Source organism: Amblyomma americanum, chromosome 5 (genome assembly GCF_052857255.1).
Source record: "Amblyomma americanum isolate KBUSLIRL-KWMA chromosome 5, ASM5285725v1, whole genome shotgun sequence".
Classification (NCBI taxonomy): Eukaryota; Metazoa; Arthropoda; class Arachnida; order Ixodida; family Ixodidae; genus Amblyomma; species Amblyomma americanum.
In genome coordinates this window covers 11,702,154-11,763,101 of record NC_135501.1, presented here as the reverse complement: position 1 = coordinate 11,763,101, position 60,948 = coordinate 11,702,154, and the positions used below count along the sequence as shown (strand labels likewise).

The 60,948-nt window shown below is 46.6% G+C and overlaps 1 pseudogene; it reads left to right on the top strand.

The window, feature by feature from the left end:
• The first annotated feature begins 306 nt into the window (after nt 1-306).
• LOC144133706 (uncharacterized) lies at nt 307-55,284 on the top strand (annotated as a pseudogene).
• Nucleotides 55,285-60,948: the final 5,664 nt, after the last annotated feature.

Here is a 60,948-nt window from a genome sequence, read left to right as displayed (position 1 = left end):
TTGCCGCGCTTCCTCAGCACGCTGAACGAAGGTGTCTGCGTCGAGGTCGGCGTCAGAGTCGCAGTAGGCGTCAACGGGCAACATAGCATCCAACGCAGTGGTCATTTGCAGACCGAAGACAAGCTGAAAGGGGGTCAGTCGGGTTGTCTCCTACAGGGCCGTGTTGTAGGCAAACGTTACGTACGGAAGAATGGTATCCCAAGTTCGGTGCTCGACATCAACATACATAGAAAGAATATCGGCTAGAGTGCGGTTGAATTGCTCTACCAATCCGTTTGTCTGTGGGTGATAGGCGGTAGCACGTCGATGGCTGGTGTGCGTCAGAGTTATCACGGACTGGGAAAAGCGGGCAGTGAAAACATTTCGCCGGTCAGTAACAACCACGGCGGGGGCTCCATGATGCAGGACAATGTTGTGTACGAAGAACTGCGCCACTTCAGCAGCAGTGCCTTTGACAAGAGACGTGGTCTCAGCGTACCGTGTCAGGTAGTCGGTGGCAGCGACGATCCAATGCTTTCCAGATGAAGACTTCGGAAAAGGACCAAGGAGGACCATGCCCACTTGGTAAAAAGGGGCCTTCGGTGGTACGACGGGGTGAAGAAATCCGGCTGGTTTCAATGGAGGAGTCTTACGACGTTGGCAGTCGCGGCATGTTTTTACGTACGCCCGCACTCATGGGAGTAACCTGGACCAATAATACTTCTGCTTAATGCGCGCGAGTGTACGAGTTACTACAAGATGGCCGGCGGAGGGTGCATCATGACAGGCACTCAAAATCTCTGGCCGCAGCTGTGATGGAACGACAACCAGGAACGCTTCTCTGTTGCTGGAAAAGTTGCGCTTGTAGAGAACACCAGATTGTAAAGTGAAGGTGTGGAGCCCGCGACGAAAAACATGCGGGATGCGAGCGTCGACGCCTTCGAGGTAATCGATGAGCGGCGCGAACTCCGAGTCCGCCAGCTGAAGCTGTGCCATTTGGGTGGTACTAATAGCGCCCAGGAAAAGAAAATCATCGGCGGGTTCCTCAGGACCGATTGTGATAGGCGCACGCGACAAACAATCCGCATCCTGATGCTTACGGCCCGACTTGTAGACGACTGTTAAGTCGTATTCTTGCAAGCGTAAGCTCCATCTAGCCAAGCGTCCTGAGGGATCTTTGAGGCTCGTCAGCCAGCATAAGGAGTGATGGTCGCTTACCACACGGAAGGGTCGCCCATAGAGGTACGGCCGGAACTTGCTGATGGCCCAGTTGCAAGGCACTTTCTCCGTCGTAGAATAATTGGTCTCGGCGCGCGTAAGTGTTAGGCTGGCATAACTGATGACCCGTTCTGCAACGTCTTGCACCAGAGGTTCTCCTTCGAATTGCTCGTAACATTTGGTGGAGCAGTGTTGGGTAACGTTTCCCGACTAACGCACTCCGCACAGCTTCACAACAGACCTCACACCTGTCCACCAGCGACCCAGCCGCCGTATCCGCGGAGAGTCGCCTGAATTTGGGCCCCTCCCCTCACCCAAAAGAACGACGCAGCCTCGGCCACCAAGTCTAACTGACATGGCCACTGACATCGGGTCCCCGGCGCCAACCCAGCCTAGTCCAGTGAGTCCAACTGCCATGGCCACTGACCCCCGGCTCCTGGCGCCGATCCTTTGCCACCCACCGCGACCACCGCCATCTTTTCATGGTGACGTTTTCGAAGACGCTGAAGATTGGCTGGAGACCTTCGAGTGGGTCGCCCGCTACAACGGCTGGAGCGACGAGCGCAAGCTACACAACGCATATTTCGCTCTGGAAGAATCTGCCAGGGCGTGGTTTGAAAACCACGAGACTACCCTTACCACCTGGGAGACGTTTTGGCAGAATCTCCTGGCTACGTTTCCCAACGCCGACCGCCGGGAGAAGGCTGAGGCTGCTCTGCACTCCCGAAACCAGCGCACGAATGAAAGTGTGCGCATGTACATCGAGGACATGGCCCGTGTATTCAAGCGTGCCGATCCCAACATGACTGAGGAGAAGAAGCTTCGCCATCTGATGCGAGGGGTTAAGCATTAGCTATTCGCAGGCCTCGTACGCAGCCCACCCCGCACTGTAGCGGAATTTCTCACCGAGGCGACCACCATAGAGACGACGCTCCAACAACGGGCCCGCCAGTACAATCGGGACATCAACAGCGTTGTGCCCGAAACCTTTTCGTCGTGCCTAGGCGGCAATACAGACACATTGAGCGAACTGATTCGGTCAGTTGTCCGGGAAGAACTCCGACGGTTCCGTCTGCCCCAGGTGTCGCCTGGGCCCCTGGCAGCGCTGACAGAAGTCGTCAGGGACGAAGTGCGCCAGGTTGTGCAGGCGCCTCCTGTTCCCGAAGCGCTACCCCAGTTCGATGCCCGACCCACATATGCATCCGTTGTACGTCGCTCGGCTGGCTATGGTCCCGCTACTCCGAAACCTGCCATGAGCAGCATTGACACATGTCACGCAATGGCACCTGGCTCCGCTGTTCCCTCGACGTCTGTTGTCAGTATCACCACCCCATATTATGCAACTGCCCCTGCTACAGCTCAGCCCCGTCCTCGGAAGTCAGATTTGATGTGTATGCCAGACCGTAGGCCTCCATGCTACCACTGTGGAGAGCGCGGTCATCTCTACCGGACCTGTCCGTACCGCCAAGTGGGTCTTCGCGGTTTCCGTCCTGGCGCACCTTGTCCTCAGAACAGTGAACGACCACCTGAGATTGCGGAGCATCTCTGGGCGCGCCAGAACCGTGTTTACTCTGGAAGGCGCGAGTCCCGTTCGCCTTCGCCCCTCCGCTATCGTGCGTGTAGCCCCGCCCGTCAGAGCAGTTCCGCTGGCCGTCGCTCGCCCAGTCCTCGTCGGGAAAACTAGCACCAGCGACCTCTGCAGGCAAGGCCGCTGAAGTCGAGATGTGTCAAGATCCTGCATCGCGGAACCATCGAGCCGACGATACCTGGACCGAGAGAGACAGCGAAAGTACCCGATACGCAGCATCCGATTTGCGGGTGACAATTGATGGCACTGAGGTTACCGCGCTGCTCGATACCGGTGCTGATTATTCCGTTATGAGCCGTGCCTTTGCTGGAGACTCTGACACCGAGGACGGGGACCCCCATGCGCACCGCTGGTGGCCACTTAATTTCCCCTGTTGGAAGGTGCACGGCTAGGGTTGGAATTTGTGGTTTCACGTACGTTAGTGAATTTGTCGTGCTCTCTGAGTGTTCCAGAGACTTGATTCTGGGGATCGACTTTCTGCAGGCGAACAGTGCTGTGATTGACTTTACGGACGCACGTGTCACGTTCTCGACCAAACAAGCCGTGGCCCGCTTTGACTCCCGAGATTTTTGCAGCAACGCTCTGCGCATTGTCCGGAATGACGTCATGGTGCCGCCGCGGTGCAGTGTCCTGGTGCTCGTGCGGAACGACCTGTTCCACGACTACGAGGGTCTGGCAGATGGCCATACTCTACTGCTGCTTGAGCGGGGCCTTGTTGTTTCCCGACGTCTCGTCCGACTACGTGACAGCCGTACCAACGTCCTCCTGACCAACTTTTCCAACGAATATCAGCACCTCATCAGAGGCCCGGCCATTGCCTTCCTTCACGACGTTGCTGATGTCCCAGGTTTGTGCACCGTGGGAGGACCCACTCCAGAGAATGCTGGCCCACACCACGCTCTTCAGTCAGTGAAAATAAATCCGGCCTTGCCATCTGTTCAGAAGGATCTTCTGTCGGACCTCTTGGCAGACTTTGCGGACTGTTTCGCTACGTGTTCGAAGGTCTGCCGCACTCCACTAGCCAAGCACCGTATCATCACTGATGCGACTACGCGACCTCTCTGCCAGTGCCCCTGCCGTGTTTCACCGATGGAGCGAGAAGCCATTGAAAATCAAGTTGCCGAAATGCTTGCGGACGATGTCATTCAGCCGTCCACCAGCCCATGGGCATTGCCTGTGGTTCTTGTCAAAAAAAGGACAACACTCTGCGTTTCTATGTTGACTATCGAAAACCTAATAACGTGACCAAAAAGGACGTTTACCCACTGCCCAGGATAAACGACGCGCTCGACCGATTGCGGAACGCCCGATACTTCTCGTCCTTGGATCTTAAAAGTGTGTACTGGCAGATCGAAGTGGACGAAAGAGACCTGGAGAAGAAAGCTTTCGTGACGCTCGACGGCCTCTATGAGTTTAAGGTGCTCCCATTTGGTCTGTGCTCAGCACCGGCCACGTTCCAACGCTTGATAGACACCGTTCTGAAGTGGAAGTCCTGCCTGGTGTACCTGGATGATGTCGTTATGTTTTCGACCACGTTTGACCAATACTTCGAGCGGTTGCGCATTCTGCTACAAGCAGTCAAATCCGTACAACTCACCATCAAAGACGAGAAATGCAATATTGGTTTTGAAGAACTTCGCTTTCTTGGTCACGTTGCCAGCGCACAAGGTGTTCGCCCGGACCCTGACAAGACCGCTGCCGTCTCAGGTTTTCCACGCGCAAGTGACAAGCAGGCCATCCGCCGGTTTTTGGGTCTGTGCTCGTATTATCGGCGCTTTGTTCAAGATTTCTCGCGAATCGCCGAACCATTAAACTCACTGACTCGAGACGACACGCCCTTCGTATGGGGAAGCGGCCAAGAGGCTGCATTTGTCGAGCTTCGCAACCGTCTAAAACAAACTCCGATACTCACCCATATCAATGAACACGCTGCCACGGACATCCCCACTGATGCCAGCAATGTCGGCCTTGGCGCGGAACTGATCCAGTGGAAATAAATTTAAAACATACATGTTACCTCGAATTTGCAACAGTAATTACAAGTTTTATACAAAATTATGTGCACTGAAGTTAGAGCAGGTAAAAAACTTAAGTCAAACATCATACGTAAAAACCACACATTTCAGGCATGTGGCTGAACATTGTACAATCTATTTGCTGAAGTGAAGTACAAGCACAGGAGGAAAGAAAAACATAATAAAGTGTAACGAAATAAGGTATTACCTGAACATAGCACTTACAAAAAAGAGACCTCAAACCTCTTCTATTCAATCCTAAAGTGTGTGTATTTTTGTTTAGTATAATTGGGAGGTTATACTCTCATCAGTATACTCTCATCTGTCCTTACTCTCGTGGTAATTTCTTTCTCATGGTCCAGATCCATGATGACTCCAAGACGAAATTTCACAAGTGGGACCACTTGAAGTGGTTTATTGGACAGGGACCACTTGGTAAGTGGTTCCGCTCGGCAAGAGTGACCACTTGCGGTGCGACTACATTGTCTCTCAGGGACAGTTTGTAGTGTTGAGTAAAACTGAACCATAGTGAAAAGCTTTAATTTATAGTTTATTTTATACTGTCCATTATTCTGAGTATGACAGAATAAATAATAGTATCAAGCGGCTCTGTATTGCCTTATTGGCGATGCAGGTACTGAATAAACAAAATAAAAAACCTGACTGTATTCAAGTGGGATAAAACAGAGTTACACAGCTATGAGATAACCAAGTAACTATGAATTATAGCTATTTTGTTCTCTCATAGCTGTGAAACTCTGTTGTAGACCACTTGACTACAGTCAGGTTTTTAGTTTATTTATTCAGTACCTGCATCGCCAATAAGGCATTACTGCTAGCAGCTACTATGTCTTTTCACGGCTCCAGTTATATGTGCGCCACTTATTCACTGCTTATACTGGAAAGAAGCTGCCGCTTCACACTTTTTCGCACGTCCTGAATTTTTTTTAGAAAGTATCGGTGACAGCTTCCTGATTGTTTCTTGTGTGCAGACGCCCGCATTCAATCCCCAGTATGTCAATGTTTCTGTGAAAAGGCAAGGAGAAAAACAAGAAAGAATTAGGAAAAGTCATATCCACAAATATAACTAGAGGCAAATGTTGCAAACCAAAAATAAGGGCGACCTTCTCAGGAGTGAGCTGCTTCCTTGTGACACCACCTTTGTGGTAGTCCTTGGGGACTACCTTGCCTGTGCGTTCTGCTAGCCCCTCAAAGCCCCATAAAACCTGGACCATGTCTTTTGCAACCTGAGCAGGCTTTGTATGCTGCAGTATTTTTTCAGCCTTCATGGTGTTGATAGTGAGGCCGCCTTTCACACGGAACTGTGCAATTAAAAGTGCAAACATAACATAGATGCAGCATTAAAAACTAATAATCATTTTATGCTAACTCTGCCATCAACAATGTTGATGAAAGGGGCATGCACCGCAGCTCACAAGTCATCCACTGAAAAAATGCAAATTTCTGATTAGTAGGCTCCGCCAAAGTGCTAAAAGCATCAAGTTCTACAGAATACTAAAAGTGCCGACATTCTGTATTGCTTTTACCTATTGCTGCTTGTATTCCCATTGCCTGTGTTGGGCGGTCGGCTCTGGAAACTACTGCTTCCTTCTGTATTGTTCCCAGCCTTTCACGGGGAGGAGGACGGGGGGGGGGGGGGGGTTCAGAACCCATAGCAAGGGAAGAATTAAAGGGACTTCCAAGGTGGCTTTGCACAGCTCCATAAAAGATGGACTGAGATGATGTGCAGCCAGAAACACATATGGGCATCTGTTGCAAACATTTTCAGTCCACTGTGTTATTCCCCCAAACGGCATGGTGGACTTTTGTAAAGTTAGCAACCGACAGTACATGCTCAAGTATTTAAAACACTGAAATAGTGTTATAGAGATAATGAAGCAAGTACATGTACAAAATAATGATACTAGAACGGGTGAATAAGTACACGGTGTTTGCTCGCTGATAACTTTAATATCTGTTTACCCCATCTCAATAGTTATTCACAATACACTTGATACTTACTCAGCATATTGAGTTTTTCATTGGGAGCAATGGAAGTATTCTGCCGAAAGCAAACAGTGCGCTAGAACTTCGTAACCAAATTAGAATGATTATCCCAGTGTCTTGCCACACCCGTTGAACACGTACCAGTTTCGGCAAATTGTGAAGTAATAAGGGCAAGTCAAAATGACATTCTGAGAAATTTGTCACAAGCACAACTAGTTAAGTCTTTTCTTTCACCTGACGTTTGGTATCTACCCGTGTGTTTAATATATGTTGCGCAACAAAATGTTCCCCGATTTGTAGGCAAAAAAAGTAGTGCAAGGCCATAAGCTCCTCACCTGGATTGACGGCTTGCGAACGATTTCTGTCCGGTTGGAATTCATTCGCAGCGTCGGTGTGTTCGCTCTGCGGCTGACCAATAGGGAGCATCCACTGCTTGGCTCTCTGTCAGGCTTGGCTTTGGCCTGCTTTGGCCAGGCTTAGCTTTGGCCACCGTGTTCATTTCGAATATTTCGGAACTGTTTACTTTGATGTAAAGATACGAAATGTTACCATGTATCTAAATGTGCGCATGACTACAACAACATAAACAAATTCCATTTTACATTGCTGTCACATTTATTCACAGGTTCGACAAGCAGACATCTAGCAAGCCTGTTGTCACAACCGAACGAATTCGCAGGTTCTGCGTTGCATGTTAAAGGACTGAGCGGCAATTGCATTGGGGCGTCAGCGGCGGCACCGAATTCGCAGTGTTGGTGCGGCAAAATTCGCAGCATGTGAAACAGGCCTTACGCGATGAGCGTTTACAAAAATGACGATGCGAGAATTGAAGTCATTGCGCCAAGGGATCTTTACTAATTGCGGGCCTAACGTTGCCGCAAGACACATCCTGCATATTCAGCAGGGTTACTACTGTGCTCGGTTTTAATGCTTCGAATGGCGGCGGTGAGCGCTTGCAATAACAGTACGAGAAAATTCAATCGAGTAATTGCGCCGAGGAAACATAATTAATTGCCGGCCAAACGTTGCCACAAGACACATCCTGCATGTCAGCAAGGACACTACTGTGCTAGGTTTTAATGCATGGAAAGTACTTAAAGCCTTCAATTTTGCTTACACAGTGCGCGTATTTATATTCGCGTACATTTTCGCTTACGCAGTGTGGTTATGTTAGTCAGTCCGGCAGACAGACTACCAACACACCATAACCAACGCACGCACCGGCCGAACGCCGTTCGACCATGAGGCTGGATGATAAAAAGAACGGCGTGCTAGACAAAAAGATAGCCTCAAAAGAGCCAATAAAAGTGTTCATTGACAATTCTTGGTGCGTTCGCATGGTAACACAGCCCAGCACACTGAGCATTCATTCTATGCTGCAGGGTACTACAGACGTGGCATAGTCTGGAAGCTTTAACGTATTTATCACTCAGCTTTTTAAACTGATCTTCCGTTCACCTAGCGCTCCTCAAGAAATTGCTGGTGCAGTCAAGGAGAGCTATGCAATTTTCCCATAAACTCCAATGAAGCTTCAGGAATGAAGCTTCTTTGGAAGCTGTATAGCTTTCCTTAGAACACGTTGGACCACACTGCTTGTATGTCCACCCATCAGGGTGTCAAGTCCTTCAAGGCAGCGCAACGCTTCCACCATTTCTCCTGATATAATTCATACACTGTACTTACATGGTGTCCTTTACACTCTTCCTTTATTATTTTCCACCACGTTTGACATGTGCACCAGGGTTCCGTATGGAACTTCCCAATATGACGCTTGCTAGATGTGTTACTGTGTTAGTGAATAGAGTCACATAGCGTCATGTTTCCAGCCAGCAGTATCCACACCATGCATGAGTATGACATCTGAAGTTGCGATGCCGTACTGCTGCACCTGCTAGGACACTAGATCGAGGGTCATTTGCTATTTAGACAAATTTAGGGACAACTGTTGTCAATTCCAGTTAATTATGCTGGCTTAAAAGTGCTGTCGGAGTTCCCGCATCACTGAATTGCCTCGTGCGGTAGTTAGTGACTTGCCATCATTTTTAGCTTCCCAGCATTCTGTGCAAGCAGTGCGAACTATCACCCAGTCCAATGCATGGCTAACTGTGTGCTAAACACTATACCCTTCATTACGTGCCTGAAAAGAAAACATAACAGCAATGAAAAACAAGCACCCCATATTTATTTCAGCACACGTGGAACTTAGAGCATCTGCCAAAGGAATGACCACCAAATGCATATTTTATCAAGAAAACTAAGAACCAGAGCAAAGACAGGATATTAACAATGAAAGGAGAAAGAAGGTTGTTGAATAACTAATCTGTTAAGCTATCTGCTTCTGCTTCAAGCGTTGCAGTTTCTGAGAACCCAGGTTCGTTTTTTTTAATCAGACCATAATTTTCCTTCGCCCCTTTTCAGAGTTGCCACTTGTAAACTAAATTTGCAAGTGAGAACACTACATGTAATTTTATCATGAAGGAAGCCATTTGTATAAAATCGACATGAATGTAGGAAATGTGCAAAACAAGGCAGAGCACTATGATAGATGCCAAAGAAAATGCCAATTAGCTCAGTTCGTAGAGAGACTCCCATGATGAGACGGTGATCCAGCGTTCGAACTTGAAGTAGGACGAATTTTTCTTGAACTACGAAGTTTCGTGGAAACTGTGTAGCTTTCCTTTGTAGCCATAAGGCTAAGCTTGTGTATACGCTAATGGGTAATCACTCCCTCATTACAAATCTATTCCATCTTGAGGGATTCCCCTAAACTAACGACCTGAAAACACAAAGAATTAAGGGTAGCAAATGGCTGGACAATTGTGCACTGCATACACAATAGCTACAAGCACACAGTTTAGTTGCTTTTAACGGCGTCAATGAGAATAAAGAATAGAAAATTAAATGATGTGGATAAAAAAGCAGAAAAATTTAATGGGCATTTCACTGTAGACGGAAAAAAAAGAGCGCTGCATTGCATATATTATGTCAGTTTAGATTACCTTTAATAGGTTCATTTCTAGTGGAAGTAAAGGTTTCATTATGATAGACTAGGAATTTATTCACCACGTACGCGTCCACATCACAGCTCAGTAAGCTCAAAGACCATATGTGTGGCATGGTGCTAGCATTGGTGTGCATTACTATCCTGGATTTCACAAGGGCGCAAACTGCCCAACGAATGGCTATGGCCTACCGCAAATCTGAGAAGATGCGAGCATTATACTGTGTTGCACAATTGCAGCAGCCGAGCAGCATATTATTCCCCCAAGTAATGGGTACTTATCTCTTGCCGCAGCTGGTCTCATCTTTCTTCAGCGCACAATCTAATCTGTGGAAAGGTGTAGATTTTCATAATGCAGCTGAACTATTAGCATGGCTATGTTCACTGCCACACGTGCAGCAGCATGGCTGATGCTGTCCGCTTTTCCTGGATTCTATGTGCACCCACATCTCAATAACGCTGTCTACATAAAGAGATGAATTGTTCTGTTTTACGTGATGCGCTGAAGTGCTTATCTATGGTGCTTTGAGCACTTCAAGTGCCGCTATAGAACTAGCAAGACCTAATACATTGTCAATTGCTGCCACTGCTGTTGCCTGTGAAGTTACGATTTTTGCAAACCCACGGCACAAGCCTGCATTTCAAAATGTTTGATTGTCCTATTTCTTCACTGTTTAGATGTACCGTTTCTGGAAAAAGTAACCAAGCAATGAGTTTTACTTCCTAGCCATGTAGCAGAGCACTTACGGCACCCCATAAGCTATAATCCTCTGCAAGGTAGGCAGAACCCCTGTGCTCATCTTTCGAGACCATTTCATCTCTTCAGGGGTGCCACAAGGGCCACACTATATGGCTGAAAAGCAAACCCCGCTGTCTAGTTACTTTTGGCAAAGGTCGTATGCCTGCGAGGGAAGTAGTGTTCAATAGCCTCGGAAGGGAACAGAAGTTTACGCCCAGGCTCCAATCATGTTCCCACTTTTTTCCCTCATTTGCTAATTTATATTTATTTACGGCTCCGAACAAGGATACTTGAAGGTGAGCAGGCTTGGCAACATCTCATGGCTACCAAAGAAGGTTCCACAGAAGCGAGGCAGACAGCATTTTGTCCCTTCTCCTTAGCTAGTTTACGCGACACCGGGTGTGGTGATGACCCACGTGAGGATGTGTCGAAAGCTTTCATCGAGTTCCACTATGTCGCTGCGTAGATGTCTCTTGTGCGTCTTGGTTGGCACAGGGGCATGCCGCTCATGATGAGTGATCGAGCCCAAGTTTGTCATGAGTCGAAATCAGTGAGCGAAACCAAATGAGTCATGAGTTAATATGAGTGAGCCCAGAAGAGGCATGGATTGAAATGAGTGTGTGCGATTTCAGATGAGTCGAGAGTCTAAATGAATGAGCCCAAATGAGTCGTGTCAAAGTGAGTCACAAGTTGTAATGAGTGGCTGCCCGGATGAGTTTTAAGTTGGAGAGTTGTGAGCCTAAATGAGTTTGAGTTCACGAGTTAGAGAGAGCCTGGGCCTATGCTAGTCTGTGTCTGAGTAAGCCTATAATAGGGTGGCAAAACTCTTGTGAGTGAGCTTGAGTGAGCAATTGTGATTTTGCCGAGCTATGGTTGGACGTGATAAGAATATACGTCCACTAAGGGCAAGTAGTGACTGCATATCGGTATCATGAGAGTGAAATAACTAGGAGAACAAGAATGATGTCAAGCACACTTGGCAGGCACTCTGAAATCATGAATGACAATTTACCAATATCTCGTGAGAGAAACTTATATAACGGATGTATCTTACCAGTGCTCACCTATGGGGAATTATACAAGGAGGATAACAAAAAGGGTTCAACTTCAACTGACGACAAAGCAGTGAGCTATGGAAAGGAAAACGACAGTTTTAACGCTAAGAGTTAGGAAGAGAGCAGAGCGAGTCAGGGAGCAATGGAAGTGAATGATATCCTAGTCAAAACCAAGAAAGGGGCATGGGCCGGGCATGTAATGTGAAGGAGAGGTAACAAATGGTTGGTAACGGTAACAGAGTGGATTCCAAGAGAAGGCAAGTGTAGCAGAGAATGACAGAAAGTCAGGTGGGCAGATAGATTAGGAAGTTTGTCTGGATAGTGTGGCTGCAGCTGGCACAGAACTGGGATAATTGGAGAGGTATACAAAAGGCCATTGTCCTGCATTGGGCATAATCGAACTGATGACGCTGACTGAACATATCTCCACATAAAACTCATTACAGTTGCATTTCACTTACTTTTCGCCTTAGCAGAAATGCAGCTTGAAAGTGTTCCCAATGCCAAGTTCACAAAAGGTATCTTTTGTGATAACTCCGCACCAGAAAGAGCAATGCACATACAAAGAACTACATTGAGTCAGCACCTGCTGTCTTCAAATTTCAGCTTTTATTACAAAATATTTATCTATACCCAATCCTCGATTTGTTTCACACAAACTGCTGCATTATCAGTCATGCGAACAACTGCAACAGTATAGCAGAATGGCGCAGGGAACGTTCTGATTGACAGTAAGAGGTGCCTGCAATCAGTAAAGCAGCAATGTCTGTGAATGTTTCCTAAATGTAAACCTACCGCTAGCACAACAGTATGGAAGGTGGCACAAAAACCCCTTGTGCAACTCACACAACTTTTCCAACATGGCCAGAAATGTCAACAAAAATCAGCAAGAGACTGCGCAATAGAACTGCAGAGGGCTCTCTAATAAAGTTGGGGAAAAACAAAGTTATTATACGGCAAGCTGCATTCCTGACACAGAAACATAATCGACAGCATACTATCGCAGGTTATATTCCGTACCAGTGCCGTTTCATCCCTGATAAACAAGCAAAAGCAGCGACAGAAATGCCAGTAAAAGCATCTATATACGCTAAAGCCAACATTCCCCAAACACCACATGACTTGAACAAATGGTGCCACAGTCAGCAGGAAATAGCTGTGGTACTCATGCGCCCAAACAAATCATCACTGATGCTACAGTCCATTCAAACTCGACCCACAGTGTGACCAGTCTTGGATGTGTAAATGGTCATTCATGTCCTGGAGCACAAATACTAACAGGTGAAGACTTTAACATTCTGTACAGTGCTTGGCGATATAATTGTGACTCAAAAAGAGGTGATAAAATTTACACTGTCTTCACAGAAATGTAGTTACCATTGTTAAATCTCCCAGGGTTACAACACTGCCCGCAAACACGAACACACACCAGACCTGACGCGGTGGAAAGGCAACGGTGCACTGATGTTGAAGGCAGAATTATATGAACGGGATAGTGCCACCAACCAAATTAGAATCGGTTTTAATTTGGCACAAATGAGGATTAATCGAAAAAAGTTTCATTAACACATTGGGAAGGTGTATGGCAGGATATTCGAACCGACACCATTAGCCCATATACTTTTGCGCCCACCTTACAAAAGGTTCTCAAGAATAACACCATCATAACGACACTGAACGGAGATCAAACCTCGCAACCTTTAGCTTCTACAACATTGAACACGCTGAAAACAGGCGGAGATACAGGCTCGTCGGCATCCTGAGGACATGCAAAGACAGCCATCAAAAAACTGCAGGCAACGCCGTCGCAAAACGCAACTGGCTTATAAGTGGCGGGACAATGGTTTCCATTATTTCGGAACACGAACGACCAACAGGACTTTCAGAGGCATGGAAAGGGGACAAATTAATGAGATCACGTTGAAAGTACTTGGTTCACCTTGCAGCTCACGTCAGAGGAGTTAACAGCTCACGCAGCCCTCCTTTTTTTCTTCCATAAACTTGCACAGTCTCCAGAACTACCACCGCCAAAGGACACGGTTGACAAGATGGGGACGGCATCAACATTTACGAAACTAGAGTTACTTGCTGCTACAGAAGAAGCAAGTTGGAGAGCTACAGCAGGACATGGCTAATTTCCTCAAGAAGTCCTTAAGAACTCAGAAGGAGAAACTATTGATAGCCTTCTGGGTGTAATAAATGAGGTTTGGCAAGGAGAAAAAATTCCACTAGACTGGAAACAACCAGCCGTGGAAATACCAAAAGCTGCAAAACATCCCACAAGCACATTATAATTACGGCCCATCTTGCTGGTAATTAGAATATGCAAAATCTGTTTAAAGGTTATAGCTGTGCACCTATCATGGTGGTTGGAAAATGAGCAAGCATACCATGTACGACAAACTGGGTTCCTATCAAGCCTAAGCACAGAAACTGGTTTGGCTGTCGCCTTATAGCCACCTTGTATGCACTGTGGCAGCTATGAAAGTAGTGAAGGCATATGAAAACGTGTCACATGCTAAGAACTTTGAGACCATGGAAGATGTGGGTCTTCCTTACAGGTCACCAAGGTAGCATAACCTGCTTAAGGACAATACATTCTCTATCCGGCTGAATGGACAAGAAATCGGTATTATACCTCAAATAGAGCAGTGCCACAAGGTTTAGTTTTAAACCTTTTACTTTTGAATATCACGTTTATACCATTGGCATGAAAATGAGTTGAAATGCCACAGGTGCAGTTCAAGATTTATGCCGACGATGTCACAATTTGGTTTAACTTGATGTCACAATTTAACTAAATTTAAAAGGGCAATTCGATTCATTTCACATTCAGGATACAACGCCCACACTGCTCCTCTTTTTAAACAGATGGATATACTGCCACTACAATCATTACTTGAATACAGGACTGTCTTGACAATACACACATGCCTTAAAGACAATTACCCGTTACACTCATCTCAATTCTGTATCCCACCGCTATGCACTCGCAACGCCACTCATAGAAATTTCCTTCTTCCGAAAACGAAAAATGTCTATGAAGAAAGAAGGATGGCCCATGTTGGTATTAAGCTGTGGAACAAGCTTCCAAGTGAATTCAAACACAGTAAAACTCTTCCTGAGTCATTGAAGAAATATTATAAACCTTGAGTGAAGCCAGCGTTTTTTCTTTTCATGTATTTTTGTGTGTTTGTATGCGTTTGTAAAAGAGGCTTGGTGCTCTGAATATTGTTGCTCTATGTGCCCATTTATGTATTTCTAATTTCATGAGCTTTTATATGTATGTAATTAATTTTATTTATGCCTGCAATTTTCTTTGAAACTGAATTGCATGGATCCCAACTAGCTTTTAGCTAGGGATCCAGATGTTTTCACAAGCATGCCTTGTATGAATGTTGAGAAATAAAATTGAATCAATCAATCAATCAATCAATCAAATGTCACAATTTAGTTTAATTAATTTAGTTTGAGACACAAAACGTGCATCTACAAAAAGCCTTAAAGACACAGAAAGAGTACGTCCGCTAAGCAGGCCTGGAAGCCACCACAAAAGTCAAGCTACATTTATGCGGTAACAAAAATGAAGCATTACAAGAGGCAGACATGCTGAGAGTCCTTGGGCTAGGCATTCATAAGTATTGCAAAGGAAAACAATGGAGCCATAATATGTAAACAGCGACTTCTGACTTCTGTATACTTGTTCAAACATATTGCCTAGGGGAGCAGGAGCCTCAACAGAGATGGCCAGATGTTTTGTACGATTGGTGCTTGAACCCTGGATCAGGCTCAGTTATAATGACTAAGGGGACAGTGGGTGGCATTGGAAACAATAAACAGGAATGCAATGCAAGCCATCATGACCTTGCCAAAACTTAACCCAACCCAATTCTCCAGAAATATACACAGCCTAACATATTGGCTGAACTAACTGAACAGCTAGAGGCAGCAAAATACCTAAAGCGAGAGGACGTTATACTGATAGTGCTCGCATAGAGTGAGGTCACAGTTCAAACAGTGATGACGGCAGACCCCCTTCATGGGAATACAAGTTAATGACAGTTAAGGGACAAGACAAGTTAATGTCACAAAGAGAAGCCAACAACTCGACCTCTGATTGGTGTATGTCCGGGAACATGCATATCATATAAGGACGTGCTGGTCATAAAAGAAGGAGGTAGATCGGTTTGTTCGTTGCAATGGCAATGTCGCCACAGTATGGGCACTGCAATTTCTGGCCACTTCTTGACGTTATCCACTAATTCGACGACTTCCAGCGGATGTTTGGTTTATATGGCTTTAACGTCCCAAAGCTACTCAGTTATGAGGAACCTCGTAACGAAGGGCCCCGGAAATTTCAACCGCCTAGGCTTCTTTAGCGTGCACTGACATCGCACAGTACATCGGCCTCTAGAATTTTGCCTCTATTGAAATTCTAGAGGAAATTCTAGAGCGGCCAGCATTGAACCCGCGCCTTTCGAGTCAGCAGCCGAGCGCTATAACCATTCAGCCACCGCAGCGGCTGAAGGAGGCAGAGCAGCAGCTACTAGCCCAACGCACGCAGAGCCGAACATACATCGCAAATACATATCGGGCCACCCGCACCCACTTGTCATGGAGCTCTACACAGCGTGCCACGCTATGAAGGCCATCAATGACATAGTGTCTATAAAAAAAGCCCACGTTTACACAGACTCCTTAGCGGCCTTAAAACAACTGAAAAGAGTGACAAGGGCACTAAGCGTAACTCACAAGATACATGCTCTCAATAAGCAAACAAAGGAATGCATACAGATACAGTGGACAAAATATACTGCGAATGTTGCCCAGAGGACAGAAGACGCAGTCACACATTAAGACCGGAACACTAATGGATCCCCTGTCAGCTTTCCTTTTAATGCGAGAGCATTAAGGCGCCCAATCTGCCGAAAATCCGGTGACGGCGTTGTGAGTGAAAAATCCCCGGAGAAGCCTAGGTGCGCCACCTAATTCACGTGACCTTGTGCTGTCATCACAACCGGCCCAGCGAATTGTGAGCAAACTGACCACATGGCAGGAGGCAGTTAATGACTGGTTGTTTGGGAAGAGCAACATGGATCGCACAAGCCCCCCCCCCCCCCCCCCCCCCGGTGCAGCACCTGTCATCGCAGGGCTGTTTGTCCGTGCCTTGACTGTTTTCTTCCCTATGTAAGTGTCATTTCTTACGCTGCAGTTACGTCCAAGCTAAGCAACCAACTTACCCAAAAGCGCATTTAACTAAATCACCCAAGCGCTAAGACATTAACGCCTCATACCCTTAAGGCGTGATTTTTTTTATGCGTGCTCTGCTATTCCCATCCTAACATTCCTTTTAAGGAAAGGAAAATATGCCGTGATTCCCGCGTGTACTTTCTCCCTCCCTCACAACTTATAAAGACAAGAGAAGGTGTCCCTTAGAAGGATAACGGCTAGGGCGGTGCTTCCCCTTTCAGTGACATGCAGATCGGGTCCTGAAGACGCAGAACCCAGCACTTGCCCGAAGTGTTCTACGCCACCCGCAGAGGTGGATATTAGCGTACGTGCTGTGCACCTGTGCAAGGAAAAGGGCTTCAAGGACGCATATAGGACAGGAAGTGCGACTTACAGCAACAAATGAGAAAGATTTCATCAAGTGGCTGACGGGCAATAATAAGAGTAGGAGCCTGCTCAGGATTGCGCATGAAAATAGCCTACACGACTTATTATGGTACGCAGACTGCCCAAATTATGCATTATGGTATTTTTTCGAATTAAGAAAACTCCAACAATGGCATGACGTTCTTCAGTTTCCATCAATGCTGTACTTTTACTACTGTCAATATTTTGAGTTTCTGAGTTTTGCCTGCTCGTTTCGTGCCAAGTGGCGGAGGTAAAGTAAGCAGTTATGATCAGAGTGGTTAATCGTGAATGAGCTGAAACTTGTCGTTATTTCCATCATGGTTTCATAAACCTCATAATCATTATTCAGCATGCTATGCACGCTTATTAACTCTAATAGGCCAAGAAGCAATAGACTTGATCTTAGCTTGCAGCAATGCCAATAGCTTTTTTTTTAGTTATAATACCGTCACAGTCAAGGTACACAGCAGATTGAGGGGGCTGCTAATTATTAGTGCACATCCCGAATAACATCGAACAAAGGGACTGCCTTAAATCAGGTTAGTATTTAAAGATCACACTGGGCATGAACATAATACGCTATTAAGATTATTTCTACCGTGGCAGATTCCGGAGATACAAATACCTCAGTGTGCATATAACTTCTCACTTCTCTTAGAAATTGCATTTTTGATTCACTGCTAACAATGCTAACCGTACATTAGGGTATCTACATCGGAATGTTACCTTTCCTCTAGTTCAGTAAAATTGTTTCTTTGTAAAACATTTGTTCGATCTAACTTGGAATGTCCACCTTCAGTCTGGGGCAGTGCACTACCATTTGAATTTGTACAAAACCAAGTGTTGCGGTTTATATTTTCCAGTTATTATCATAGCTATAGTGGTACCACTATGAAGACTACCTTTTTATTGCCACTGCTTTCATACCACATAAAAATTTCTCGCTTATATCTGTTTCACAAGATCTCCTATACCAATCCTCTCCTTAAGAGCTGCTGCCGCGGTGGCTCAGTGGTTGCGGCACTTGGCTGCTGAACCAAAAGACGCGGTTTCGATCCCAGCCGTGGCAGTCGAATTTCGACAGAGGCGAAATTCTGGAGTCCCGTGTACTGTGTGATGTCACTGTACGTTAACAACCCCGGGTGATCAAAGTGTCCGGAGCCCTTCACTACGGCATCCTTCATATCCTGGTTCACTTTGGAACGTTGAACCCCCATAAACCGTAAACCAGCCTTAAGAGCTGGCTGCAAACTGCCCCTACACGTTTGATACAGCAGCGATCATCTCCACAAAATAGGTGTTCCTTCATATTGTACTGAACATATTTTTATTCATTTGTCCCCAGTGCCTCTGCAAGTTGGAACCACCTCCCCACTATGTAGTTGACATTACTGACTTTAACACTGCTGCATGTAGTTTGCCTCTCGAAATTTGCTTATTTTCCTTGAATTTGTTTTCACAGTCCCACAACAGTTGTCTGCCTGGCACATTTGTTCTTGCTGTTTTCTTATTTGCCACCTCAAACCGCCTTTTTTTTCACTGAACCTTATGGTATTTACTGTATGTTGTCCCTCTCTCCTCGTAATGCCTTCAGGCCCTCAGGGTAAATAAATAAATTAAATGAATAATGGTGGCGCACACAGGTTGTTGTTTTTGGTAAGCTTTCATCACCGTCATACTTGATATGTGGTTTCATGCAAGGTTCAATCTAGTTATCGGGCTGTGCCAGTATTACTACTCGATGTAAAGAGCCTATATCCACGTTTCGTAGAACTTTGCTCATGAACAGTGGTTATCTGGTGTCCGTTTTCAGCTAATGTATTCTATTTCAGCATGGCGATGGTATTGCTACGAGTTGTGCCAGGTTTATATTTTAACAGTGTTCTTTACCGCCACCAGTAGACAGCCTTATCCAGTTTTTTTTCACCACGATGCAAGAGTTGTCTGGCGTATAGCTGTTAAACAAAACCGGATGGTTTGCGATGATTTGCGATCATGTGTAGCCAGTTATGCACCATTTAGGCCTTCTCATTAAGATGTGTGCCTGTCACCAGAAAGGTTCTCAATTGTGCTTAAATAAAGTATGGCTGGCAGACTCAGCCATTTAAGCCCTGACAAAGGCTTTAGAATACAGCTGTTTTCATTTCTTTGTGAACAATCATCCCACCAAAGAACTTGAGTTCTACACTTCCTGCATGCTCGTCATCTCTGTTGGTGTCTCTGACTCTTGCTATGTGACGGCACGTTTGCCAAGGACACCTGCACGTGTTGTCAAGCTTAATTTAAGAAACCATATGCTGTATTTTTCTGGAGGGAAAAGAAAACCTGCTGTGAAGATCTCATATTCTCTGTAATCTATTTGGCTTAATACACATTGAAGTGGTCAGGAACCAGAAGTCTTAACTAAAATTGGTTTATGCACTTTATAGTTACTGGTATTGAGGCCAAGGTTGCAATGGTAGGTACAAAGGAGGTTAACTTGGCTGCCTTACATGATCTTTAACCATTTTTGATATAATTGTCAGCAGTCTTGAAGTGCATTTTTTCTGCCATTCACGAAAGACAAGGGACGAGGAGAATGACGCACAACATACACCAGACCAGTCACCGACTAATGCAGCGACATGAGTTAAAGGAATGGAGGCACCAAATTTTTCTGAGTGTGTTTTTGCCCAGTAATGATGTACGAGGCATTAGTAAGCACTGATCATTGCGTGGAGTTCAGTACTGAGTAAATAATTTAGCTTCTAACACTAATTTCAGTTGCCAGATGATAGTCGCAACATCACAAGTGGGTATGAGATCACGTAAGGCATACAAAAACTGCAAATTAACCACTGCTTTATAGTTGTAATTATTTCATGCTCTTGCACTAAACTGTTTCCGAAGCCGGTATAGCCGGAATTGAACAAGAGCTATTATATTTCAGATTTCAGTATGCCCTTATAATTCCGTATGCCTCGCGTGATCTGATGCTTGTAATGTCGCTACTAACCGAAACTGCATAGAAGAATAAAATAAATAATAAGTAGAGGTTGGACTTCTCGGCTTTAAAAAAATTACACTGAGTTCAGTTTTCAAAATTTGGTTCTAAACAAAAAAGATGGTCAGTATTTTTAGATAGGCACACCACAACTAGCTGGCTATCGATGGTAGTTACACAAACTCAGGCAAAGAAGAAAACTGATGTGCAGTCGTGCGTTTCGACGTATTACTCCGCCATTTTACACACCTCTGCAATCGGGAGGCTCCAAGCAGTCGAAATGGTGGGCTGTTGTGCAGACGGTCATAAAGCAGCCAACACCCGGACATCGTTAGCTTGTCGTTAAACAATAGTTGGTAGGCATAATTTTTCAGTTTAGTTTAGTTTATGGAAGTTTAACGTCCCAAATCAACCCAGGCATAATTTTTCAAACAGAAAACAAAGGCATAGAACGGCAAAGCGTAAGAGCATGAGAGATAGAACACAAAAGACAGATACCGATGGGCAGTGAATAGATGCAGAGATTATACAAACGGAAGTGGAAACAAGTCAAAATAATCAAGATTAGGAACAGTTCGACTGTTGGCTGCCGGAGTGGGGAACAGAAAATGAGATTATGGCAACCTTATGTGTGGCGTGAAGCTGAATGAGTTGATAAGAGATGTTTTTTTTTAGTAAACTGCAGAAAGCGGGCTGGGAACGTGCTGGTTTGACTGCTAGCGGTGATGAATTCAAGGTTTTTATGGCAGTGAAAAAAGCAGTTTGTGTTCCATAATTTGTGTTCACATTTTGTAGTTGCTTATTGTTTTGTTCGGAGAATCGAGTGTTATTACTATTAGCGAAGAAAGATGCGCAGAAATAGAGACGTTGATTATTATCATTGCAAGTGAAGTAAATTAGGAAACCTAACCTAAGATTAAGGAGGCATTTTAACGGCAGAATGTGTAGGTCGGAGTAAAGTGAAGCAGAGGTTGCGTATGGGCTGGAAGGTACAATTCGATGTGCTTGATTTTAAAAATGAGAAATAGTACTTGACAAATGTCATGAATAGGTATTACCCCACGATGATATGCAATAATTAAGGTGACTGTTAATGAACAGAGGGTTAAGAGAACATAGAACATGTCTAGTTTTTATCATCACCCTTATTCCAAACGAAATTTTAACTCATAGATTTGGTGTGCAGATTAAATTTTAGATGACAGTCAAGCGTGATGCCGAGAAATGTAATGAATTCGGAGGCAGGAATATGATCTCCCATATAAGTGTGCGAGATCGTGATAACTTGTGTTTAGGGAGAGCAGAATATCATGAAAGTGGTTTTTGTCGGTTTAAGCGGTAGCAAATTATTTTAGCACCATAAAACAATATTCTGTAAGTCTATGTTTAATTTGTTTATTAGGCATGTGAAATTGCTATCCTGAGTAAATATTGTCTTATCATACGTGTAAAGTATATATCTTGTGTTAGGGAAAAAGGTGTAAATGGAAATTGGATGTAAATGACAAAAAGAATACTTTTCATTTCATTTATTTACCCTCAGGGCCGTTAGGCGTTACAGAGGGGGGTGGAAATAATATGCAAGTACAAAAAACAAAACAGCAGCTAAAAAATTTAAATATAGTTACAGCACACACTGGTTTAATATCAATACCAGCACTAGTAAAAGGCATCATTACACAAAACAAACCACAAAAAAACAGCAGCTAATAAAATAAAACACATAAAATTAGTAACAGCGTTACGAAAGGCAACAGTATCAGTAATTTCAGCAATATCGTGGGGAGGGTGATTCCAGCTGACACAAGTTCTGGGTATGAATGAATCCTGAAAACATCTCGTGCGACAAGGAGGGATCCAAACTTTGTGGCGGTGATCAATGCGTGCTGAAATATACGATGGTCTTTTTAACAACCTCTCTTTAAGATAAGGATTATGATAAATTTTGTGAAAAGTACATAATGAAGCTATTGACCTGCGATGGGAAAGAAGCGGGAGGGAAAGGTTAGCTTTCATGGCAGTTACACTACTAGTACGATGATAGTTGGAAAGTATGAAACGACAACCCCAGTTTTGAACTGATTCTAAGTCAGAAATGAGAGATTCGACCCCAGGATTCCACACCGATGAAGCATATTCCAATTTAGAGCGAACCAAAGTTTTGTAAAGTAGTAGTTTTAATGAACTTGGTGCACATGAAAAATTTCTGCGAAGGTATCCAAGGATGCGGTTAGCGTTATTTATAATGTAGTCAACATGAGGTTTCCAAGACAGGCTAGAAGAGACATGAACACCCAGATATTTAAAAGACGACACAGTTTCAAGAGTGATGCCATTAATGCAGTAGGTAGAGTGTGTAGTAGAAAGACGAGAAATGGGCAAATGCTTGCATTTAGTAATGTCGAGCTTCATATTCCACAGGTTACACCAATCCAGTACTTTGTTAATATCTGACTGAAGAACAGATGTATCATTATCGTCATTATTTCGCGGTAAATAACACAGTCATCGGCAAAAAGACAAACGGAAGACGATATAGTAGTTGGTAAGTCGTTTATATAAATGAGAAAGAGGAGGGGCCCAAGAACGGACCCCTGAGGCACACCAGAGCCAACAGGCGAGGGATCTGAATTGACGTTATTTGCTGTTACAAACTGACTTCAGTTTTAAAGAAAACAATACAACCATGCAAGTAATGTGGAATCGATGTTAAGGCTGTTTAGTTTAAGAAATAGAAGCTCATGTGAAACCTTGTGAAATGCTTTAGAAAAATTCATAAATATATAATCAGCATGGGATCCGCGATCTAGAATGCAATGCAAGTCATTTGAGAACCATATGAGTTGCGTTTCGCATGAAAATGATTTACGGAAGCCGTGTTGGGCATTACTGAAAAAGCAATTGGATTCCAAAAAGGTAGCAAGATGAGAGTAGATGACATGTTCCATGATTTTACATGGAATGCTGGTGAGCGACACAGGGCGAAAGTTATCAGGGCAATGTTTATCGCCAGACTTGTGCAGCGGAATCATCCTCCCAACCTTCCAGTCATTGGGGATACAGCCTGTTTCCAGAGACTGGTCAAACAGTTTGGTAAGGATCATTGAACTGTACATCTTTGTATTAACCAGAAATTTCGAATTAATGTTATCGACGCCATAGGAGGAAGAAATTTTAAGGTTTTCCGTTATTCTCAGGATGCCAGTTGTGTCAAAAACAATTGAATCCATGGGAAAAGCGTCCAAGACCGGACACTCCTGATTGGTAAGGCAAACATTGCCAGAAAAAGCAGCAACAAAAACACTGTTAAGAACACTAGCGCATTCATTAGGTGAATATGCAACGCCGTCAGAAGATGTAAGTAGTACTGACGAACTATCTTTCTGGTTCACAGTGTTCCAAAACTGTCTAGGGTTATTAATGAGCAGGGCAGGCAAAGTACTGTTAAAGAAGGAGTCCTTAGCATTTTTCAGAGCTAATTTGTACTCAGCGGCCGAAGAAAGGTAACCGTCCCATCGTTGTTGCGAATTCGATGATTTCGTCGAGCGAAACAAACGCTTTTTTTTATTGGATAGCCTTTTTAAAATGTCATTAAACCATGGTGATTGTCTATTACACCGCAAAAGTCTTAGTGGCACAAATGTATTAGTGAGACGTTCAACAGTGTCCCTAAACAATTCCCAGTTAGTGTGGACAAAACGCTGTGAAAATTCTGGTAAACAACTGTTTAAGAAAAGGGCCAATTCACGATTAATGGCATCATAGTCCGCCCGTTTGTAATCACTAATAGGCTTGAAGATGCTCCGGCGATTAGGAATTTTAATTTTTACATCGAAATGAAGCAAGGAGTGATCACTAAGACCAGGTAAGAAGGAGATTGAAGGGATAAGATCCGGCACGTTGGTTAACACAAGGTCTCGGCGGCACCGATCGGCGCACAATGCTAAATTGTGTGCTCTTCGTTCTTCAGGTATTCCTGGCGGTAGGCTCACCCGGCGATGGCATCTTTCCACCACCCTCGGGCAGATACACTTTGCCAACTTCAACAGGACACGCTGCAATGTTCCGCCCGGTCATCATGCTGGCACTAAAGCCGACAACGCAGAAGCACGTGGACGATATCCCCCGGCTGGAACACGATTTCGGTGCGACATCCGGGACACCTGCGTCATCCCCGGGACTTCGTGGGAAGCCTTTAAAAGAAAGATCCAGCACAGCGGACGACTCAGTGGGCTCGGCGGCACCGATCGGCGCACAATGCTAAATTGTGTGCTCTTCGTTCTTCAGGTTAGTGACAAATGGTCCAATGTCAAATCTGTAAAGAGCAATTGCGTTGGTCTTGTTGTGCTGCCGAGCCCGCAGTGCTTGTTGTGCTGTTGCTGTGAAATGCTCTGTGTAGCCAAACTGTTGCTGAAGCTCAGCGGTGACGTAGAGGAGAACCCCGGTCCGGATAAATTGGATGAGATACACGCTATGGTGTCAGAGATTAGGGAGTCACAAATTACTTTACAAAATGGCTTGCAATGTGTGGAGCGTAGGCTGACCGAAATGGAAGCATCACTCGCCACATTGAGGGAAGACAATGAAAGGGTAAAAGAATGCGTGAAAGCAGTCAGCGACATGGAAAAAGAATTTACACAAGTAAACAGGGAAATCGACGATCTACAGAATCGTAGTCGAAGGAATAACTTGGTCATCTTCGGTTTAAAGGAAGGTGCTAAAGAAGATAGAGCAGCACTGGAACAAGCAGTCATAAAAGAGACATTTAAAGACATTCTGGGCATCGAGGTCCGTCCTGTAGAACGAATTCACCGAATTGGTTCTAAAAATGCCCGTCGTGAACGACCAGTTATCCTGCGATTTAACGATTTTGCCGAAAAGATGGAAGTATTGCGCAATTGCTTCAAGTTGAAATACAGTGCCATATCGATATCAGAGGATTTCTCGGCAAGTGTCCGAGAAACGCGTCGAAAGTTGTGGGAATCATCTAAAATCGAGCGCTCGAAAGGCGATAAGGTAGCCCTAGTGTTTAACAAACTCAAGGTTAATGATGATGTGTATGTGTGGGACGACACAGAAAACAAGCGAATTCTAGTGAATCGAAAACAAAACACTGTCAACGGCAATACAAGTGAGCAGGACTGACACAAGAATACTACAGCACAACTTACAATTTTAAGCTTTAATGCCAGAAGCATTGTCAATAAAACTGACAAATTAGAAGAACTTTTGCTGTTGTATTCCCCCGATGTGGTCATAATCACAGAAACATGGTTGCATTCCAGTATAGACGATCATGAAATAATCCCTCCCTCCTACTCGCTACTTCGTTCAGATCGTGATGGCCGGGGAGGCGGGGTGGCGATTGCCATTAAACAAAGTCTGACATTCCACCAAGACCCCGGAATAGCTAATCATGAAAGTACTTGGTGCAATTTAAGATTTAACGAATCTTTGATATTAATAGGTGCCATATACAGACGTCCTGGGGAGACTGAAGATTATCTTACGAAAATGCATGACTTCTTACATAGCAAAGTCAACGACCGGACTTAACTGTTGATAAGCGGGGATTTCAACCTCTCGGGAATTGATTGGTATACAATGACGATTGGAAATAAAGAAGTGCATAGCTGTGAGCGGCTCCTAGATATAATGTTCAGTCTCTCATTGACACAAATTGTTAAAGAACCTACTCGAGTGCAAGGAAACTCCCACGCAATTCTTGATCTTGCCTTCCTGTCAGAATCATTAAATCCAGTAATAACAATAGAAGGTATCTCTGATCACAAGATGCTTGTATTAACATGCCGTAACTTCAGCGCGGATAATAAACGCCGTAAAAGTTCTTGGATGAAAGCAGTGAAAGACTACAGCAGGGCTGAAGATGAGAGTGTAATAGACTTCCTTGACATAGCGCTAGATGATTTTTCAACCGGAGAATCCCGAAGACCAGTGTCCGTAAACAGCCTGTGGGTAAAACTAAAGAATGCGATTGCGCACTGCGAATCCAACTTCATTCCGACAAGACATAAAAGAATTAAACGCAAAGCTCCGTGGTTAACACGTTCAATAATTCACCTGAAAAGAAAACTGCGTAGAAAGAGAAAAAGAAAAGGCAATAGATTAGAGGTGGTTGCGCTGTCAAGTCAACTGAGGTTGGAGATCAGGGCAGCAAGGAGGTTATTTTTTACCGACACATTAGCAAATTTCTTGAAAACACAACCGCAGAAATTCTGGCGATATTTGGCGGAACCAAGAGACCAACCAGAAAATTAGAAATTGCTGGCATAGTCGTCGAGGACAAACACGAAATAGCCAATTCCTTCAACACGTACTTCCAATCAGTTTTCACGCGAACAAATGCGGTAAGCATAGCTGAGACAACTTTTGATTCTTTGATGCCCGAGATAATAATAACTGAGGAAGGCGTGCTAAATCTACTTCTGCAGGTTGACACGAAAAAATCATCCGGCCCAGATAGTATCCCAAATCGGTTTTTGAACCGATATGCACAGCAGATATCCCCTTTGTGAGGTTCACCAGCCAGCTGGTTGCTCATTGTGAACAAGGGAGCCGTAGCGCTCCCGAAACGTCATTTTTTGTTGACCTTGGTCAGTGACCAGTGAAGCTCATCAAGCCATGATTCCTGACCAGATGGTATGCCGTCGAACCCTCGACTACATATCCCCTTTCCTGCATACTATATTCATCGAGTCACTGAAAACTGCCACGCTCCCTGCTGACTGGCTTCGCGCGAAAATAATACCCATTCATAAACACGGAAACAAATTAGTAGTTGACAACTACAGACCAATATCGCTTACAAGTGGTTGTCGCAAGCTTATGGAGCACATTATTAACAAAGCAATTATGAGTTACTTGGAAGAAAACAACTTATTGAATCCGAGCCAACACGGTTTCCGAAAAGGGCTGTCCACAGTCACGCAATTATTAGAAATAACGCATGACTTCACGAGAGCAATCAATTCCCGAGAACAAGTTGACAGCATTTTTATTGATTTTTCTAAGGCTTATGACCGTGTTGTGCACTGTAAATTAATTCACAAACTAAAGCTCATTGGCATTAATTCGGAAGTAATAGCATGGATAGAAGCTTATCTGTCAAATCGCACCCAATATGTAGTTATAAATAATAATGAATCGGAGAACCTCGAAGTAATTTCAGGTGTACCGCAGGGATCCGTCCTGGGACATTTATTATTCCTTATATATATTAATGATGTTAGCTCTTGTATTGTCAATCGAGTGAAAATCAGACTTTTTGCTGACGACTGTGTGATTTACACAGTCGTGCGGGGAGTCGAGGATCAATGGAAACTCAATCTGTCATTAAATAACATTGCTCTCTGGTGCGAAATGTGGGGCATGAAAATAAACGCAGAAAAAACTAAGTATCTAAGTGTAAGTCATAAAAAATCGCTGTTAAGGTTTAGCTACACATTTGGGGGGTCCGTTCTCAGCCAAACAGACACTGTTAAGTATTTAGGGGTATCACTTACACGCACAATGAAATGGGATGTACATATTAACAACACCTGTGCAAAAGCGTTTAAAACACTAGAATTTTTACGAAGAAAATTAGGCAAGGCTACTCCTGAAGTAAAACTTAAAGCCTACAAAACTCTAGTCCGACCAATTCTAGAGTATGGTAGCATAGTCTGGAACCCGCATCAACAGTACCTGATAGATTGCTTGGAAAGAGTGCAAAATAAAGCACTACGATTTATCTACACGAAATACTCCCGGTTTGAAAGTGTCAGTGCTCTTAGAACTCAAGCAGGCATTCCCACACTTGCGAGCAGGCGTCGCGTTGCCGCCATGAAGTTTCTTTTCATGCTTTACCATGGGTCGCTCCGTATCAATAAAGATCAGTATCTGCAGCCACCACACCGTCACACTAAACGAAAAAATCATGATAAGCACATCCGGCCATACGTCACACGGTGCAATACTTTTAAGTTTTCTTTTTTTCCGTCGTCCGTAGAGATTTGGAATTCTTTGCCGGGGGATGTTGTTGACGACGATTCTGTGTCTAGCTTTGTCAATAAGGTAGAATCTTTGTTTCACTCAGTGCCATAACGCGGAAGCTTTTTTTTATTGCTCTTTTCTACCGTTTGATTTTGGTTGGAATGATGTTCTGTTTCAGATAACAAGTTCTAGTGTTAATATATTTTACAAAGTGTTGTACATTGTGAATACCTTTGTAACCCACTGCCTGTATAGGCCTGTCAAAGGCTTACAGTATTGCTAAATAAATATAATAAAATAAATATTGGAAGATGATGGCGTGACTCGAGTTGGCTTAGTAACTAGCTGCGAAAGGTTGAAATCCAAACAGGTTCGCAAAAAGTTATTGCATTCGGTAGAAAAGGGGCGAGGATACGGCGATGTATTAGCCCACACGATGCTGGGATAATTGAAGTCACCGGCAAGAAGGATTGCCGCACCCGGATAACGTACTGAGATCATGTTAAGAGCATCATGCAAATCTTCAACGAAAGTTGCACACGAAGACGGGGAACGGTAGTATATGCCCAGAATCAGTTTCCTGAAATGAACACGGAGTTCAACCCAAACCAACTCCAAGGTGTTAGAAAGACTTATGGGTGAAGACACAATATTATCGGCGATGGCTATTAAAACACCTCCTCCACTTCTGTGACCTCTATTAGAACGATAAACATTCTAGCGCTTCTTGCAATCGAACAGTTCCTTGCCCTCTATCTTTGCAGAGAGCCACGTTTCGGTCAGCAATACAACATCGGCATCACATGAGTCGATGACAGAGTTTAGATCTTCCCGCATTGGTATTATGCTTCTTATGTTTGTGAAAAGAATTGAAAGCGCTGTCTTATCTCCAGTCGCCCGTCCACTGCCCCTCCCGTATCTCTACGGCGAAGCGTGTGGCGAGCCAGAAGCAGGAGCAGTGCGATAAGGGGCCACTAAAGATCCCGGTGGGCAAGCTAGCTCGAAAATGCTATCGCCAATAGAGTCAAAGGCGTAGCATTTGTTGTTACAATACAGTTTGTTATACCTCAACTTATACTTAAAGTCAGCATCCTTCGCGAACTGCACAAGCTTCTTTCTAGCGACACGTGTCTGCAAAGAATAATCTTCACTTACAGTGACCTTTTTATTTATAAGTTTGGCAGACTGCACTAGGATTTGTTGTTTTGTTTTGAAAGACCGGAACTTCACAACAATCGGACGACACTTTTCATCCGAGAACGCACCAATCCTGTGTGTTCGTTCAAACATGTCATTCGTAAGAGCAGGATCAAAGCAGCCAGAAACAAGGTTCAATAATTTTTCCTCCGTTTCATCCCACGTTTCGGACAAACTGTCGGGTACGCCGAAGAACAGAAGATTGTCCCTGCGCTGCCGGTCTTCCAGCTCAGCCTGTCCAAGACGTAACTTGTTATTTTCATTGACAAGCTGATCGGTTAGCTCACGCAAAATCCGCAATTCCCCATGCGCCGCATCGCTGGCGGATGATTTAAATTCGACTGCCGACAGCCTCGCGTCAATATCGGCAATGTTTCTAATCATAGATTCCTGATTTAGTTTCATTTCACTTATAGAGGCTATTAAGTGTGATTGCTCAAACTCCATTTTAGCGGTCCTTGAATTAACGCCTTCTAACAAAGTCAACATGTCGTTAAGCTGTTTCTGCAGAGAAATATCAACAGCGCTGTCTTTGGACCGCGTGGCAGCGCCAGAGCCCGCCCCAGGGCCAGGGTTAAGCTCAACATCCCCCGACACCAGAAGTAGTTGACGAGAAACATCGAAGCACTGGGCGAGCAAAATCAGCAGCACTCCCGGGCGTGGGAACAGGAGCAGGCACATATTGCTCGACTTCTTAGCAAACATGGATTCCTTATTACCAACCTGCATGAAGAAACGCATTCCGTGAAGCAGACGCATGACGACGCTGTCCCCACGCCCACTGAAAGGCGCAGGCCGCAGCAGCCCGTGTTTATCCAGATGGAAAGGTGATGTCGTGGACGATGCGCAGGACTTGTACGATGGAGCCATAGTGTAGCAGGGTTGCCAGAGTTCTCCAATTTCCACGCTGCCAACTTGAACGTCGACAGTCACAGGCATAGGCGGAATGGCATCAGCTGGTGCCATAGGTCCCGCGCTGAGTTGAAGCATTGCCGTTATCTGCATGAAGAAACGCATTCCGTGAAGCAGCCGCATGACGACGCTGTCCCCCCGCCCAAAATGGAACCTTGCGGCACTCCTAGATTTATTGTTAAAGGGCACGAGAGCATTTCTTGTAACTGTACAACAGGTATACGGTTAGTGAGATAGCTGCGTAAAAGAGCTAAAGCATGTCCACAGAGGCCAAATACTCTAATTTAGTGTCACATTTAGTGCGGTTTCAAATGCTTTCTTGAAATCTAAGAAAACAGCACCGGCAAAAAACCCATTATGGATATATTGTTAAATTCTGTCTGTGAATTCAATTAAAGCTATCTATGTGGAGTAATTAGGGCGGAATACAAATTGCTCATCTGCTAACAGTTTGAATTAATTAAAGGAGGTAGTTCATTCTACGAATAACTATTAGCTTTTCAATTTTTACTAAAGAAATATAATATAATTACTGGGCAGTATTAGGTATTCATTGTCGCCTTTCTTGAAGATTGGTATCACCTTGCCATTGTTATTTTCAGTGGAAAAAACACCAGTCCTAAATATTAAATTAGTAATGTGACTAAGAACATTGCACAGCTCATGGCCAACCAGCTTTATTCAAAAGAAGGAACTTAATAGATCCCAGGAGCGCTATAATTTAGACTAGAAATTACCTGAAAGACTTCGTCTGGAGAAGTAGGGTGTAAGTAAAAAGAATGAGGGCATCGACGAGGGCAGCAGAAACTGCAGTGCGAGAAAAAGGAATTAAATGCATTAGATATGTCGGTTTGATTAGTTAAAGTACTCTCGCCATCAGAAACTTTTGTCATCCTTGCTTTGTTTTCGCCTATATTCAAGAATTCCTTAATTGTTACTCAATTCTTACGAGAGTAATTTCTATTTCTAAGAATTTCATTTTGGTAGTACACTTGCTTAGAGCGTTTAAGTACTGCGGAGAGAATATCTGAGTAATTTTAAAAGCACTGTTTTAGGTGAACGTTAAATGCCTGTGTTCTAACCTTTCTGGAAGGTTATTTTTTCGAAGGTGTTTGGTGATCCATGAGCTCTAGAGAACTGAATACCAATGAGTGATCGGACTTACTGATGTGAATGAGCTAAATATTTCTTCAAGGTGAAAAACGTAGCGCAAAGAAACGAGGACACAGAAAGACGGACAACACACGGCGACGGACAACACACGGACAACACACGGACAACAACGGGTCTTTCTGTGTCCACGTTTCTTTGCGCTACGTTTTTCACCTTGAAGTTATGAACCAACAAGCCCAAGCATATACCCTTCTAAATATTTCGTTGAGTTTAGCAAAAAATTTACTGAAAGCAATATTGGCGGATGTTTCTTGTAGTATACTCTATAGTATACTAGTATACATCTAGTTAGTCTCAGTTACTATATCAAAAAGCCAGTTTCTATCAAGTAGTATAAGTAGTGGTTTATTAAAATAATAATAAAAAGGAATAATAAGATTTTTGCTAGCCCCGGCATCTGCCATCAATACTGAAGCACTTGAGCTGGGGCAGCGAAAATAAAAGATAGCAGGCGGAATGGAGAAATGAAATGAAAAGGATGAGGGGACAGGAAGAGAAGATAGGGGGGAGGTAATACACAAACTATTTACACGCCAAGAAATTTGTACAGGTTGAGCGCGTGATTAGTTATCAAGTGATTGCTTATAGCGTTTTCTGGGGATCGCATATTTAGGGTGTTCGATTAACAGGAAACTGGGGTAAGGGTCCGTGACATCAAAATTGATAACTCCTGCAATCAGGGGCGTAATAACATTAGATAGTACATGATCAATGAGGGTGCTAGAGCCTTGATGAACAATGCGTGTAGGTGACACTAAAAGTGACTCCAATCCATAGCCGAGCAAGCAGTTTGTGCATAACGAACAAGAGCTATCACAAATGTTCGTTATATCTGTATTAATTTATTTTTATTTTATTTATTTATTGATATTTCCAGCCATAAGGCTGTTACATGGTGGATGCATACAACTCAAGAATTACACACAGACACAACTACAAAATTTATATAACTGTATGAAATCATCTTGTCACCAGATAAAACCACAAGTGCGTCAGATAGGTAAGTGTTCATAATAATACGCTCGGTTTCAGACCACCGAGGATCGGAACCGCAGGTAAAGAATATAATGAATGACAGCAATGGCAAATGGTTTCTATAGGCTTAAATAACGGGACAGATAAACTTATCGGTCCCGTTATTTAAGCCTATAGGGACCATGTGCCATTGCTGTCATTCATTATATTCTTTACCTCCGGTTATCTGGCACAGCTCGATAACTAGATTGAACCTTGCATGAAGCCACATATCAAGTATGACGGTGATGAAAGCTTACCAAAAAACAACAACCTGTGTGCGCCACCTATATTCATTTAATTTATTTACCCTGAAGGCGATGGCGTAGAGGTAGAACATCCGCCTCGCGTGCAAGAGGACCGGGGTTCAAATACTGGTGCCGCGCAACTCTCCACCGGGTTAAAAAAAAAATCCGCGTGTCGATGGAATTGCATAACCAGGCCTGGAGTGCGGCCTTATCTCGGTGACCAGAACCGACAACGCACTCTCTCACCAGAGCAGGATTTGGCCACCCTGGTGTAGTACTTGGCCACAACCTTCTATGATCAAACCAATTAACCCTCGGCCCTCAGTCCCCAGCGGCTGCAGAGCAACTGACCACGGTGGCGGTCAGACCTGTGACGCAGCGGAGGGTGCTAAGAATCTCTGGCTCCGGACAGGCCGCCATTGGAATCTGAACCTGGCAACGTTTAACGCTAGAACTTTAGCTAGTGAGGCTAGCCTAGCAGTGCTGTTTGAGGAACTAGCGGGAATTAAATGGGATGTGATAGGGCTTAGCGAAGTTAGGAGGACAGGTGAGGCGTATACAGTACTAAAGGACGGACACATACTGTGCTATCGCGGGTTAGAGGATAGACGAGAACTAGGTGTGGGTTTCCTCATTAATAAGGATATAGCTGGCAACGTAGAGGAGTTCTACAGTATTAACGAGAGGGTAGCAGCTATAGTAATTAGGCTGAATAGGAGGTACAAGCTGAAAGTGGTGCAGGCCTACGCACCCACATCCAGCCATGAAGACCAGACCGTTGAAAGCTTCTATGAGGACGTAGAATCAGCAATGAATAAAGCAAAATCGCAGTACACTGTACTGATGGGCGACTTCAATGCGAAGGTGGGGAAGAAGCAGGCTGACGACCACGCGGTAGGTGACTATGGGATAGGCTCTAGAAATAGCAGGGGAGAGTTATTAGTCGAATTCGCGGATAGAAATAATTTACGGATCATGAATACCTTCTTCCGCAAACGAGAAAACAGGAAGTGGACCTGGAAGAGCCCCAATGGTGAGATTAAAAATGAAATCGACTTCATACTATGCGCTAAACCTGGCATCATTCAGGATGTGGCCGTCCTCGGAAGGGTGCGTTGCAGCGACCATAGAATGGTAAGGTCTAGAATTAGCTTAGACTTGAAGAGGGAACGGAAGAAGCTAGCGAAGAAGAAGACCATTAACGAGTTAGCCGTAAGAGGGAAAGCACAGGAGTTTAGGATAGCGCTGCAAAACAGATATTCGGCTTTAACTGAGGAAGATGATCTTGATGTTCATTCAATGCACGATAACCTGACATCAATAATTACGGAGTGCGCAGTAGAAGTAGGCGGTAGGACAGTTCGAAAAGATACCGGGAAGCTATCTCAGGTGACGAAAGATCTGATTAAGAAGCGCCAAAACATGAAGGCATCTGACACTACCGATAGAATAGAACTAACGGAGCTATCAAAGTTAATAAATAAGCGCAAGGTGGCCGACATAAGGAAGTTTAATATGGAGAGAATCGAGCATGCTATAAAGAACGGAGGTAGCCTAAAAACAGTGAAGAGGAAACTAGGCATAGGTAAAAACCAGATGTATGCATTAAGAGACAAGCAGGGCAATGTCATTAGCAATATGTATAAGATAGTTAACGTAGCCGAAGAGTTCTACACAGACCTGTACAGTAGCCAATGTAATCAGAGCGCTAATGAGAAAGACAGCAGTGCACAGCAATGCGTCATCCCGCCAGTAACGAAAGATGAAGTAAAGAAAGCCTTAGAAGCAATGAAAAGGGGAAAAGCAGCTCAGCAGATCTGTTGAAGGATGGAGGGGACATCGTGCTAGAAAACCTAGCAACCCTGTATACGCAATGCCTTATGACCTCAACTGTACCAGAAGCTTGGAAGAATGCAAACATTATCTTAATTCATAAGAAGGGAGACGCCAAGGACTTGAAAAATTACAGGCCGATCAGCTTACTATCCGTTGCCTACAAAGTATTTACTAAGGTAATCGCTAATAGAGTCAGGGCAACGTTAGACTTTAATCAACCAAATGACCAGGCAGGCTTTCGTAAAGGATATTCCACGATAGATCATATTCACACCATCAATCAGGTGATAGAGAAATGCGCAGAATATAACCAACCTCTATATATAGGTTTCATTGATTTCGAGAAAGCATTCGACTCAGTGGAAACCTCAGCAGTCATACAGGCATTGCGTAATCAGGGGGTAGAAGAGCCTTATGTCAAAATACTGGAAAATATATATAGCAACTGCACAGCTACTATAGTCCTCCATAAAGTCAGCAATAAAATTCCAATAAGGAAGGGCGTCCGGCAAGGAGACACGATCTCGCCAATGCTGTTCACCGCATGTCTACAGGAGGTATTTCGAGGCCTGAATTGGAAACAGTTGGGAATAAGAATAAATGGAGAATACCTAAATAATCTGCGATTTGCTGATGACATTGCCTTGCTGAGTCACTCAGGCGGTGAACTGCAAATCATGATCAATGATTTAGACAGGCAGAGCAGATCGATGGGTCTAAAAATTAACATGCAGAAAACCAAGGTAATGTTCAACAGCCTAGCAAGGGAACACCAGTTCACAATCGGCCGCGAGAGCCTAGAAATTGTGACGGAATACGTCTACTTAGGGCAGGTAGTGACAGCTGATCCGGATCATGAGAGGGAGATAACTAGAAGGATAAGAATGGGGTGGAGCGCATATGGCAAATTCTCGCAGATCATGAGTGGCAGTTTACCAATTTCCCTCAAGAGGAAAGTGTACAACAGCATAATCTTACCGGTACTCACCTACGGGGCAGAAACGTGGAGGCTAACGAAAAGAGTTCAGCTTAAGTTAAGGACAACGCAGCGAGCCATGGAAAGAAAAATGATAGGTGTAACGTTAAGAGATCGGAAGCGGGCAGAGTGGGTGAGGGAACAAACACGGGTTAATGACATCCTAGTCGAAATCAAGAGAAAGAAATGGGCTTGGGCAGGGCATGTAATGCGAAGGCAAGATAACCGCTGGTCTTTAAGGGTAACGGAGTGGGTTCCAAGAGAAAGTAAGCGTAGCAGGAGGCCGCAGAAGGTTAGATGGGCGGATGAGATTAAGAAGTTTGCAGGCAAAGGGTGGATGCAGCTGGCAAAGGATAGGGTTAATTGGAGAGACATGGGAGAGGCCTTTGCCCTGCAGTGGGTGTAGTAAGGCTGATTATGATGATGATGATGATGATGACCCTGAAGGCCTGAAGGCATTACGAGGAGAGAGGGACAACATACAGTAAATACCATATGGTGCAGCGAAAAAAAAAGCGGTTTGAGGTGGCAAATAAGAAAACAGCAAGAACAAATGTGCCAGACAGACAACTGTTGTGGGACTGTGAAAACAAATTCAAGGAAAATAAGCAAATTTCGAGAGGCAGACTACATGCAGCGGTGTTAAAGTCAGTAATGTCAACAACATAGTGGGGAGGTAGTTCCAACTTGCAGAGGCACTGGGGACAAATGAATAAAAATATGTTCAGTACAACATGAAGGAACGCCTATTTTGTGGAGATGATCGCTGCTGTTTGAAACGTGTAGGGGCAGTTTGCAGCCAGCTCTTAAGGCTGGTTTCCGGTTTATGGGGGGTTCAACGTTCCAAAGTGAACCAGGATATGAAGGACGCCGTACTGAAGGGCTCCGAACACTTTGATCACCCGGGGTTCTTAACGTACAGTGACATCACACAGTACACGGGACTCCAGAATTTCGCCTCTGTCGAAATTCGACTGCCACGGCTGGGATCGAAACCGCTTCTTTTGGTTCAGCAGCCGAGTGCCGCAACCACTGAGCCACCGCGGCAGCAGCTCTTAAGGAGAGGATTGGTATAGGAGATCTTGTGAAACAGATATAAGCAAGAAATTTTTCTGTAGTATCAAAGCAGTGGCAATAACAAGGTAGTCTTCATAGTGGTAACACTGCAGCTATGATAATAACTGGAAAATATAAACCGCAACACTTGGTTTTGTACAAATTCAAATGATAGTGCACTGCCCCAGACTGAAGGTGGACATTCCAAGTTAGATCGAACAAATGTTTTATAAAGAAGCAATATTACTGAACTAGAGGAAAGGTAACATTCCGATGTAGATACCCTAATGTACGGTTAGCATTATTAGCAGTAAATTAAAAATGCAGTTTCTAAGAGAAGTGAGAAGTCATATGCACACTGAGGTATTTGTATCTCCGGAAACTGCCACGGTAGAAATAATCTTAATAGCGTATTATGGTCATGCCCAGTGTGATCTTTAAATACTAACCTGATTTAAGGCAGTCCCTTTGTTCGATGTTATTCGGGATGTGCACTAATAATTAGCAGCCCCCTCAATCTGCTGTGTACTTTGACTCTGACGGTATTATAACTAAAAAAAAGCTATTGGCATTGCTGCAAGCTAAGATCAGGTCTATTGCTTCTTGGCCTAGTAGAGTTAATAAGCGTGCATAGCATGCTGATTAATGAATATGAGGTGTATGAATGAGTTTCAGCTCATTCACGCTTAACAACTCTGATCATAACTGCTTACTTTACCTCCGCCACTTGGCACGAAACGAAACGAAACGGCTTGTGCGACCCAGGTTGCTCTTCCCAAACAACCAGTCATTAACTGCCCCCTGCCTTGTTGTCAGTTTGCTCACAACTCGCTGGGCCGGTTGTGATGACAGCACAAGGTCACGTGAACTAGGTGGCCCACCTAGGCTTCTCCGGGGATTTTTCACTCACAACGCCGTCACCGGAATTTCGGCAGATTGGGCGCCTTACTGCTCTCGCATTAAAATGGAAGCTGACAGGGGATCCATTAGTGTTCCGGTCTTGGTGTGTGACTGCGTCTTCTGTCCTCTGGGCAACATTCGCAGTATATTTTGTCCACTGTATCTGCATGCATTCCTTTGTTTGCTTTTTGAGAGCATGCATCTTGTGAGTTACGCTTAGTGCCCTTGTCACTGTTTTGAGTTGTTTTAAGGCCGCTAAGGAGTCTGTGTAAACGTGGGCTTTTGTTATAGACACTATGTTATTCATGGCCTCCATAGCGTGGCACGCTGTGTAGAGCTCCATGACAAGTGGGTGCGGGTGGCCCGATATGTATTTGCGATGTATGTTCGGCTCTTTGTGCGTTGGGCTAGTAGCTGCTGTTCTGCCTCCTTCAGCCGCCGCGGTGGCTGAATGGTTATAGCGCTCGGCTGCTGACTCTAAAGGCGCGGGTTCGATGCTGGCCGCTCTAGAATTTCCTCTAGAATTTCAATAGAGGCAAAATTCTAGAGGCCGATGTACTGTGCGATGTCAGTGCACGCTAAAGAAGCCTAGGCGGTTGAAATTTCCGGCACCCTTCGCTACGAGGTTCCTCATAACCTGAGTAGCTTTGGGACGTTAAAGCCATGTAAACCAAACATCCGCTGGAAGTCGTCGAATTGGTGGATAACGTCAAGAAGTGGCCAGAAATTGCAGTGCCCATACTGTGGCGACATTGCCATTGCAATGAACAAACCGATCTACCTCCTTCTTCTATGACCAGCACGTCCTTATATGATATGCATGTTCCCGGACATACACCAATCAGAGGTCGAGTTGTTCGCTTCTCTTTGTGACATTAACTTGTCTTGTCCCTTAACTGTCATTAACTTGTATTCCCATGGAGGGGGGTCTGCCATCATCACTGTTTGAACTGTGACCTCACTGTATGCGAGCACTATCAGTATAACGTCCTCTCACTTTAGGTTTTTTGCTCCCTCTAGCTGTTCAGTTAGTTCAGCCAATATGTTAGCCTGTGCATATTACTGGAGAATTGGGTTGGTTTATGTTTTAGCAAGGTCATGATGGCCTGCATTGCATTCCTGTTTATTGTTTCCAATGCCACCCACTTTCCCCTTAGTCCTTATAACTGAGCCTGATCCAGCGCCGTGTCTGTGCACTTGTCACGTCCTTTGTCCCCTGCGCTGCTGAAAAAACTGTCACACCAACTTGCCCAAGCTTCTACTGGTCCAGCGTTCAAGCACCAATCGTACAAAACATCTGGCCATCTCTGTTCAGGCTCCTGCTCCCCTAGGCAATATGTGTTTGAACAAGTGTACAGAATTCAGAAGTCGCTGTTTACATATTATGGCTCCATTGTGTTCCTTTGCAATACTTATGAATGCCTAGCCCAAGGACTCTCAGCATGTCTGCCTCTTGTAATGCTTCATTTTTGTTACCGCATGAATGTAGCTTGACTTTTGTGGTGGCTTCCAGGCCATCTTTCCAGGCTATCTTCCAGGCTTCCAGGCTATCTTTTTGTCTAGCATGCCGTTCTTTTTATCATCCAGCCCCATGGTCGAACGGCATTCGGCCGGTGCGTGCGTTGGTTATGGTGTGTTGGTGCTCTTTACTGGCATACAGGTGAAGAGTCTCTCTGCCGGACTGACTAACATAACCACACTGCGTAAGCGAAAATGTACGCGAATATAAATACGCGCACTGTGTAAGCAAAATTGAAGGCTTTAAGTACTTTCCATGCATTAAAACCTAGCACAGTAGTGTCCTTGCTGACATGCAGGATGTGTCTTGTGGCAACGTTTGGCCGGCAATTAATTATGTTTCCTCGGCGCAATTACTCGACTGAATTTTCTCGTACTGTTATTGCAAGCGCTCACCGCCTACGTCCCGTCTCTGGACGCCGCCATTCGAAGCATTAAAACCGAGCACAGTAGTGACCTTGCTGAATATGCAGGATGTGTCTTGTGGCAACGTTAGGCCCGCAATTAGTAAAGATCCCTCGGCACAATGACTTCAATTCTCGCATCGTCATTTTTGTAAACGCTCACCGCGGAAGGCCTGTTTCACATGCTGCGAATTTTGCCGCACCAACACTGCGAATTCGGTGCCGCCGCTGACGCCCCAATGCAATTGCCCCTCAGTCCTTTCACATGCAACGCAGAACCTGCGAATTCGTTCGGTTGTGACAACAGGCTTGCTAGATGGCTGCTTATCCAACATGTGAATAAATGCGACAGCAATGTAACATGAAATATGTTTATGTTGTAGTCATGCGCACTTTCATATACAAGGTAACATTTCGTATCTTTTCATCAATGTAAACAGTTCCGAATTATTCGAAATTAACACGGTGGCCAAAGCTAAGCCTGGCCAAAGCTGGCCAAAGCCAAGCCTGACAGAGAGCCAAGCAGTGGATGCTCCCTATTGGTCAGTCGCAGAGCGAACACACCGACGGTGCGAATGAATTCCAACCGGACAGAAATCGTTCGCATGCCGTCAATCCTGGTGAGGGGCTTATGGCCTTGCACTACTTTATTGCCTACAAATCTGGGAACATTTCGTTGCGCAACATATATTAAACACACGGGTACATACCAAACGTCAGATGAAAGAAAAGACTTAACTAGTTGTGCTTGTGACAAATTTCTCAGAATGTCATTTTGACTTGCCCTTATTACTTCACAATTTGCCGAAGCTGGTATGTGTTAAACGGGTGTGGCAAGACTCTGGGATAATCATTCTAATTTGGTTACGAAGTTCTAGCGCACTGTTTGCTTCCGGCAGAATACTTCCATTGCTCGCAGTGAGAAACTGAATATGTTGAGTCAGTATCAAGTGTATTGTGAATAACTATTGAGATGGGGTAAACAGATATTAAAGTTATCAGCGAGCAAACACCGTGTACTAATTCACCCGTTCTAGTATCATTATTTTGTACATGTACTTGCTTCATTATCTCTATAACACTATTTCAGTGTTTTAAATATTTGAGCATGTACTGTCGGTTGCTAATCTTTACAAAAGTCCACCATGCCGTTTGGGGGAATAACACAGTGGACTGAAAATGTTTGCAACAGATGCCCACATGTGTTTCTGGCTGCACATCATCTCAGTCCATCTTTTATGGAGCTGTGCAAAACCACCTTGGAAGTCCCTAGAATTCTTCTCATGCTATGGGTTCTGAACCCCCCCCCCCCCCCGTCCTCCTCCCCGTGAAAGGCTGGCAACAATACAGAAGGAAGCAGTAGTTTCCAGAGCCGACCGCCCAACACAGGCAATGGGAATACAAGCAGAAATAGGTAAAAACAATACAGAATGTCCGCGCTTTAAGTATTCTGTAGAACATGATGCTTTTAACACTTTGGCGGAGCCTACTAAAAAGAAATTTGCATTTTTTCAGTGGATGACTTGTGAGCTGCGGTGCATGCCCCTTTCATCAACATTGGTGATGGCAGGGTAAGCATAAAATGATTAATAGTTTTTTAATGCTGCATCTATGTTATGTTTGCACATTTAATTGCACAGTTCCGTGTGAAAGGCGGCCTCACTCTCAGCAGCATGAAGGCTGGAAAAATACTGCAGCATACAAAGCCTGCTCTGGTTGCAAAAGCCATGGCCCAAGCTTTATGGGGCTTTGAGGGGCTAGCAGAACGCACAGGCAATGTAGTCCCCAAGCACTACCACAAAGGTGGTGTCACAAGGAACCAGCTCACTCCTGAGAAGGTCGCCCTTATTTTTGGTTTGCAACATTTGCCTCTAGTTATATTTGTGGATATGACTTTTCCTAATTGTTTCTTGTTTTTCTCCTTGCCTTTTCACAGAAACATTGACATACTGGGGATCGAATGCGGGCGTCTGCACACAAGAAACAATCAGGAAGCTGTCAACGATACTTTCTAAAAAAAATTCAGGATGTGCGAAAAAGTGTGAAGCGGCAGCTTCTTTCCAGTATAAGCAGCGAATAAGTGGCGCACATATAACTGGAGCCGTGAAATGACAATGTAGCTGCTAGCTGTAATGCCTTATTGGCGATACAGGTACTGAATAAATAAACTAAAAACCTGAGTGCAGTCAAGTGGTCTACAACGGAGTTTCACAGCTATGAGACAACAAAATAGCTGTGATTTACAGCTACTTGGTTATCTCATAGCTGTGTAACTCTGTTTTAGCCCACTTGAATACAGCCAGGTTTTTTATTTTGTTTTTTTTTTCAGTACCTGCATCCTTAATAAGGCAATACAAAGCAGCTTGATACTATTATTTATTCCGTCATACTCAGAATAATGGACAGTAGAAAATAAACTATATATTAAAGCTTTGATTTATGTTTCAGTTTTACTCAACACTACAAACTGTCCCTGAGAGACAATGTAGTCGCACGACAAGTGGTCACTCTTGCCGAGCGGAACCACTTACCAAGTGGTCCCTGTCCAATAAACCACTTCAAGTGGTCCCACTTGTGAAATATCGCCCTGGAGTCACTATGAATCTGGACCATGAGAAAGAAATTACCACGAGAGTAAGGACAGATGAGAGTATACTGATGAGAGTATAACCTCCCACTTATACTAAGCAAAAATACACACACTTTGGGATTGAATAGAAAAGGTTTGAGGTCTCTCTTTTGTAAGTGCTATGTTCTGGTAATACCTTATTTCGTTACACTTTATTATGTTTTTCTTTCTTCCTGTGCTTGTACTTCACTTCAGCAAATAGATTGTACAATGTTCAGCCATATGCCTGAAATGTGTGTTTTTTACGTATGATGTTTGACTTATGTTGTTTACCTGCTCTAACTTCAGTACACAGAATTTTGTATAAAATTTGTAATTACTGTTGCAAATTAGAGGTAACATGTCTGTTTTATATATATTTCCACTGGATCAGTACCGCGCCAAGGCCGACATTGCTGGCATCAGTGTGGATGTCCGTGGCAGCGTGTTCATTGAAATGGGCGAGTATCGGAGTTCGTTGTAGACGGTTGCGAAGCTCGACAAATGCAGCCTTTTGGCCGTTTCCCCACACTAAGGGCGTGTAGTCTCGAGTCAGTGAGTTTAACAGTTCGGCGATTCGCGAGAAATCTTGAACAAAGCGCCGATAATACGAGCACAGACCCAAAAACCGGCGGACGGCCCGCTTGTCACTTGCGCGTGGAAAACCTAAGACGGCAGCGGTCTTGTCAGGGTCCGGGCGAACACCTTGTGCGCTGACAACGTGACCAAGAAAGCGAAGTTCTTCAAAACCAAAATTGCATTTCTCGGCTTTGATGGTGAGTTGTGCGGATTTGAGTGATTGTAGCAGAATGCGCAACCGCTCGAAGTATTGGTCAAACGTGGTCGAAAATATAACGACATCATCCAGGTACACCAGGCAGGACTTCCAATTCAGAACGGTATCTATCAAGCGTTGGAACGTGGCCGGTGCTGAGCACAGACCAAATGGGAGCGCTTTAAACTCATAGAGGCCGTCGAGCGTCACGAAAGCTTTCTTCTCCCGGTCTCTTTCGTCCACTTCAATCTGCCAGTATCCACATTTAAGATCTAAGGACGAGAAGTATTGGGCGTTCCGCAATCGGTCGAGCGCGTCGTTTATCCTGGGCAGTCGGTAAACGTCCTTTTTGGCCACGTTATTAGGTTTTCGATAGTCAACATAGAAATGCAGAGTGTTGTCCTTTTTTTGACAAGAACCACAGGCGATGCCCATGGGCTGGTGGGCGGCTGAATGACATCGTCCGCAAGCATTTCGGCAACTTGATTTTGAATGGCTTCTCGCTCCATCAGCGAAACACGGTAGGGGCGCTGGCAGAGAGGTCGCGTAGTCGTATCAGTGATGATACGGTGCTTGGCGAGTGGAGTGCGGCAGACCTTCGAACACGTAGCGAAACAGTCCGCAAAGTCTGCCAAGAGGTCCGACAGAAGATCCTTCTGAACAGATGGCAAGGCCGAATTTATTTTGACTGACTGAAGACCGTGGTGTGGGCCAGCATTCTCTGGAGTGGGTCCTCCCACGGTGCACAAACCTGGGACCTCAGCAACGTCGTGAAGGAAGGCAATGGCCGTGCCTCTGATGAGGTACTGATATTCGTTGGAAAGGTTCGTCAGGAGGACATTGGTACGGCTGTCACGTAGTTGGACGAGACCTCGGGGAACAACAAGGCCCCGCTCAAGCAGCAGTAGAGTATGGCCATCTGCCAGACCCTCGTAGTCGTGGAACAGGTCGTTCCGCACGAGCACCAGGACACTGCACCGCGGCGGCACGGTGACGTCATTCTGGACAATGCGCAGAGCGTTGCTGCAAGGATCTCGGGAGTCAAAGCGGGCCACGGCTTGTTTGGTCGAGAGCGTGACACGTGCGTCCGTAAAGTCAATCACAGCACCATTCGCCTGCAGAAAGTCGATCCCCAGAATCAAGTCTCTGGAACACTCAGAGTGCACGACAAATTCACCAACGTACACGAAACCACAAATTCCAACCCTAGCCGTGCACTTGCCAACAGGGGAAATTAAGTGGCCACCAGCGGTGCGCATGGGGGTCCCCGTCCACGGTGTCAGAGTCTCCATCAAAGGCACGGCTCATAACGAAATAATCAGCACCGGTATCGAGAAGCGCGGTAACCCCAGTGCCATCAATTGTCACCCGCAAATCGGATGCAGCGTATCGGGTACTGTCGCTGTCTCTCTCGGTCCAGGTATCGCCGGCTCGATGGTTCCGCGATGCAGGATCTTGACACATCTCGACGTCAGAGGCCTTGCCTGCAGAGGTCGTTGGGACTAGTTTTCCCGACGAGGACTGGGCGAGCGACGGCCAGCGGAACTACTCTGGCGGGCGGGGCTGGACGCACGATTGCGGAGAGGCGAAGGCGAACGGGACTCGCGCCTTCCAGAATAAACGCGGTTCTGGCGCGCCCAGAGATGCTCCGCAATCTCAGGCGGTCGTTCACTGTTCTGAGGACAAGGTGCGTCAGGGCGGAAACCGCGAAGACCCACTTGGCGGTACGGACAGGCTCAGTAGAGATGCCCGGGCTCCCCACAGTGGTAGCACAGAGGCCTACGGTCTGGCATACGCCTCAAATCTGACTTCCGAGGACGGGGCTGAGCTGTAGCAGGGGCAGTTGCACAATATGGGGTGGTGATACTGACAACAGACGTCGAGGGAACAGCGGAGCCAGGTGCCGTTGCGTGACATGTGTCAATGCTGCTCGTGGCAGGTTTCGGAGTAGCGGGACCATAGCCAGCCGAGCGACGTACAACGGATGCATATGTGGGTCGGGCATCGAACTGGGGTAGCGCTTCGGGAACAGGAGGCGCCTGCACAACCTGCCGCACTTCGTCCCTGACGACTTCTGTCAGCGCTGCCAGGGGCCCAGGCGCAACCTGGGGCAGACGGAACCGTCGGAGTTCCTCCCGACCAACTGACCGAATCAGTTCGCTCAATGTGTCTGCACTGCCGCCTAGGCACGACGAAAAGGTTTCGGGCACAACGCTGTTGATGTCCCGATTGTATTGGCGGGCCCGTTGTTGGAGCGTCGTCTCTATGGTGGTCGCCTCGGTGAGAAATTCCGCTACAGTGCGGGGTGGGCTGCGTGCGAGGCCTGCGAGTAGCTCCTGCTTAACCCCTCGCATCAGATGGCGAAGCTTCTTCTCCTCATTCATGTTGGGATCGGCACGCTGTAATAGACGGGCCATGTCCTCGATGTACATGCGCACACTTTCATTCGTGCGCTGTTTCCAGGACTGCCGAGCAGCCTCAGTCTTCTCCCGGCGGTCGGCGTTGTGAAACGTAGCCAGGAGATTCTGCCAAAACGTCTCCCAGGTGGGAAGGGTAGTCTCGTGGTTTTCAAACCTCGTCTTCGAAAACCAGCGTCTTCGAAAACGTCACCATGAAAAGATGGCGCTGGTCGTGGTGGGTGCCAAAGGATCGGCGCCAGGAGCCGGGGGTCAGTGGCCATGGCAGTTGGACTCACCGGACAAGGCTGGGTTGGCGCCGGGGACCCGATGTCTGTGGCCATGTCCGTTAGACTCGGTGGCCGAGGCTGCGTCGTTCTTTTTGGCGGGGGGAGGGGCCCAAATTCAGGCGACTCTCCCGGATACGGTGGCTTGGTCGCTGGTGGACAGGTGTGAGGTCCGTTGTGAAGCTGTGCGGAGTGCGTTAGTCGGGAAACGTTACCCAGCACAGCTCCACCAAATGTTACGAGCAATTAGAAGGAGAACCTCCGGTGCAAGACGGTGCAGAACGGGTCATCAGTTATGCCAGCCTAACACTTACGCGCGCCGAGACCAATTATTCTACGACGGAGAAAGAGTGCCTTGGAACTGGGCCATCAGCAAGTTCCGGCCGTGCCTCTATGGGCGACCCTTCCGTGTGGTAAGCGACCATCACTCCTTATGCTGGCTGACGAGCCTCAAAGACCCCTCAGAACGCTTGGCTAGATGGAGCTTACGCTTGCAAGAATACGACTTAACAGTCGTCTACAAGTCGGGCCGTAAGCATCACGATGCGGATTGTTTGTCGCGTGCGCCTATCACAATCGGTCCCGAGGAACCCGCCGATGATTTTCCTTTCCGGGGCGATATTAGTACCACCCAAAAAGCACAGCTTCAGCTGGCGGACTCGGAGTTCGCGCCGCTCATCGATTACCTCGAAGGCGTCGACGCTCGCATCCCGCATGTTTTTCGTCGCGGGCTCCACACCTTCACTTTACAATCTGGTGTTCTCTACAAGCGCAACTTTTCCAGCAACAGAGAAGCGTTCCTGCTTGTCGTTCCATCACAGCTGCGGCCAGAGATTTTGAGTGCCTGTCATGATGCACCCTCCGCCGGCCATCTCGTAGTAACTCGTACACTGGCGCGCATTAAGCAGAAGTATTATTGGTCCAGGTTACTCCCATCAGTGCGGGCGTACGTAAAAACATGCCGCGACTGCCAACGTCGTAAGACTCCTCCATTGAAACCAGCCGGATTTTTTCACCCCGTCGAACCATCGAAGACCCCTTTTTACCAAGTGGGCATGGTCCTCCTTGGCCCTTTTCCGAAGTCTTCATCTGGAAAGCGTTGGATCGTCGTTGCCACCGACTACCTGACATGGTACGCTGAGACCACGTCTCTTGTCAAAGGCACTGCTTCTGAAGTGGCGCAGTTCTTCGTACACAACATTGTCCTTCATCATGGAGCCCCCGCCGTGGTTGTTACTGACCGGGGAAATGCTTTCACTGCCCGCTTAACCCAGTCCGTGATAACTCTGACGCACACCAGCCTATCACCCACAGACAAGCGGATTGGTAGAGCGCCTGAACCGCACTCCACCCGACATGCTTTCTATGTATGTTGACGTCGAGCATCCAACTTGGGATACCATTCTTCCGTACGTAACGTTTGCCAACAACACCGCCCTGCAGGAGACAACCCGACTTTTCCGGCGTCACGTGTACATGGTGTCAAGCAACATGCATGTGACAAACTGAAAATCTGAAGAAGCGAAACTGACAGTAAGACAACCGAAACTGATAATAAGAGAAGAGAAACTGCCGCATAGTTCATTACCTGATGGACACAACAGTATCGTGTAATAACGTCTTCATAAAACCGCTGTTTGTTCTTCAATAGGATTAGCAGCAGCAGTAGTATATGTTTGCTATTAATGACACCCAGCTAATGATCATGATTTACCAACTTCAGTAGTGTTGGTTCTGGCGTAACTCACGAATAATTTATAGGCATTCTTTTGTGTATACATCAGAAATTTAATTGTGAAGCAAGCCTTGAAACTGCCTGTGCATTTCTCATAAAAAAAGGAAAAAATTATCTTGCTTTCATAGCATGCGTGTCATCGATATCAGATGTGATTGTAATCTTGAGCTATAACTTTTATTGACCCATGCTGGCTGCCATCAAAAATCACTTTTTTAATTATTCAACAAACCTCATAACTCATTTCTGTAACGAAAGGAATGAAATGATTCACTTATATTTCATTGCTTTGGTACAGCCATGGTTCGTTATGCAATGTAAAATATGATTCAGGAATATTTTTGTTAATTGTTGCACGGTTTGTTCCTGAAATTCAGCACATCCACCAGTGTTGCGTTCCCGCGTGGTTTTCTTTTTATTGAGTGCAGGTGAATAGCCACCGGATTATTGGTCGATCGCCAAGTGTGGGTATGTGCCATCTTTTGATAGGCTAACAACATCAACAAGATTACTATTTCACTTCCGATCATATATGTGCTGCACTCTACTTTTTCTTCTACTTTGTATTGATTCCATTCATAATGATGTCAGAGTTTAAAGACAAATCCTCAATGCTTGCAGATATTTACTACGTGCCCAATTTTCTTTATTGCGACAATGATGGCACAATATGTAATGAAGAAGGTAATATAGTTCACCACTTCAGTCGCAAAAGGACTATGAGAGAGAAAGGGCAAAGCACTCACCGCCAAAGTACCTTTCACACACATCTAAGCTGAGCAGATAAAACGACTAAAAAAGTCACTTTCCCTAAACTCATTCCATATTACGGCCGGCTTTCAGGCTAGTTGTGAGAAATGTCTGTGTAAGCATGGAGAAATGGGGGAGCCGGAATGTTGTCATGATTCATGAAAGAAAAAGACAGTATGCATGGGAGGCAATCATTTTAATTAGCTTAATACAGGTGAATAGTCACCCGACTCTTGGCCGATCCACCAGTGTGGGTATGTGCTATCTTTTGATAGGCTAACAACAACAACAACATTGGCCACGCTATCAGCTTCCGCAAGTTAGGTTCACGCAAGCTCCGCTTCAGGTTGATTTGATCTCCTTGCAACGAGTTGCTGATACGCAGGCTGACCCCGTCTTCTATTACGACCATATTTACCCGTTCCATGCGAAGCATATGCCCGCAAATATCCTAAATATTCTTCTTTCTGAACACCTACATAATTTTCCTCATACTGTTCTCTCCACTGCTGCCTCCGGCAACTGTGAGAAGGCGGCGATTGGGATATATTCGCAGGATCTGGCTTGGAGCTATTCCGTTCGTATCCCTGATTATACTCCTATATTCTTCGTAGAGTTTCTGGCTATTGGTTTGGTTCTTCTCAAATTTCCCAGACATGTAGCACGGGTTCTTATTCTTGCAGACTGCTTTTAAAATCTAGTCTATCTACAAAATTCCGGAAAATCTTTATTGAATCGGTCGCTTAGATTTTTTGTTCCGTGCACAGTGCGTGAGATCCGGCATTCGGGTGTATATTTTAACGAGGTGGCTGATTTATTGGCAAGGTCAGCTCTCAGCGCTCCTGTAATCTATTCCGTCCCTCACGTCATTCTATTGGAAACGTCACGTTTCCAGTGGTTCCAACATATTTCAGCCAGCATGAGTGATCCGTTGCTCAAAACCGTGAATTTTCACCACTTAACGTACCCATGGAATGTCCGGTGGTGTAAATCAAGGCGTTGTGAGGTGTCGATGACGCTTCTGCGATGCAGAATCCCGAACTTAAATTTGTACTTACGCAGATGTGGGTTCGCTGCGACAAACCTTTGTGCCTCATGTGGGCAAGGTGAAACATTACATTATTTTCTCCTCTCTTGCCGGCGGTTCACAGTTCAAAAAAAGAAGTATTTAAAGGTCCATCTTTCAAGGTTAGGACTCCCTCTGTTTCTTCCAGTTCTTCTCTCGTTCGGTGCGAGCGCCAAGGAATTCCCGTTAAGCAGTGTTTGTGGCTACCGTCATGATTACACAAGTGCGATTGATCGATTACCTTGTTAGCTGTATACAAAATTTTGTCGCATGTCCAAAATGCTTGATTCTATTCCTGGTAATTCATATTTGTTATACTTCATTGAATTTTCCTATTTTTATCTTGATTCAGTCTTCTACACCGCCGCCTGACGTCTTTTTTTTTCCCCGTGCAAATACTTCATTGGCAATCTCCACTGTACCTTGGCCAGCCTCCGGCGTGGGTATGTGCCATATTTACTGAGGTGAAGAAGAAGAAGAGAGTGTGGACTGCAAACACTATCTGTACTTGTGCTCTGTGTGTTTTTTTGTCTGTTTGAATTGTGAGCCATTAATAGGTAGAAAGGCATGCACTTAATCGGCATACCCTGTGCACATGAAAGCGGAAAGCTGGTCATGGTTGTCCAAGCATTGCCAACAAAGCAACGGGACCTTCAAGAATGAGGATATGGTTGTGACCCCTCACATGCAATGATTTTCACACAATTTGAAAATGTGGCAAGTTAAAGCAGTCCCGTGGTTATATTGCTGCAAAACAGCTAGCTCATTTATGCCGAAACATTTTTAGAGGCTGCCAAAAAGGAGCATGTCAAAATTTACACATAGCATCCTGTTTCATTGATGATGTTTATATCTGTGGTAAACGATATGAACAAGCATCTCTTTGTTAACTGCTCTGCAATCCACGAACTGTCATGCAATACATACACAATCACAGTCCAGTGACTGCAGAGCTGTCTGCAACCAGTAACTTGAAAAACTATACTTTGCAGCAATCTTCCTTGCACGGTATTTTTTTTTACAATTATCGAACGATCACATTGAATTGTTATGGCTATTTTTGCACAGAGAATTTCCTAAAAACTCCTTTCTGCCATACTGTACTTTTTACCAAGAAGCTTCCTATAGAGTCATTTAAATTGCTACGTATGTAGCAATTTGTTGTGCGTTTGTAGCAGGTGTGTGCGCCCGAAAAAAAAAATCCTATTATTTTCCTTAGTTCTTCAGTATTGCTGATTATCACAACGTGGGCATTTATATGAGCCCGAGCAAAAAAAATGTGTTTATTTTCCTTAATTCTTCAGTATTCCTGATTAAAACGACGTGGACATTTATATGTTGGTACAACTGTTTTCAGGCATCACAACTGATGCACCGTTGTGTTTGTTACACGTTCATCTTCAGACATTTCATGTCTGTTGGGCCAAAAAAATAAGAAATAATAGTTGACTGCATTAGTTTTGACTGAGATAACTAAGATCACACAGCATGTTCTTGAAATTCCTCTAGCTGTCTGTAATTGGCTTCATTGTATAGCTTCATACTTGTTTCATTTAAACTCTGCACACTGCTCTTTTCCCCGCACATGGCGACATGGCACGTGGAGCCCCGTGGGAATGGGCGAGGAGGATACGTAGGTCCGCTGCTACTTCGCTGGAATCCAAACACAGCTGGGCACCTGTAAGTCACGGGCAATTTCGGAAAGCCGGCTTTGCCCGCTTCCTTTCCTTGTCTTGTCCATCGTGCGTCGCGTCTCGCGGCGAAACCGACGAAGGGGAAGCCATCACTCCCCTCCCCTACTTAAGAGGGGGGAAAGATTCGGCAAATAGTTTCCCAGAGACATCCTTTCTGTTTTTTTTCGTGGGGTCAAACGACAGGCCCAAGCAGTGTGAGGCAACGTTCTCTGTTCATTCTAGAGATGCAAGCTTACACTGCAATATGAAACTGTCTTTCTCTTCCAAACGCAATTAACTAGCAGTCCTGTCCAAAACCATTCCAGCTTGTTATCTGAGTACCCCCAACCTTTTTTTTTTATTTGCGTGTAACTCCAGCCCTTCTCCCCCTTTGTCATTGTAGCCTCTATTGTTTCTCAAGTACCATGCACCATCTTGATATTAACAGTTCCTAATTCAAGCATTCTGCAGGGTTTGAAGGACCTATTTAATTGGAAATGAGGAGAACACGTGCACCGGGCGGAAAGCGTGTGATCTGGCAGGAAACACTGAGGCGGCCCCGAGAAGGGTCTTTATTAAGGTTGACAGCGGTTTTGTGACGACACAGCGTGTGCGGCACCCATGGTTTTGCCACAACTGTCGAAGCAATCGTCGGACACGGCCATGACCTTCGACATCTGATGTTTTTTATTAAAAAAAACACAGGGACAAAAGTCATGCTGTATGTAGTGCGATCGCCATGTGATTAAATTGAAGAGGGAACAATCATCCACCTAGCCGGGCTATTTGAACGGATTCAGGAAACGACTGAAAAGAACAAAAGTAACGAGCAAACAAAGGTGTGCTGCATACAAGTTAGAACGCAAAGAAACGAAGGCGCGCTGCGCTGGGCTAATGCTGTAGCGAGGTCTAATATCTAAATTTTCCCGGTTGGCGTCGATTTCTACAAAACGCGAGTAGTCGCTACGGAAATAGACAAAGGCGCACCGGAGCTGGGTAAGTCTGTAGCTACAAGCGCGAGTTTTTTGTCTCTACCGCCGATTTCTACACCGCGCGATCGTTATAACTTTTCCTGTTGAAGCTGATAGCGTTCATAAAATTAAGGGCGCCGACTGTAGTGACAGAGGCTTACCATTGAAAGGAACAAAGTCATGTACTTTGTCAACCCGGCAACGAGGCCTAGCGCGAGTTTTAGAGCCGACTTGGAAAAAGCGCGAGACGGCGCGCTCTTCCAACGCTTGCCAACGCAAATAAACAAAGGCGCGCTGCGCGAATGCCGTAGCGAGGTCTAATACGCAAATTTTCACAGCTGCCGTCGATTTCGACAAAGCACGAGAAGTATCCAAGGAATTAAACAAAGCTGCACTGCACTGGTTGAATTCTGTATACTTAGGCCAAGCGCGATTTGCACAATGCGCGAATCGGAACTTCTGGACTTACCGTTGAGCTGATAGCGATCCTAAAGGGCCGAGTGTAGTGGCAGAATCATCGCGGCCACTTTTACCCTGGACTTGCCACTGCAAAGGAATAAAGGCGCACTGCACTCTGATAACCCTGCAACAAGGCCTAGCGCGAGTTTTGATGCCTGGCGCCGATTTCGACAAAGAGAGGGAACACGGCCACGAAACGGGACGCCCGTGATTTGCCAGGAAACAATGAGGTTGCCCTAAAAAAAGGCCGTTTACTGGAGCACTTCAACGTCAACCTGCAGCGGCGCGGTGCGCAGTAGGCCCAGCAGTGGTCCGTCTTGTGCCCTTTTGCTCCGCACCGACGACCCCGGTGCACGACATACACCTCTCCTGGTCTTGCCCTTGAAGCCGACGCGATCCCTGGTCCGTAGATCTTGACGAGGGCCGCGACGATAACCTTTGACATGTGGTCGATGGCCCGGCCTCTCGTCATGTGGTATCGGTCCGCGGCAAATAAGGACAGCATCGGCTTGCCAGAAGCATCCACGAAAGGATGCTGTAAAAAAAGTTACGTTACAAGCGCCGCAATTTTGTGAGTTCTACACAAGAAAACTTGCTAAAATTCCGTTCAACCCTTACCTCGTGGTTGAGAATGTGCGCGCCCGACAAGCGCTTCGGCGTGGCTGTCAGACCGCGGTTCAGCTGGCGACGTCGGCGGTCCTCAACCCACGCCTTATGTGGGTCGTCGTAATGGCGTGGCAAAACTTTGACCACCAGCACGACACTAGCCACGTACTCCTGCAGCAGCAGAACGAGGCGCTGGAATGCGCAAGGCATGTAGGTAAGCGGTACAGCACTTCATGAAGCGAAATTTGAGACAAAATGCGTACATTTATGTGGCTGGCGATTTCTCGCGGTTGAGCGCCTTTTGTGGGTCGTCGTAATGTCGTGGAAGCGAGAAATGTATAGAAATTTCAGCTGGCTGTCGCAGACGAGCGACCCACGCAAAAAAGCCATACCTGCACAGCTCGCGAAACGCGCGTGCCGCCGCCTAGGCTCACGAAGGGAATGTCCGGTGGTGGTGGTGGTTGTTGCTATGAAGGGGGGGGGGGGGGGGGGAGGGAATGGTGATACTGGTCCAGACGTATGTAATGCCCGTGGACCACGCACGCGCGGCGGACGGCCGGACCTAGCGATTCCCTATAGGCCCTCTAGGGACAGGCAGAGAGACAAGCGTGAGCGGGTGCGTCCGAATAAATACCGATCTGAACCCAACTCCAAACCGTCCCTATGCTGTCCCTAGCTGAACCAAACTTGACGCTGCCTGTTCCCTGTAGACCCGCCGCGGTGGCTCAGTGGTTAGAGCGCTCGGCTACTGATCCGGAGTTCCCGGGTTCGAACCCGACCGCGGCGGCTGCGTTTTTATGGAGGAAAAACGCTAAGGCGCCCGTGTGCTGTGCGATGTCAGTGCACGATAAAGACTCCCAGGTGGCCGAAATTATTCCGGAGCCCTCCACTACGGCACCTCTCACTTCCTTTCTTCTTTCACTCCCTCCTTTATCCCTTCCCTTACGGCGCGGTTCAGGTGTCCAACGATATATGAGACGGATACTGCGCCATTTCCTTTCCTCAAAAACCAATTAATATTATTATTATTATTCCCTGTGGTCTTTTAGACGTCCCCAACCATTGTATGTGACTGCGAGGTGCGCTTTTTTCACGTTTTCTACGCGCGCGAACTTCAGTTGCCGCCAGTGACGATCCATCATGGCGTTACGAGGGTGCTCGTTGGCGATAGTCAGCTGAAGCGTTTGTGCAGGTCTCGTCTGCGGTTGCGTCCGTCGGTCGAGACCTGCACATTCAGCTTCAGCGGCTACGATGCCGTGCGCCTTGCAAGCGCTGTGCGGCGCATTAACCTGCTGCGCGCAGACTTCTGTGTTGTGTACGTGGGAGGCAACGACATCTCTAGGCCAAACACAAGTCCGCAGGAGATTTGCGACTACATCAAGGTATGTGCTACGTGGTGGTGCAACGCGTCGAACTTCTGCCGATTTCAGTAATGAGTTCTGAACTATCATTTCGCATCCTAGGCCCTCGTCCTGCAGCCGCTACGCGATGTGGCCACTGTGGTCATCGTGGTGAAGGTGCTGCCACGCTGGTTTATTACGGCGGACGCCGAGGTGAGCCGTAGCTGGTTGAACCGCTGGTTGAACGGATGCACAGCGTGGTGAGATATGTGGGTGCGATGCACAACGTAAGGTGCTTGACTGAGTTAAGTGCGAAGAATTTTATGCACCAAAGAAAGGCTGGTAATGCGGCGTCAAAGTAAGAGGCTTTCAAGGCTGTCCTTCAGAGATGAAACGCTGATGAAATAAGGGTACGGGGCATGATGCATGATGAAATGGACGGCATGGCTTTGAATTGATTCGAGCACATTTGTTAAGTGTATCTGAGGTGGGTTCCAGATGGGACTGGCGTACTGAGGTTTTGATCTGATATGTGTTTTATATCCCAGAAATTTCACGTGTTCGAGTTAATTCTGTTTTACGCAAGTGCTATGTTTGTGTGGTCTGCTTTGTTTCTGCCTGTTCATGTGTTGTTTACTTCAAAAATATACCAGAAAGGTAAAATTTTACTGTAGCTCTATACTGTTGTGATGTCTTAAATGCTTCTCCGCGCTGGTAGCTCACGCTCACAGAGCCGGTAACAAAATGGCGCCAATGTGCTGCTATGTGATATTGTAAATGGTCGAGGTTATTTTGGAACCCTCCACTGTAGCAGCCCTTATACCTCAAGTCAGTTTTGGACATTAACCCTAGATACCATACCATGTTTGACGTACTGCCTCAGTTTGCCCTATTTCTGAACAAATTCTATTTTATTTTCAGCATCGCTTCTTGGATGCACATAAATTACAAAAGAGGCACCTTTTTGGCGCCGATGGATACCATCTGCCGGCTGGTGAAGGAGTGGAGGAGCTGGCGGAGATCCTCGCCAGGAGCCTGGAAAAGGTGTATGGACCAGGCATCCTTGCTCCTTTCTCAAGGGTGCCAACCAGGCACATCATATTTGCGTGCCATCATTGCGGTACAAGGGGCCATGTGAACGGGGAATGCTACGAGTACTTCAGGCCATAGGACCTGCACTACTATCTGCAGTGCTCATAGCAGTGGGTACTGTAGTGACAGTGAGACCTATTTCTGATGTGCTTCTGAGCTACATCTGCTCCTTGGAATCTGTTGACATTATCTGGGGTTTTTTGACATGCACTGACACCGCACAGCTTGCAGGCTTTCTTGCATTTAATCTTCATGACTTGCCACCGCTGCGGTTGAAATTAATCTGGAGCTCTCCACTGTTATTTAGTAAGACTTTCTGACAGGCCAGTTGGTACATATTCATTTCTGGAGGCTGTGCGCTAAAAAAGACGTTCACAGGAAAAAGGAGACAACAGGAAAGTAGCGCCTGTTGCGTCGCTCATAGTCTGTATGACATTTAACCCCGCATGACAAGGATTATTCACATCCACTAATATTTTGCTGTCCTGATTGGCAAGCTGGAAATCTTTGACGGGAAGAACAATTGGGAAAGTGTGGAATTATACTTCCTCGGAAGCTATGTCCCTGAGAATGGTAAGCTGTTTTATAAACTTGTGGTGCAGCTACGTCTTGTTAGATGCGGGCCCCTGGTTCGCCTGTGCCGTCTCTCGCCAAGGTCGGTGTCCCCGGGTTCCGGATCGGGAGACTGCTGTAGTGGGGTTGACGAAGAGATGAGAGGGTCTTCGAGGTGAAGAAGAGACTGAAGGGTTTATTTACATTTATACAAAGATTGAAAGAGTGAATCGGGAGCTGGCGAACACACGCCAGATCGCTGCTTAAATAGGGTCCGCTGTCCCCAGGTCCCTAGTTGGGGAATCTAGTTCATTAAAAATGCGTCGAATCACTGTGATGTAGATCACGTGTCCAGTCTTCCGGGTCCGCCCCCAGCCACACACTCTTGCCACTTCTGGCAGATTAGTGTCCGCGCTGTCCAGGCTTCAGTGATGAATAGCCCGAAGGGGGTCCCATTGAGAGCGTCGAAGGTCAGTCACCTGCACTTCACAGCGGTAGCGTGGGGGCGAATGGATCCCACCGCAGTGCGCAGAAGCTTTCACGTAGAGCGTGGGAAAGCACAGTCTAAGACGAAGTTGTTTTCGAAGCACGAGGATTCCGGAGACGTTGGCTTAGTCAAACCCGGCCGCATTTGTCACGGCTCATTTGCAGTTCCGCCGCTCGCCGGCTCCCCCGTCGTCCCCTCCGGGAGAAAAATGTCCCGGGTGGGTCCGGCGTTGAGAACAAAAGACAGGTTCACCAAAGCCGTTCTAAGACAGCGGGGAGCCGTTTCACCCCGTAAACAGCAGGGGGGGGGGGGGGGGGAAGGACCCTTGTAGACGCCACCACCTGCACTCGTAGCGCTGCAACCACATTGACGGCCCTTTGAAGCCTCGGTAGATTGATGATTCCCAGTGGCTTGAATATTCTTGGAATGTTGGCGTCTCCCAACGTAACAGCTCCTCCGCGGCCAGGACAATCTCGATCGGCCAGTGGTCACAATCACTGGTCGAGGAGAGATGACTTGAGTTGTAGCGTGGGAGGCCCTTCTTCATCTTGTCTGCAAGCACAGAGTAGAGTCCTAAACCTCGGACAACGGAGGCATTAGTCGAAATCAGCCACTCAACATGGCGCCACTCCCCAGTCAGTGCACGAAATTCACCCGAGAGCCGCCAGGCTGTTATGCAATACTACTGCATTGTCAATGTAAACGTAAGCACAAAATTTTGTAGCTGACAGCAATAATCTCGGCTACTAAGAACAGCTTCCATGTCTGCCAAATTCGCTGCCAAAGCCCCATTCGCCGAACACGGCTTGAAGAGAGGTGGCAAATTTGGAAGCAAAACTAGAATAAACAAACAAACGAGCACATCAATTTTGCTCGAAATTAGGGTCAAGAGAGCGTCCGCGTCTCATCTGATGTCGCCCAAGACAGACTGCCAAGTTGTACAATACGCGGTGGTGTGCCAAAGCCCACAAATTCTTGATTAGAAACTCTATTCCTTATCAATCAAAGCTTTGATCCCCTTATACCACCAGAATACTGATTAGATTGCTTAAAATTTGGCCCACGCTCAAATTAATCCACTGGCTTTTTCCAAAGAAACTTGACGCTCCAGTCTAATAATCAACTGTTCGAGTTGAACCCGTAAAGACGCGACTGCGCATCGCAGTCCTTACTCCTGCCCGTACTGGCGAGAGACTTCTCTTAAACTCAATAAGTCAGTCATGCGCCTCGTCACCATCACCTGTGCAGAAAGCTGCTACAGCCGTTCTCCGCAGAATTCTGCAGCCTCAATTCGTTCGCTTAATCTTTGAATACCAAAATCGGCTAGCTAACCAAGCGCCGCTAAACACAGGTACTCATATGGGCACAAATACACGTACTTTCATTGCCCCTGCAATTCGTTAGCTAAACTGTCGCGAATGAGACCAACGTTTGATACCTAACTATAGCCTCAACAAAACTTGTCGTCCGGTATCTGCTAAAGATGCAAAGCGAAACGTGTGCTCAAAATTAAAACACAAAGAAATTTGCTTTCTCGGAACGGTTCTACATAAGCAAACAGCTCATCGTCTACTCGGGAACTGTCTTCGCGAAACTCTTGTGAGTGCCATTATCACTCGGTAGCATCCCAAATTAACGCATATCCTTTCTAACTGAATAGTACAATAAACTTGATCTAAGTGTTAAGAAAACAGTAACACTTGATCAAATCCAAATTTTTAACATAAAACAAAGTAGCATTTCCTTCCCCGTTTTTACACGCACACCCAAATAAGAGGAATAAAAAAAAACAGCTACTTCGAATTGCTACGCGGGGTCAAACATGGCTCACCACCCCCGCGTCGAAAGGATTAGTCCTTCAGCCGCGCCCGCCGGGGTCGCGCTCTGACTGATTGTACCACTGTCAACTCGTGACAAAGGGCAACTGAAAGAAGACATTCCTGATCGCTACTGTCATCTCCACAGCCCCTCGACGCGCTAAAAAGGCCCCGGTAGCCCACGCAGTGGTGGTGGTGGTAGTGGTTTATTTAAATACCATAAAAGGAAGGTAAAAGATTTTGCTAGCCCCGGCATCTGCCATCACGTGCGGCGGCACCTGAGCTGGGGCAGCGGAAAGAAGGATAGCAGGCAGGTGGGAGAAATGAAATAAAAGAGGTGAGGGGACAGAAGAAAGACATGGGGGGAGGTAAATAGTACACTACATAAAATAGATATACACTGCATAAAAACATTAAAAGTGAACACTATAAATGCAAAATAAATATACTATATACATTATTTACACAGACAGTCAAAAAGTCAGTTGTCTTCGCGGCGCGCGTGTGCTGTTGACGAGAAACTCGGCAGTCATTGGTCACACGCGCGCCGCACTTTGCACACAACAGCTGGTGTGGGGCGCCCAGCTGTTAGAGCGTCCGAGGTAGGACACACGAAGCGTTCAGTCACAGCACTGTACTACCTGGCGCAGAACAGGCGGGACGTCAAGCCCGCCTGTTCGAGAAATACACACAGGCTCACCAAGGTTCGCTCGCGGGTGCGCGCACTGCCTTGCGGCCACAGGAGCGTCTCGAGCGAGTCCGGGAAGATGCCCAGCGCTCTGTAGGCCGCGAGCATATCGCGACGAGCGTCAGCGAACGCGGTGCAGCGTAGGAGTAGGTGCTCCATTGTCTCCACTGCACCGCATCCATCACACACATCACTCGTCGCGATTCCGTGTCGCACCCGTCGTACCCCGGGCCACACGCAACCAACGCGCGCGCGGAGGATCATTGCGCGTTGCTGCCGCGAAAGGGCACGGCAGCCGTTGAGGCTGGGTATGCGCTCACCTCCGGCGATGCGCGGGTCCGGGTGCTGCTGTCGGAGATGTTCCTGGATCACCGCACGCACATCCTCCAGCGAGAGGGGGTGGTCGCTGGCTGGCAGCTGGTGTGCGGCGGTCGCGAGACTGTCGGCCTCTTCGTTGCCCGCAATGCCGCAGTGGCCTGGCACCCACTGGGCCCGCACAACGCATCCTTGTTGCGCGAGCCGCGCGATGCCGGAGCGGATGGCTCGCACGAGTGGTGTGCCACGGCCGTTGCACTGCAGGCGGGTGAGGGCGGAGCGGGAGTCACACAGCAGAGCACTCCTGGGTGGCGGGGGGGAGATTGTGAGCAACAGGTCCACCCCGAGCTGCAGTCCGAGCAGTTCTGCGGTGGTGGACGAGCCCAGGAATGCTGCGTGCGTCTGGCTGTGCAGCCGCAGGGCGGGGATGGTGGCCGCCGCTGCGAGGGAGCAGCTGTCTCTGACCACTGAGCCGTCGGTATACACGAGGAGGTAGTCCCGGAGTTCCTCGTGTATGACGGCTCTGGTCAGCTGCTGCACAGCGCAGAGGGGTGTGCTCCGCTTTCCCGCGATGCCGACGATGTCTCGCTGTATCTCCGAGGCAGCTGGCCAGGGCGGGCAGGGTCCGTAGGGGGGGGCGGCATCAGTTAGGCGCTCGTACTCCTGCAGCGCCGCGCCCATTCTTGAGTGGGGATGCGAGCGCAGACGCTGCAGAAGCGAGGCGCCGTCCGGTGCGCGGTGCAGGCGATCGATGTGATACAGTGCCCTGCGCGTTGCTTGGAGCTGAAGCGGCCAAGCTCCTGCCTCGGCCAGCGTTGCGGCGCTCTGAGAGTTCTTGGGCAGGCCGAGGCACACGCGCAGGGACTTGCGATGTTGCGTCTCCAACTTTCGCCAGCACGGTTTGCGCACCGTGACGAGTGGCAGCGCGTAGAGTGCCGCCCCCAGCGCTGCGGCGTTGTAGAGTCGCAGCGCGGCATGCTGGCTGATGCCCTGGCCTCGAGCGATGAGCATGTGCACGGCGGCGGTGGTCCTCTTCAGCTGCAAACAGGCCTTGGTCGCCGCGGGGCGGAAGGAGAGGCGCCAGTCGATGTCCAAGCCCAGGTACCGCACCGACTCTCGCCAAGGAATCGGAGTCCCGTCCAGTGACAGTGGCGCTGGGCGGGCGCGCGAGCGCGAAACGCAAGCCATGGCGACCGATTTGCTCGCGCTCAGCGACAGACCCAGGCCGCGCAAGCGGGCGTCAATTGCCGTCAGCGCCTCCTGAAGGCACCCACGCACGCGGAGCGCCTCGCCCGGTGGCCCACGGCACCACAGGGCAATGTCGTCCGCATATATGGACATGTACACATGGTGTCGGCCGCCCGCGGGGAGGCAGGCCGGCACCACCGACATGGCCACATTGAAAAGAAAAGGCGACAAAACAGAGCCCTGCGGCACGCCCTGTTCCACCGGACGAGGCTCGGAGAGCTTGCCCCCTACTCGTACGCGCATGGTGCGCCCGGTCAGTAAACCGCGAACATAATGCAACAGGCGCCCGCTCACGCCTGCCCCCTCCAGTATCGCGAGAATTGGTGCACGGAGGACGTTGTCAAAGGCGCTGGAGACGTCCAGTAGCAGCAGCAGCGCTACGTGCCGCGCCGCTCTAGCGTGCTCCAGCGCCGTGACAACATCCGAAATCGAATCGGCCGTGCACCGCATCGCGCGAAAACCAGTCTGCCGCTCGTCAAACAAATCAGCCTCCGCGACTCGCTCGTTCAAACGCTGCAACGCCATGTGCTCCATGAGCTTACCCGCTGCCGATGTTAGTGCCACTGGTCGGTATCCGCTCAGCTCCGTCGGTGGGCGACCGGGCTTCAGGATAGGGCTGACGACCGCAGTGCGCC